Below are 72,089 nucleotides of genomic sequence, written 5' to 3'. Positions count from 1 at the left end.
TGTAAACAAATTCTGTTAGATTCTTCACTAATTAGTACTCAGACCTAAGCTTCTTTGTCTTGTCAGTTCCTCACGAATTTATTGTTTCTTTGTCTAAAATGTATGAAAGCTTCCTTCTTTGCTTTGGTACCTTCTCTGAGTTTCAGGTTTTGGGGGGACCCCATAGTTACAAAGCTAAATTGACTTTTCTCCTATTAATCTGTCTTATTTCAATTATTATACCAGCCAAAAGAACCAGTAAGAGTAGAGGGAAAATTTCCTCCTCAGCGTCTTACTTTTATACTTTCTCTTTTTGGTTCTGTAAATTTTGGCTTTATGATATTAAGTTCAGTTCAGTTCAGTCGCTCAGTCGTGTCTGACTCTTTGTGACCCCATGAATCCCAGCACGCCAGGCCTCCCTGTCCATCATTAACTCCTGGAGTTCACTCAAACTCACATCCATCGAGTCGGTGATGCCATCCAGCCATCTCATCCTCTGTCATCCCCTTCTCCTCCTGCCTTCAATCTTTCCCAACAACAGGGTCTTTTCAAACGAGTCAGCCCTTCACATCAGGTAGCCAGAGTACTGGAGTTTCAGTTTCAACATCAGTCCCTCCAATGAACACTCAGGACTGATCTCCTTTAGGATGGAGTGGTTGGATCTCCTTGCAGTCCAAAGTACTCTCAAGAGTCTTCTCCAACACCACAGTTCAAAAGCATCAATTCTTTGGTGTTCAGCCTTCTTCACACAACTTAGAAACACTATATATTCTTACTAAATGTTAAGTATACCAATTGCTGTGCTTTATTATTGCTTTCTGTTGTCATGTCTGTTTTGCCTAACACTATTGTAACTATCAATTTATTTTATGTTATTTGCTTATTATATCTATTTTTAATCTTTATTTTCAACTTTTGTATCCTTTTTTTTTTTGGATATATTACTTGTAGGACACTTATAGGTGGATTATTCCTCCATTCTCAAAATATTTGTAAAATATTATTCCTCATAAGTTAGTTGATTCAATCTCCTAGTTAAAACAAGAAAAATTGCAGTCATTGGCTTTAAGTTTTTTGATCATGATTGTGACAAAATTGGAAAATGCTAGTGATTATTTCCTGATGTGACTTATTAATAAGACAAGTATTTCTTAGGTTGGTACAAAAATAATTGAAGTTTTGGACGTGAATTTTAAATCACAACTAGGCTCAAATACATCTTTACTAATAAAAATAAGGACCATTGCAGTCAACATTTTTGCCAACAAGAAATGTCTGTATATTCCTGTAGTGTAAAAATGCATGCTTCAGGATTTGCTGAACCCTTGGAAAGCATTTTGTGCCTCCTGCTGGTTGTAGAAGCATTTTCCCTACAAAGAGTTGTCAAGATACTTGAAGTGGTCCTCGGTTGGCAAGAGGTCAAGTGAATATGGTAGATGAGGCGTAACCCAATTTGTTCAACTTTTGAAGCAATTGTGCAATTGCTTCAATTCTTTGGGCACAATTCTTCAATTCAAAACTTTTGAAGCAATTAGTTGTGTAACCTGTGGTTGGGCATTGTCATGGAAAATAATTGGGTCCTTTCTGTTGACCAATGCTGGCTTCAGGCATTACAGTTTTCAGTGCATTTCATCAATTTGCTGAGCATACTTCTCAGATGTAATGATTTCACCAGGATTCAGAAAGCTGTAGTAGATCAGACCGGCAGCAGACCACCAAACAGTGACCATGATCTTTTCCTGGCACAAGTTTGGCTTTGAGAAGTGAGCTGCTCATTGTTTGTTGATGTATAAAATAGACTTTGTCACACATCAAAATCCAATTGAGAAATGATTCATTGTTGTTGCATAGAATAAGAGAAGACACTTCAAAATGACAATTTTTTAAACTTGCTCATGAGACACCCATTTATTGAGCTTTTTCACCTTTCCAATTTGCTTCAAATGCTGAACAACTGTAGAGTGGTCAATGTTGAGTTCTTCAGCGACTTCTCGTGTAGTTCTAAAAGAATCAGCTCCAGTGATCCTCTAAGTTGGTCATTGTTAACTTCCAATGGCCAGCCACTATGCTCCTCATCTTCAAGCTCTCATTTCCTTTACAAACTTCGTGAACCACCACTGCACTGGACATTCTTTTGCAATTGCAGAGGCAACTGTTGTTGATGTTGATGTTGTTGTTGATGATGTTGCAATTTGTCTCTGCTGCTTTGCAAACCATTTTGAATTCAAATAAGAAAATTGCTCAGATTTGTTTTTTGTCTAACATCATTTCTATAGTCTAGAATAAACAGCAAGTAATAAGTCATTAGCAAAAAAACAAAGTGAGAAATGGGCATTAAAATGATGTATAACATAACCACATTTATTTAAGGATGTATTCCAATATCATTGCAAAGTTCAACAATGCAAAACCACAATTACTTTTGCACCAACCTAATACAATCTTAAAAAACACTGAGAAGACAGTTATAACACTATCAGTTTGGGTAAAATAACTAATCAGAACTGCAAATTTCTTTTGGTTATTATTATTACAGGGCATGGCAACAATCTCTAAAGTCTTCAAAGTCTTACAAGAATCTTATCTTTAAATGCTGCTTCCAAGGACAAATTTATATTAATAGAACAGTTATGAATATTCACAAATCCCCTTGTTGCACAGGAAACGCGATTGATATTCTTGTGAATACCCTCTATTTAATACTTTATCAAATCAGACTATTTGAATTTGTTTTATGATGTAGAAAGCTCTCTTTCTGTAACTTCAGGAGAGAAGGGACATCATTTCTTTTAGGCTCTTGTTAATTGTGAAGATATACTTTTTTAATGCGAGTCTTTGTAAACTTCATTACTTAGCATAAAAAGTAAAAAGCAGGCCTGCGACCTCATTTTTACTTGCAAAAATGGAATAAGAGATGAATGGGATTGTATTTATTAACAGTGAGAGAGGATGCATATAGCATTAATCTTCCACATTCTGATTCTGCAAATGAGATATGTGTCGTTCCTCATTGAGTGCAAAGTATGCAAGAACGACAAAATTGACAGGACGATGTCAACAGATCCAGGAAAAGGTATTCCTCTTTTTAGGATAATTAAAATTTCAAAACTATAGAGCAGAGGACACTGCAGCACTCCTGGCTGGAGGAAGAAGGAAACTCGCTTGCCTAAGTGCCCTGCAAGAGGCTGCAGACCTGCCTTCCTTCTTGTTAGAATCTGATCACCTCACATCTCCATTGCTTGCTCTGACCTGCATCAGAGTTGAACTCTGCAGGCCACTTGATTTACATCTTTGCTGGAACCTTGTCTTTCAGAGGCAGCTAAACTGACTGAATTAGGTCAAACTGATACCAACTCGGTAATTAAAAATACAACAAATGTTATTGTCCTAACAATTTTATAGTAATATTTAGAGTGAATGAAGCATAATCAGTTAAGAGATAATTGTTGGTCTTTTAAAATTGGTTGTTTTAATATCTATTTAAAATGTCTGTAAATGTCTTGCTGAATTTTCAGTGATCTCCTTAAGGCACAGTTCTTTTGTTTCCTCTGAACTTGAAATAACCAATAAAGGTATGCAAGTGTAGTCTTCAAAATCATATGTAATAGGCTAAATTTAAAAGGAGAAGAAACAAGCTTATGCATATGTGAGGAATTTCAATATGCATTTTTCTTCCTAAAATGTGGCTTTTCTATGATCTCTACGATTATTCTGAGTAGTATAAGACAGATACTAACCACGGATGTATGTCAATGGATCTCATTTTACAAACTTCCCTGCACCCTAAAGAACAAAATTTTAGCATTTCATATTTCATCTTGGAGAAAAGTTAGGTAAAAAGTGAAACCAATGTATTTGTGGATACATGGCTTAGATAAGGCCCACCTGGAAGTAAACAGAAAACTCAAAATAGCAATGGCTTAAATAAAACAAATTTCTCTCACATTAAGAAAGCTGGATATAGGTGGCCCAAGGTTGGAGTGATGCTGCGTGTGTTAGAGGCTTACGTGCTTCCTGTTGTTTCTCTGCCATCCTTAGCCTGTGGCATCCATCCTGTGATCTAACATGGCTGTTCAAAATCATCCATCACATCTTTTTAATTGAAGTATAGTTGACCTACAACATTGTGTTAATTTCTGGTGTTCAGCAAAGTGATTCAGTTATATATATATATATACACATATGTAAATAAATATATATATACATATTTATACATGCTTTTTCATATTTTCCATTATGGTTTATTATAGGTTATTAGATAGTTCCCTGTGCTATATAGTTGTTAACTTCAAATTATACCACCCCCATCCCATTTCCCTTTTGGTAACCATAAGTTTGTTTTCTGTGTCTATGATTGGTTTTGTAAATTTATTTGTATCATATTTTAGATTCCACATATAAATGATATGGTATGTTAAGTCCTGTTTGCATGTGCGCTCAGCTGTGTCCAACTCTTTGCAACCCCCTGGATTGTAGCCCACCAGGCTCTGTCCATGGAATTCTCCAGGCAAGAACACTGGGATGGGTAGCCATTTCCTCCTCCAGGGGATCTTTCTGTCCCAGGGAATCAAACCTGTGTCTCCTGCTTTGGCAGGCAGATTCTTTTACCACTGAGCAAACTGGAAAGCCCTAAGGCCGACTTGGTCACCAGTTAAAAAATCAAGATTCTGTTTTGAGAAAGAATAAATGGGATTATGAAAACTAGAGGACTACTGGCAGTTTGCCTCTGCTGGCTCAATAGTATTCCCTCTGTTCTTTTGAAGAATACAAAAACACAATAATGCTTAGTTCAGAAATTAATTTTTCTGTTGGTAGATTTGCAGATGCTGCTATTGCTTCTGTGATAACAGCCTATATAACACTTACAGTCAGCTGAAATTTGTCCCATCACCAGGGTTGTAGACTTCCCAAGAGTCAGTTTAGTTCAGTTCAGTCGCTCAGCCATGTCCGACTCTTTGCGACCCCATGAACCGCAGCACGCCAGACCTCCCTGTCCATCACCAACTCCCACAGTTTACCCAAACTCATGTCCATTGAGTCGGTGATGCCATCTAACCATCTCATCCTCTGTCATCCCCTTCTCCTCCTGCCCTCAATCGTTCCCAGCATCAGGGTCTTTTCCAGTGAGTCAGCTCTTCACATCAGGTGGCCAACCTATTGGAGTTTCAGCTTTAACATCAGTCCTTCCAATGAACACCCAGGATTGATTTCCTTTAGGATGGACTGGTTGGATCTCCTTGCAGTCCAAAGGACTCTCAAGAGTCTTCTCCAACACCACAGTTCAAAAGCATCAATTCTTCTGCACTCAGCTTTCTTGACAGTCCAACTCTCACATCCATACATGACCGCTGGAAGAACCATAGCCTTGACTAGATGAACCTTTGTTGACAAAGTAATGTCTCTGCTTTTTAATATGCTATCTAGGTTGGTCATAACTTTCCTTTCAAGGAGTAAGCGTGTTTTAATTTCATGGCTGCAGTCACCATCTGCAGTGATTTTGGAGCCCAGAAGAATAAAGTCAGGCACTGTTTCTAATGTTTCCCTATCTATTTGCCATGAAGTGATGGGACTGGATGCCATGATCTCAGTTTTCTGAATGTTGAGTTTTAAGCCAACTTTTTCACTCTCCTCTTTCACTTTCATCAAGAAGCTCTTTAGTTCTTCTTCACTTTCTGCCATAAGGGTGGTGTCATCTGCATATTTGAGGTTATTGATATTTCTCCCAGCAATCTTGGTTCCAGCTTGTGCTTCCTCCAGCCCAGTGTTTCTCATGATGTACTCTGCATATAAGTTAAATAAGCAGGGTGACAGTATACAGCCTTGACGTACTCCTTTTCCTATTTGGAACCAGTCTGTTTTTCCATGTCCAGTTCTAACTGTTGCTTCCTGACCTGCAAGAGTCAGTGGTGTTTGTCTTATAAACTTGCTAGCTATACTTGTTATTGTAATTACATAAGACAACTATTATGTGTCCTAATGATATATGAGTATGGCTAGAACTTTCTGAATGATAAATAAGCTTACTGTTTTGCAAAGAAAAAAATGTGACTTTCTTAAAAATTGCTGCCAATTTAGATGTGGGTAAAGTTCCCATAAAAATCTTGGAAGAAAAGGTCTAGAGGAATTCTGCACTTTGATTTCATCACAGATGTTTCTTATTTCACTTTAAAGAAACTAAAACTGGGGCTATAGACATTATATTATGGATAGTGAGATTTATATAAGAAAGATAGCATGAAACTCCCATCATAGACTTTCTTAAGAAATGGCCTTGGGCCTACATCAAACGTTTAATAAAAGATGTTTATACATTTTAAGTTAAAATGCTGCTGCTGCTAAGTTGCTTCACTCGTGTCCAACTCTGTGTGACTCCATGGACAGCAGCCCACCAGGCTCCCCCGTCCCTGGGATTCTCCAGGCAAGAATACTGGAGTGGGTTGCCATTTCCTTCTCCAATACATGAAAGTGAAAAGTGAAAGTGAAGTTACACAGCCGTGTCCAACTCTAGCGACCCCATGGACTGGAGCCCACCAGGCTCCTCCATCCATGGGATTTTCCAGGCAGGAGTACTGGAGTACAGGAGTACTGGGGTGCCATTGCCTTCTCAAGTTAAAATGCTAATGGTACATTTTTATTACTCAACACTTGGACCAGTTTTTTAATCTACTGTCTCAATCAATTTAGATGTAAACCAAACCAAATGTCTAATTCTCAAGTTTGGTGATGGATACTGACTTGTTAAGAGAGTTAATTATATCAGAAGTGGCCAAAGATAGTACTGACTGAAACACTTATTCCATTCTTTCCATTTTGGTTTAAATAAAAATTTCTAAATGAGATAGCTTTCCACACCTATGTTCAATATTAGACAAAACTGGGCACAAAACCAGGTGTTGCCTGTAACACTGAAAATTTTTTTGCAAGTTTGTTTTGGGTTTTGTCTTTTATAGGTGTGACTATGACTTTAGCATCCAAAGTCACTAAAGTGATGACCTCTCTTTCCCCTAAAATTGGGATAGAAGACTGTTAAAGGGAAGGCATTCAAAAGCAAGTGGCATTAATAAAATGCTTGCCTGTGAAAACACTTTAATATGAAACTGTAGTGGCAGGTGTCTTGGTGTTTATTAAAAGCCACAAACTCTCATTTACATGGATTTATATTTAGATTCATCCTAAATTAGAGACGTTCTTAGTTGGTGAAAACTACAATAGATTTTTACTATTTTTCAACATTTCTAATACTTTTTCTTCAATTTGTCTTAGTTAACCTTTTTTACTTTTAAATATGAGAAACCCAATATATTTAAAGTAGAGATGATTATCGGAGAATGGCACCCCACTCCAGTACTCTTGCCTGGAGAACCCCATGGATGGGGGAGCCTGGTATGCTGCAGTCCATGGGGTCGCTAAGAGTCGGACATGACTGAGCTGCTTCACTTCACCAAGGACAAGCCACAACTTGGGCCTAAGGTGCTTTTAACCACCTGAAGGGATCAATTTCTCAACTTATCCAGCTCTGCACTTGGACTGCTATTTAAATTCTGAATCTATATTTGTGAAATAATGGGCAAGTTAATCTTTATCAGCCTTGGTTTTCTCATATGTAAGACTATAACAGCATCCATCTTTTAGGGTGTTACATGATTAAATTAGATATGCAGGTAAGTACTTAGCCCAGTGTCTTGCACTTAGGAAGTTCTTAATAAATAAGAGTTGTTATGATTTTCTGATTGATCAGAGTCTTGAATTCCATTCTCTAGCAACAATCTTCTTGTGTTTACTCTGTTTCTGCCCCCTTGCAATTGTGCCTTGTTTATCAAGCACCAAATCCTCTTTAATAGCATCCTGTTGGCTCTGCCCCCACTGATAGTGCCTCTTCTACACCAATCTATAGATTAGACAGCTATCTTGATTCAGGTACCCACTTCAGATACAGTCAGCCATAACTTAGTAGAAGCTGTGAGTAGGCAGGATGGCTTCTTCAAAGAGGTTAAAGGAACACAAGCATCATTACTAGTGCATCTGTTGAATTTGTCTTATTATCTTCTGTTAATTGTAATGTTCTTGTTTTCTCTGTCAATATAAATTATCAATTCTTTTCATCAAATGAAGGCAAAACGTCAGAGATTTAAGTATATGTCAAAACTAATCATACTGCCTTTAATCTGCTAGAAATAAATCCTTTAATACCAAAGGAAAATGAGTTACTGCTCCTACTCTTGAGATTTGAGTTGAACTTTTTGGAACCTTAAGACATTTTCAGTAAAAATCTTAAGACTGTGGAATTCATCTGGTTTTTGAGTCAAAATGTTCTCTGTTTTCTTTACATTTTTTCAGCTGAAATGTGAAATTTATAATGATATGTAATACTAAAATAACAGATTTATAACTAATAATCCAGCCATGAAAATAAAATGGAATCATAAAATACTGATATAATCTAGAAGCTGTCATAAAAAGAAGAAAACAAGAACAGATGAGACAAATAAACATATTAAAAGTGTTGCTTTGAACCCAATAATATCAATAACTGCACTAAATGAAAATAAACACCCCAATTAAATGATAGATTTTCAGACTGGATTTTTTTAAAAAAGCAAAACTATATCTGGCCCACAAAAAGTGCACTTTAAGCATAAAAGATATAACTAGGTTGAAAAGATATAAAAAGATATCATGTTAACATTAATCAAGAAAGCTAAAATAACAATATTAATACTAGACACAGTAGATTGCAGAGAAAACAATACTACCAAGGATGAAGATGGTTATATCATAATGATAAAGATTAAATTCATCTCAAATAATGCTCTGAACATGTATGCCCTAATAATAATAGAGCTTTAAAAAGCATGAAGTGATAACTGACAGATTAGTACAGAGAAATAGACAAAAGTACAAATACAGCCAGGTTTCAACAATCTCCTCTCAATAACTGATAGAACACATAGGCAAAATCAGTGAGGCTATGCATGTGTGTGCATGCTCATCCACTTCAGTTGTGCCCAACTGTTTGCCACCCGACAGTCTGTAGCCCACCAGGCTCCTCTGTCCACAGGATTCTCCCAGCAAGTATACTGGAGTGGGATGCCAGGGCCTCCTCCAGGGGACCTTCCTGACCCAGGGATTGAACCCACAGCTCCTGTGTCTTCTGTATTGGCCAGGCCATTCTTCACCACTAGTGCCACCTGGAAGACTTGAATAACTCTATCAACCAAATTGACCTAACTGACACTTACAGAACACTCTATCAATAGAACATACATTTTTCAAGTACACACTGTTACCCACCAAGATAGACTGTATTCTGACAGTAAAGCCACAATAAATATAAAAAGATTCAAGTCATATGTTCTATGACCACAATAGAATTAATTTAGGAGTCAACAACAGAAATATCTGGAAAAACTATAAAATACATTTATAAGTAACCCATTGCTTAAGAAATCAAAAGGGAAATTGAAAGTATTTGAAATAAATGAGTATGAAAACATCAAAATTTGTGGGATATAGCAAAAGAATATTTTAGAAAGGGGAAAATTTATGAGACTGACTACTTTAGATAAGAAAAGTTTTATATTAATGACCTCAGTTTCCACCTTAAAATGTTTTTTTAAGAAAGAAAAATGAAACATAAAATAGGCAGAAGAAAGGATATAATATAGATCAGAGGGTAAGTCAATGAAACAGAAAATGTAAAAACAATAGGAAATTGAACAATAACTTTTTCAGGGAATCAAAATTAACAAACCTCTAGATGGGTAAAAATAAACAAATTATCAGTATAAAAGAAAAGTCACTACAAATTCTACAGATATTAAAAGAATAATAGAGAGTATTTGAACAACTTAATGCTGATAAATTTAACAAATTCCTCAAAAGACACATTCACCAAGATCACACAATAAGAAATAGGTAACTTAAAGAGCCTTATATTTATTAAAGAATTTAAATTTGTAGCTAAAAATCTTCCTAATGTGCATCAGATATATCTGGTACACAAAACCTCAAAATATTTTAGAATTCAAATGATATAAACCAGAGGCAAAAAATTCAAATATTTCTAGATGCCAGGTAAATAATACAAGTGAATCCTGTGGAATAGTTATAGGAAAAAATAGCTGCTGTAATCACAATCTAACTTTATTTTTATTGAACTACGGTAATATATAAACATGTAACAACATAAACATGATAGCCAAAATTTTATTTTAAATTAAACGTTAAACACAAAATCAATATCTATTATTAATTTCATTTTGGTTCTTTGGAATCAGAAACCTGACTTCTTCTGAGCTTAGATATTAATATTTTTTGTCTTTTCTATGGCATTGTGGACAACTTAAAATATTTTATGATCAGCATTTTTCTATAGATTCATAATGGAAAATAATTATTGATAGAAGTAAGCACTTCCAAATAGGGATAGAAGTTTTACACAAAATGTGCTCTTTCTTCCTCATTTTATGTGGGTGGTTCCTTCTCATTGTTCAGTTCTCAGAATTAAGATTTCCTTCAGAGATGCCCTCTCACTATTATTGTCTCTCATTCGTTTCTCTTAATAGTATTTTTTTTTTAGGAGTAGCTACACTTCTCTTTAACCTAATGCTCATCTTCTATCCTAGTCTAGTTCAATGGGTGCAGAGCCTGTTTCCATCGTCATTGTATAACTTATGATATCAACAGCCATGGGAGCTCCACAGATAATTGAAGAGTCACTAAAATCTTCTAAGCTCTGGTCAGAGGGCAGGAGCAATAGCTGTCAAGTATAATGTTTTTGTTCAGTGATTTCGACCCAATTGTCTACTCCAAATGGAGCGAGATAGAAAGCATTTTAGAAAAAAAATTTTGGAGAGCAATTTAAGAGCACTTATTAGCATTTAAACAGGGCACACACTTTGACCTAACTCTTAGCCTTTCAGAAATATAATCTATAGAGACTTACACAATGCACACCTTTTAAAGCAGCAATCCTTTTCCTAGACATTTAGCCACAAGAAGTCAGACAAGTACCAAACATGTGCAAAGATGGATTCTCATTAAAATGTTATTTGTAAAAGCAAAAAAAAAAAAAAGACTGGAAATGAGCTAAATGTACTTCAAAATTATTGAAGTTTTGGTACAATCATCAATGAAATACTATGCACTCATTAAATTAAAAGTATTAACTATAGTTATATTGTAGTTAAAAATAACAGTGGAAAGAAATTTATGATATATTAAGTGAAAAAAGTTTAAATAATATGTGTACAATCATCATTCCCCTTTCTAGTAAATTCAAAAACTAGTGGGCCTATATATGGGTATATGTATGGTCATGCTGAGAAAAATCTCTAAAAGAATATATGGAAAGTTGATCATGGCAATTATCTCTGGCTAGTAGAATATCTAAATTATTTTTCATACTATTTATTGTTATAAGGAGTATGTATTAATTTTTTAATTTCTAGAACTAAAATTTCCATTTGTGGAAAATATTAAGAAGCTTATCCTTGTACTCTTAGAAATAAGTTTAAATGCCTCCTATGCCTTTCAATCAGAAAATTTCTCCAATTATGGGGTATTTCACATTCAGAAAGGAGAACTTTAAAAAAATACATTGACTTCTTTCAACATGATCAAGAACATATACTTAAAACCTTTTTTCGGGGGAGGTTTACGTCACTGAATATTGTTTTGAAGTTATGGCTTCTATCAGGATCAATCTGCAAACTTGATTTTATTTATATTTTACTACATAGGTGTTTTTTAAGTGAATTCAAATAATTAAATAGCTAATTTGTATGGTATTCCATTTGGCGTGCATAACATAACCTCTAGATAAAAGGTAAGCGGCCATCGCACCAACGGATGGTCAGATCATCACCGTGACAAGTCATGCTGTGTCAAATGGGTCTTCATTTGTTTGACAGACACGTCCAGTAAGAGCCAGTTCACTGAGCTAGATCATAGTCTAGTGAGTGTAAACTTTCTTTCTGTGCACGGATCAATCCAAACAGCCTGATGGGATCATCGTGAATGTTTTCCTCTGTTTCCTCGCTTTCTGGTGGGAAACTGTCCACCAAAGTGGTCTTAGAAAGGCTGATATCCATTGCATGGATCTGCCCCTCTTCATCCTTGTCTGACAAATGAGTTTTCTGTTTCTTGGGCTTTCTTCGCTTCCCCTCATTGTGATCTAATGAGGTATAGCACAACCTTAGTTCAGTTTCCTAAAAGAGAAAGGCATGGTAAGTTTTCACTGTTAGCCATTCTTTCAGCTTTGACCTCTGGGAAACTCTAAAGCCTACCAAAAACACACAAGTTTGTTTTCTGGTCTTCATGGCCTTATTTGCCAAATTTGTCGATTAGAGTGATAACTGCAAATAGTAAATTCAAGATTTTGGAGTGGAAAATGTTTAAAAGAAAACAATTTTTTTTCTTATACTCAGAATACACATGAACTTTTTAGATGGATTTTTTTAACCAGTTTCTCCCCCTGCATTCACCTCAGGGAGTGCCTTCCCTGTATTTCACCTACCAAGTAACAATATTCTGATTTGTTAAACTGGGAACAAAGCATGACAGGAAGGAATATAACCAATCAGATATGCTTTACATATGTTTAATAATTGGTTATTTGATACCCACAAAAGTCTCTACTTTCTCTACATTTGAGACTCAGAAGTACAAGGTTAACAGGGTTTATTTGTATGACTGGGGCTTCCCTGATGGCTCGGTCAGTAAAGAAGATACTTGCAATGCAGGAGACCCAGCTTTGATTTCTGGGTTGGGAAGATCCCCTGGAGAAACCCACTCCAGTATTCTTGCCTGGGAAATCCCATGGACAGAGGAACCTAGCAGGCTACAGTCCATGGGCTTGCAATGGTTGGACATGGCTTGGCAACTAAACAACCAACAACCATTCATATGACCAGCATTTGGCAAGAGTTGCATTTCCCATTTTCCCCTATTACTTCCTTCTGCCTACCTGTCCTCAGATCCTCTTTGAGCTCATTTAGGTTCATCTTGGATTCATTTGCACCCAAGAAAGCCTGGCGGTCCTCTCTGGCCTAAAGCTGGGTCAGCACTAGGTTAAGAAGGGCAGGAGACTAGAGAAACTTGCAGAAAGCAAGAAGCCGGAAGACAAGATCTTGAATTTGGTGTTTGAAAGTTTTAAGATTGAATTCCAGCTGTGACATTCTAATCATGGGACCTTGGGCAGTTTTTTGTTTTTGTTTTGTTTTTTTTAACTATCAATATTTTAAACCTCTTGCTATCAAATGAGAGTACCTATCTTAGGTTGTTGGGTGAGAAGTTCCCCTGGAGGAGGGCAACCCATTCCAGTATTCTTGCCAGGAGAATTCCATGGATAGAGGAGCCTGGAGGGCTACAATGCATAGAATAGCAATGAGTTGGACATGACTGCTGTGACTTAACATGCATCTTACAATGTTATTAGCAAATGGAGGTAATTTACATTTGACCCTTGAACAAGGTGGGAGTGAGGGATGCCAAACCCTTGAGCAGGTTAAATATACATATAATTTATATGTAATTTAATATTACATATAATTTTATAGTCTGCCCTCCATATCCACAGTTCTGCACCCACAAATTCAACTAACCCCTTGCTGTATAGCTCTGTAGTATGCATCTAGTGAAAAAAACCAATGTTTAAGTAGACTGCACAGTTCAAACCTGGTTTTCAAACCAAGATAAGGTCCAAGGTATGGTGGTATTATGGAGCTGTAGGCTAAAACTTTAGAACAGCCATTGAATAAACAAAAATAAAGTTTACCATTCAGCGTAAGCCAAACTTATATCAATTTGTGGGGTTTTGGGTAAAGAAGCAACATTTGGATTAACAACCCCCCGATGCATGGATTAGCTTCTCCCTGTTGGCACTTGTTTTATGCTAAAAGTTAAAAAGTCTTATCTCCTCTACCAGGCAGGGGAATGGTTCTATTTATAACCTCTCTGGTATCTTTGGTCTGACTTCATTTCTAAAATAATTTCTGGATAATTGTAGATAGGTAATGGGTATCATTGCCATCACATCTCTATACTCTGCCAGTTAGCCCATATACTATTTTCAAATTATCTTCCTAAGGCATAACTTTTATATTTTACCATCCTGGCCCCGAAACTTTAGCCTAGAGTCTGAATTTTATAGCATAACATTCAAGGTTTCCTATGCTCATAATTCACACTTTCTATTTGATTCCCAGTACTCTCCTACATAAACTCTGTATTTCAAGGAAACTGGACATTTCTCTGCTTTCTTAACATAACTCATGTTTTAAAAGCTGGTTTGCCTTTGCCTAGAGAATATGTCAGTGAAGTTAGCAAAATAACCAAAGGGCATACAGTAATAGAGAGAGGTGGGTAAATTTTTTGACTATCTACCACTTTATTCTATTCTCTTTCTTTAATAATTTCTCCACTTTGTTTTAGGAAATTTCCTTCCTCTATCTGGTCCTGGAGAGCCTGTCAATTACAATGCTGTATTCCATCTCAGCACAGGAATAAGCATTCGACCCAGGCTGGAACCAATTAAACTACCCATCCTCCTGCCAACAGAAGCTGGGCCAAGAGTAGGCATATGACTTCAGCAGAGCCAGTTACATGGCCTTTTGGGGACTGAGGTACAGGTGCAGAAATAGAAAAGATATCTTTCCCTGGATTTGGGAGAAAGAAAATCTGGGTCTCCTGTGGCTTTCCCAGCCTCAATGGAAGAGCCCGTTGGTAATAGAAGAGAATAAAGTCAGTAACAAAGAAGTTGACTTATTGTAACTGACCAAAGTAACTGAGTACCATGGTAGCTAACTGGGCAGTGTTTAGATGGTAATTGTCATTGTGACCCCATGGACTATACAGTTCATAGAATTCTCCAGGCCAGAATACCAGAGTGGGTAGCTGTTCCCGTCTCCAGGGGATCTTCCCAATCCAGGGATTGAACCCAGGTCTCCCACATTGCAGGTGGATTCATTACTAGCTGAGCCAGCAGGGAAGCCCAAGAATACTGGAGTGGGTAGCCTATTCCTTCTCCAGTGGAAATCTCCACCCAGGAATTGAACCACTGTCTCCTGCATTGCAGACGGATTCTTTACCAACTGAGCTTCTAGGGAACCCCTCTAACAAAATGGAATTGAGCAAATATAAGGAGATTGCTTCTGGTGGGATAAATTAGGAAATTGGGATTGATCTATGCACACTGCTTACTATATGTAAAATAGATAGCTAATAAGAACCTACTGTATAGTACAGGGAACTCAACCCAATACTTTGTAATGACCCATATGGGAATAGAATCTATAAAAGAGTGAATATACATATATAGCCAATTCACTTTGATGTATACCTGAAACAAACACAGCATTGTAAATCAACTATGCTCCAATAAAAATTAATTTAAAAGTAGAGATTACTTCTAATTTGTGCAATTAAATTTGTGAGAAGGATAAAGACTAATTCCCTTAGAAGTGTCTTTAAATATATAATTTATAAAATAACAGACTTTTAAAGACACTTAAAGGCTCTGCACAATTTCCTCTTGAGTATAAACCAGATGCAGCATAAATAAGGCTGACCTATTTAATTTACATGTATTAAACAGCAACTTCTATTCAAACAGCAACAGAAGTCTCAGTTCTATTATAACTAGGATGCTGTGGATCACTGCAATTCCGGCGGTATAGTTATATTTTAACCTTTCTCAAAAGGTTTTCTTTTTATTATCATGAATTTTGCAAATCATATTATAACAAGCAGTTTTTTCATACCTTTTATCTAAAATACATTCAACAATTAATTGAATGTCACATGGCAGATTTGCCTACGAGAGAGTTGCTTTACATTCTGCTTAAATCTCACCACATCTTGTTTTCATTAAAAAATTTTTAAGAATTTGATTTTTAGAAGGCTCCTATAAAGAAAAAGGAAATTCTATCTTAATGGGAAGTTTCCAAGTTTTGGCCCATCATTGGGAGGAAAATGTTTTCTGTCAAGTGGGATTAACTTTGGATTCTGTTTCCCTACTTGGTTTCTGAGTCTCTAGGGCAAGTTTTATATCATCTCTGTCAAATGGGAATAATCATGCTGCCTCCCTCATAGGAATCTAAAATGCTAATACCTATAAAGCACATAAGACAAGTCTGATGTATAACGAGTACATAGGAAATGCTGGCCCTATGCCTGTTTCTAGGAAATAGCATGAAAGCACATAAAAAAAAGGGATGCGATAGGGAAAGAGAAGAAATAACCATTATAACTGAAATTTATAACACTTCAACCACAAATACGCTAAGAACTGTGAACAGTAGTGCTATGTATGAGGAGGCTGAACTGATGTGGGTAGGAAAAGTATAAACTACTCATTTCTTCTTGGGTTTTTCTATTTCTGCTTATGCTTTAGTCCTGCCTATCCCCAAAAAGCCGTGTGTAAATCTTGCCATAAGACAATAGCCATAGAGCTTGTATTAAATTTACACTCATTTTCCTTATAAAACAGAAGTATGTTCTTTTATAGTTAATTTCTTTTCACTAAGATCTTTCTCTCCCCATCCACCATCGATTCCTGACATGTAAGTCTTCTGAGCATTCTGTATGTGTCACTTTTTATAATTATTTCTTTGATACATGTAACTTTTTTTTGCTCTGAAAGAAAAAAAGCTTAATTACTTAGGAAGAGAATCCACTTTTCCCTTGAAATCTACTGCATTTGTAGTTGTACACAATTTTGACTCTTTAAGTGTGGCTCTGAAAACTATTTATTTGCCTTCTGAGTTTTTCATTACAGCTTAGGTGCTAGAATTTGACAGCAGTTCAGAATGCAAAATTTCTAACAGGCTGCTTCTGATGTTTATCAGAATATGGTGCCTTTATGCTCTTGAAACAGGGAGATGTGCCATGACCCAGGCTGCATCTGGCCCTTGATACAGGAAATAAAACTTACCTGCGAAGGTGGGGCATCTTGCAGTTTGTTCACAGATCTGTCTGGTCGTGCTTTCATCTGTTCATAGCAGTTTTCATCCACTGGTTCTGGGGAGTTGAAAAGAGGTTTACAATGGGAAAATTAAAAAATGCTGGCACAAATCGTAATACATGACCCAAACACCACTTAGCTATAAATGTGAAACCCTTGGGAGTCACTTGATTAGTCTATTATTTTTGTGGTGGTGCAAAGGTAAGGAGGTACAAACTGCTCTCTACAGATCAGACTGTGGAGAAGCCTGTTGCCCCACAGTATTAACATCTAGACAAAAGGTGGTCACTTGGCTATTATTCTTTTTATACCATCGCAGGACATGACAGTCTCTGCTCAAACTACCATTTATATGTTACAGAGATCCTATGAGTTAAAGGCTTGCCTGCGCCCTTCTATTTAAGTATGATTACAAATGGTGCAGGTAGCATAAAGCACGGAGCACATATATTGATGATCAAAATTTGGTAATTTTTTCATAAGAAAGATATTTTACTCAGAGGCCTTTTTAACCCTATACTATTTTTTAAAAAATATATTTTAGATTATGTTTGTTGTCCCACATGTCAGTGACAGGACAGTTCATCCAGGCTGTTTTGAGGGGTATACAGTGGGGAATATAAGGCTGATACTAAGTTGTTGGGGAGGTTTGGCCATGTCCACCAACCAGCAGGCATGAACCTATTTCCTTCTGTGGGGGATGCTTACTGAGTCATCCATACCTTTCTTTCCCCAGATACTCTATTTAAAAGGGAGAGGAAGGAGAGCTAATGACTTGTAGGATGGAGAGTAACGCTGCAGAAATGTTGATTGCACCAATTTGACCCCATAGATGAAAAGATGTGTTTATAATACAAGGTACTTTGTAATGCTCCAACCCTTTCTGAAAAGCAGTGTAGAGAACTGGCCCGTAATGTTTCTCAAAGCGTAAACCATGGGAAATATGCATTAGAATCACCCAGGAGGCTTGTTAAATAGGAGGTTCCTAAGTCCTACTGTGGAATTACTAAATCAGAATGCACCTGTGCTCACTGCTCATGAAGCCTGCAGATATGGTAGGCTTTGAGTTACCAGGACACAAAAGAAATAAAATCTTCAAATAGTATAAGTGGGCACCACAATTCTGCAAAGGGAAACAGGAAGAAAAATTCTTTAATAGTCTATTCCTGAAAAATAGTTTTGATTCCGCAGAGAGCAGAGGATTAAAGGATGCTTTACAATGGTGGCAGGGGATGGGGAGAGACAAAGATTATTTAAATTCTTGACATCTACAAAATTCTCATGTGTTTAACTTTAGGAGATTTCATACTGTCTTGATATATAGATATTCAGATGAATGTAATTCATTACTGGGAATCTGTTTGAGATGTCAGTCAACAGGAGTTAACCCCACCTACCCACTCCAGTACTCCTGCCTGGAAAATCCCATGGACGGAGGAGCCTGGAGGGCTGCAGTCCATGGGGTCGCTGAGGGTCGGACACGACTGAGCGACTTCACTTTCACTTTTCACTTTCATGCATTGGAGAAGGAAATGGCAACCCACTCCAGTGTTCTTGCCTGGAGAATCCCAGGGACAGGGGAGCCTGGTGGGCTGCCGTCTATGGGGTCACGCAGAGTTGGACATGACTGAAGTGACTTAGCAGCAGCAGCAACCCACCCTCCACCAATCATGAATTAAGTGCTTACAGGGCAGGGATAGAAATAATTGGTAGCCCTTGTCTGACAGCTTCTCTCATCAGAGGGCTGGGATCAGATCACAGCTGTTTGTTTTGAGACATTTAGGGGTTTTTTAGTTGTGGGGGAGTAGAATGTTTCAAGGAATAAAGGATGCTGGGAATTGAAGAGTACTTATTACAAAAGAACAAAAAGTGTATAACCCATCACTCATTGATGGTTTGGCTCTTCTCTTTCCCTGCTTGTCATCAGTGTAACCCTATATTCGCTACTTTAAAAGAACCAGTTAAAACAAAGGAAACCAGAGAATCTGTTCTTTTTTCCAAATTATTCACTGTAGATATGCTTTTGTATACAGAGCATAAAACACTGTTCCCCTGGGCAATCTTCGGTTCTAGAAATAGCTTTATTTCATAGAAATCTGTGTGTGTCAGAATTCATGGTAATTGAGTCTTCCGGTATTCTCACTACGAACTAGAGTGAAATAAAGAGAATATAACAAAACAGGATGTTGATTCACACTGAATGTTGCAATACAACTTACAATATGCAGCTTTGAAAATACGTAATAAATGATATGCTAAATATACTCAAATGTATGGTTACCATTGAAATATTTAAATATGATTGTGACAAAAAATAAGCTACCTCAAATTATTTGTGGAATTATGTGGGGGTAATTGATTTATAGGTAAATTTAATTTTTGGAAAAATAAAACTTACCTAAGGCCACATTATCTATGTTACCATAAATTGGTGTGTCTTCGAGATCATACTCATCCTCCCTATAAGAAGGAAATAATTTGCCTTGTTAGAATCTACATAGTTCATATCTAATTTCTCAGGTATTTTCAGTATTGAGTAAATTATTGCACATTCTTATACAGCCTTGACCACCTAAGGTAGATATGCAAGTGAGTCAGTAAATACAAGTGTGCATGCATGTGTGTATGTATGAATTTGAAAAGTATATTCTGGATCTTCTTTTAGTAAATAATAGCAAATACTTATTTAACATTTACTATGTGTAAATGTTACTTGAAGTTAACTTGGAGTTACTTGAAGTGCATTATATATATTCATTCTTTTATATTTCTCACAATAATTTAACCAGACAGGCACTATAGCATTCCCACCTTATAGACGAGGAACCTGAGGCACAGATTGGTTATATAATATGCCGAAGGTCACAGAGCCAGAAAATGGCAGAGCCGGGACTAGAACCTAGATTATCTGTGCACTAAACAAAATCACTGCAGATGGTGACTGCAGCCATGAAATTAAAAGACGCTTACTCCTTGGAAGGAAAGTTATGACCAACCTAGAGAGCATATTCAAAAGCAGAAATATTACTTTGCCAACAAAGGTCTGTCTAGTCAAGGCTATGGTTTTTCCTGTGGTCATGCATGGGTGTGAGTGTTGGACTGTGAAGAAAGCTGAGCGCCGAAGAATTGATGCTTTTGAACTGTGGTGTTGGAGAAGACTCTTGAGAGTCCCTTGGACTGCAAGGAGATCCAACCAGTCCATTCTGAAGGAGATCAGTCCTGGGTGTTCATTGGAAGGAATGATGCTAAAGCTGAAACTCCAGTACTTTGGCCACCTCATGCGAAGAGCTGACTCATTGGAAAAGACCCTGATGCTGGGAGGGATTGGGGGCAGGAGGAGAAGGGGACGACCGAGGATGAGATGGCTGGATGGCATCACTGACTCGATGGATGTGAGTGTGAGTGAACTCCGGGAGTTGGTGATGGACAGGGACGCCTGGCGTGCTGCGATTCATGGGGTCGCAAAGAGTTGGACACGACTGAGTGACTGAACTGAACTGAACTGAAGCTATACACTGTACTTCCTGTTTGCTTGCTAAGAATATCACTCTGACCCTAACACTGTTTACTAAATATAGAGTGATTAAAAAATAAGAGGCCAGAGAAATATTGTAGACTTAGGCTGGCAGATGCAATAAAATGATTGATTACCTATTACATCCAAATACTGTGCTGTTTTATATACATTATATAAAAAAACCCAGGGAAATTCTACAGAAATATTATTTCCCACTTTTCAGATAGATTAATATATTTTCCCTAACCTTATGTGTAATATCAGCAATAAATAGCAAACGTCAAAGCTTTTCTTTATGCCGGTGCTCATTCAACCCTCAGGACAACCCTACGGGATTCATTTATCAAAACTCCCCCTTTGTGCACATAAGGAATTTTCAAGCTATAGAGGCAAATTGCCAAAAGACACATAGTAACTGACAGTGCTAGGATTATAATGCAAGTCTGGCCCTAAAGTTCTAAATATTATTTGCTCTTGATGTCTGATTTAAATTTCCTTATTGCTTCATCTGAATAATCCTATTAGGATTACAATAGACAACTACTATTGTCACAGGCAGTGACAAGGGCCCTGGTGACCAGCGTTCACAATAGCAGGCTGGCAACAGAAGAACATTTTAGGCAGTGAGTGGCATTTCATCAAATAGCAGCAACTGCTTTAACTTTGAGATTATATATCACCAAGCGCTGGAGGGATTTGCATCAAAAGGAAAAACTCTAATCACAAGGCATAACACCTAAATTAGTCCCATGCTTCTGAAAGAAGACAGTATACTTAAATATCAAGAATGCATCCTTAAAAAAAGATCAAATGATACCTGTATGATATTATTTGAAAAGTCCAGTTGCTGGTATGTATTTGCCTTATTTGATAACAAAGAAACTCGTCCATACCCTTTCTGTCTATTGGTAATTCACTATATCGGGATACAAAGTTAAGTCCCTGCTGATGGTTTTTCTCTGGCTATGCAGAGAATAAAATAGCAAAAGGTGAGGAATTTTTAATAAGACAATCCATCCATTTTCCCAGCACACATGAATAGCAGATACAACCTGCAAATGATAAATCATGTCCAAAAAATGAACATCATTTCATTCCCTATGAAGAAAATAGGACGTGATTTATAATGCAGTGGCCTGTGTCTGCAGGCAGGTCTCAAATGATTAATCATCACAAATAATCTATTATAAAGAAGCAGTCTAACCAATAAATTAATAAATATATTTTTACTTAGCAATGCCAAATAGCTCCAGCCTATTGCAAATATCTAATAAACTTCAAGCATAAATGTTTGGCAGTGTTTATGTTGAAGACATTACTATTTAGAGTAAATTAATAAATATGCCCAAAGGCTAGTGCACCTCTGAGTTTTGGGCCAGATCAGGTTCTCTATTGTTCTCAACATGTCTGAAATGATCCTCTAACCAATTAGCACATTTACCGACACATCAAAATTTAAAACAATATTGTGATTGTGTTGTTCAGTCACTGAGTCATGCCCAGTTCTTTGTAACACCATGGACTGCAGCATGCCAGGCTTTCCTCTCCTTCACCATCTCCCAGAGTTTGCTCAAACTCATGTCCATTGAGTCAGTGATCAACCATCTCATCCAACCATCCAACCATCTCATCCTCTGCTGCCCTCTTCTTTTGCTTTCAGTCTACATCTTTACAGTTCAGATTTTCCACTTTCACATAAATTTTCTCTAGTCTCTATTTTTAAAGTTCTTATTCATATTTTATCATTTTTATTGTGAAGTCCTTTTAAAGAAAATGCCTCTTACTTTATTATTTAAGATTAAATAAGTGAGTTCAATTTTTTTTTTAATCATTACTTTTGCCTGGGTGACTTTGAATGTAAATTACTGAAGTTTAAATTTCCTGGTTTAAAAAACAGAAATATTAAATTATTCCCTATGTTGTTCTTTTCAGCTTCCAAATTCTAAGACATAAATGCGGGTTTCAACATCCAAATAAAAATGAAAAACACTTCTGGAAAACTAAATAAAACTATTTTAAGGGTCTGGAAAGTTGAAAGGTTGAGCAAAGAGTAAGCTTAGGGGTCTGTCATACATTGGTTTTGCTTAACTTTATTTGTTTAATAGATATTTATTTGAAAGACTTCCCTGGTGGCTTAGATGGTAAAGCGTCTGCCTACAATGTGGGAGACCCAGGTTCAATCCTTGGGCCAGGAAGATCCCCTGGAAAAGGAAATGGCAACCCACTCCAGTACTCTTGCCTGGAAAATCCCATGGATGGAGGTCCTGCTAGGCTACAGTCCATGGGGTCGCAAAGAGTCGAACATGACTGAGTGACTTCACTTTTTCTGAATAGGCAGATAAAAGTTTGGGCTTTGCCCAGTGTGTAAATGTTACTTAAAGCCATGAGAAAGGATGCAATTACTAATGACATGAGTGTAGATAGAGAAGAGGTTCACTAGATGAGCCCTGGGCACTCTGTCATCTGTGGTTCAGGAGCCAGCAAAGGAAAAGGAGCTCCAGGTAATTGAGGAGAAAAGCCAAAATGGAGGGGGCCCTCAGAGCCTGGATGAGCAAGTGTCTCAAAATTGGCACTAGTGGTAAACCCGCCTGTCAGTGCAGGAGACCTAAGAGGTATGGGTTCAATCCCTGGGTCAGGAAGATCCCCTAGAGGAGGGCATGGCAACTCACTCATTTTCTTGCCTGAAGAATAGCATGGACAGAGGAGCCTGGTGGGCTCCAGTCCGTAGAGTCGCGCAGAATCAGACATGACTAAAGCAACTTAGCGCGCACACAAGAAGGAGAGAATGACAATGTGTCATGCTGCAGATGGATCACAGGGGAGACTAAGACTTGCCACACATACTTCACTGGTGACCCTGACAAGAGCTGAGTCAGTGGGTTATGGAGGACAGAAAATTGAATAGAGTAGGTTCAAGAAAGAAGAGGAAGAGAAGCTAGCAAATATGGACAGAATGTACATGGAACTTCCAAGTTTTCCTGTAAAGAGTACAGAACAATGAAGAGGTGACTGCACACAACCTGCTATAAAGACAGTCTTTCTTTTCTTAAAGATGTAAGGTGTTACTGTCTCTTTATATACTGATGGGAATCAGACCAAAGAGACCAAAAAAAAAAAAAGATGCAAGAGAGAAAAGGGGAAGTTGCTGCAGCAATGTGTTCCTCTGTATATCCTCAATAAATTTTACTTTGATAGGGACTGTACCATGAGTATAGGTTTCCTGAACGTGGCATGAGTAAACATCAAAGATAGACACTTGATCCAAGAGAAAAACATAAACCCTAGCAATTTTTGTATGGCTAGGGTTAGCTAAGAACCAGTAGTGTTTCCTATGAGGAGATATTTTAATAGGGTCTCAGAGATATGACATCTAATACTAAATTTTTATTTTGATCAGTATTCAAGTGCTCTTCTAATAATGCCCACTTTTTATTTTAGATAAAGTCAAACAGAAGCCTGTATCGCCAATGCTTTGGAGCACTTAAAGGACACTTAAAAAGTGTTTTGTTTTGTTTTTTCCTCAAAGTTTGAGAGAAGGGAGGCTGGAAAGTTCTGCTATCTTGAAGAACTGTAAAGAGATGGGAAAGAAACCTAGAGCAGGGACATAGAGCTAGGCATGCCCCAAAGACAATCAAGAATGAGATTTTTGAAACCTGTAAGTCCATTTTGGGAGATTCTCACAAAGATTTGGGCAAGGGATGCGACTTCTTGCATTCACACAGGATTGGAGTTTGGATTATGGTTACTTGTACATTAAAACAAACAGAAGGCTGGAGAACATGGAGATGTTTTGGTTCCAAATGCAGCAGTGGTCATAGTGAGGGCCTATTCTGTGTATCTACTTGGAAATCTGATGCTAGGGAAGGCTACCCAAGAGTTCCACTATCATTAGGATGTTCAACCCTGGGAACAGGTGGAGATGACAGCTGAGACTAAAGTCTGTTCCAGGGCACCAGGTCAGTATATTCAGCAAAGAGGGGAAGTGAAGCGGGGTCCTCAACCTGCAGAGCTCTAGAAATCCAAGAGATCGTTTTAGGTAGAAGAATAACTGAGATGAGATACGTTTTGTGATAAAAGCACCTTTCAATGCCATGCAGGAGGAGACCATGCAAAAGTTGCTGGAAATTTGTCCTAAGTCCTTGAGAGAGACTCTGAAAACTGAGCTATAAAAAGCTTAATGTAAATCTGAACTGCTTTCCTAACTATCTGAACTGCTTTCTTTAATTAAGGGGTAAATATGCTTTTGAACTGTGGTGTTGGAGAAGACTCTTGATAGACCCTTGGACTGCAAGGAGATCCAACCAGTCCATTCTGAAGGAGATCAGCCCTGGGATTTCTTTGGAAGGAATGATGCTAAAGCTGAAACTCCAGTACTTTGGCCACCTCATGCGAAGAGTTGACTCATTGGAAAAGACCCTGATGCTGGGAGGGATTGGGGGCAGGAGGAGAAGGGGACGACCGAGGATGAGATGGCTGGATGGCATCACGGACTCGATGGACGTGAGTCTGAGTGAACTCCAGGAGTTGATGATGGACAGGGAGGCCTGGCGTGCTGCGATTCATGGGGTCGCAAAGAGTCGGACACGACTGAGCAACTGAACTGAACTGAACTGAATAATCCAAATGGGTGGGTATTTTCTTAGACCTTAATTTAGACCTATAAAGTGGTCAGCTTTTTTTTTTTTTTTACCAGCTACTCTCTGCAAGTGTAGTATTATGTTATGATTCAACTTCAGAAATGCTCATTTCCCCAAGATTACAAACCTAGTAATTACAAGAGTAGACTAAAATCCAGAACTGTTTGGATCTCAAACCCATGTTATTCTCACTGCATTATCCCCTTAACACAGATCATAAGACAAGAATTGTGCAGAATTATGTTTAAAGGAAAAATAAAGTACCCTGGGATAAATAACAGGAAGCGGGTATTTAACTTTCTATTAGATGTAGACACTTTCCTGTCCTTTAAGTGATCATGTTCCTGACTTACTAATCCAGGAGCAGAAGATAAGAGAGGCAAATTTCTTTCCCCTCCAGCATAGCTTCCCACCTAAACCAGTGCTGAGTAGGAGCAGGGAGACAGGGCAGCAGGGAACCCAGGGTGGGGTGAGCTTGCCTCCCTTCTCCTGGCCTCAGACCATGTAAGGAACTGTGGAAACATCCATGATTCTAGCCCTACCTAAGAAAGATACCTACCTAAGTCCTACCTAAGAGCCTCTTGATGAAAATCAAAGAGGAGAGTGAAAAAGTTGGCTTAAAACTCAACATTCAGAAAATTAAGATCATGGCATCTGGTCCCATCACCTCATGGCAAATAGATGGGGAAACAATGGGAACAGTGACAGCCTTTATTTTGGGGGGCTCCAAAATCACTCTACATGATGACTACAGCCATGAAATTAAGACACTTGCTCCTTGGAAGAAAAGTTATGACCAACCTAGACAGCATATTAAAAAACAGACATTACTTTGTCAACAAAGGTCTGTCTAGTCAAAGCTATGGTTTTTTCAGTAGTCATGTATGGATGTGAGACTTGGACTATAAAGAGAGCTGAGGGCCAAAGAAATGATGCTTCTGAACTGTGGTATTGGAGAAGACTGTTGAGAGTCCCTTGGACTGCAAGGAGATCCAACCAGTCCATCCTAAAGGAAACCACTCCTGCATATTCATTGGAAGGACTGATGCTGAAGCTGAAATTCCAATACTTTGGCCACCTGATATGAAAAACTGACTCATTGGAGAAGACCCTGATTGATGCTGGGAAAGACTGAAGGCGGGAGGAGAAGGGGGAGGATGAGATGGTTGGATGGCATCACCAACTCAATGGGCATGAGTCTGAACAAGCTCTGGGTGTTGGTGAGGGACAGGGAAGCCAGGCGTGTTACAGTCCGTGGGGTCGCAAAAAGTTAGACACGACTGAGCAACTGAACTGAAAGAAAGATAGCCCTTATTTCCACTTGCTGTTTTAATTTTAATGTCTTAATATTAAAGACAGGAGATAGTTCATTTGTTTTTTGTTTTTTCCCTGAAGCCTCCATGCTCTCCTATAAAGGTGACTTTGGCTTCCAAACTACATAATCAGAGAAATAGACAAGCTGTGAAGTATATACATAAACTTGTGAATTAATAAGATAGCCTCTTTATAGATACAATCTGCATTGTATATTCAAATTCTGCCCAAATGGAGATTTATTACAGTTGATAACAGATTATTAAATCCTTTTTGGAGGGATCTGCATCTTTTCATCTTTGTATCTCTATTGTCTAACAAATGCTTATTTGTTAAATGAATATTTATTGAAAGAATGAATGTTATAAAAGAATCAGCCTTTTTTCTGAATTTTCCCTGCAGCCAAGAGCTTGCTTGTTTTGAGATGGGTATTTTACCAGTTTTCCTTTCTGATTTCTTATCATCCTAATTCAAAAACCACCAGTCCCGTCTTTGGTAGAATGATTGTATCATATTACTTTCTATAACAATGCATCTTAACTACCTTTCAAGTGAAGAGTATAAAATCAATTGTCAGATTAAGTTCTGCATGGCTATGTAGGATTCTCTTTGTCACATTTTTTTGTTGTAACTGAATCAGCAAATCACTCTTGATATGAACTAATGACTTAAATTATCTCATGTTGTAAAATGTAATGTTAAAAATAATCATGAAATATAAATTTTCTTTATTGTGTGGGTCTGCCTGTAGCCCAGATCTGAATCTTCCAGACATTTCCACAGGGAGAATAATTTTTTAAAGGACCTTTCTCAGTTCAGTTCAGTCGCTCAGTCGTGTCCGACTCTTTGCGACCCCACGAATCGCAGCACACCAGGCCTCCCTGTCCAACACCAACTCCTTCACTCAGACTCACATCCATTGAGTCAGTGATGCCATCCAGCCATCTCATCCTCTGTCATCCCCTTCTCCTCCTGCCCCCAATCCCTCCCAGCATCAGAGTCTTTTCCAGTGAGTCAACTCTTTGCATGAGGTAGCCAAAGTACTGGAGTTTCAGCTTTAGCATCATTCCTTCCACAGAAATCCCAGGGCTAAGGACCTTTTCAGAGGACAATAAAAGCTTACAGTGTTACCCTATACCAATGAGAAAGCTTTATGTTTTTGAAAGGCATTTTCAACCTTTCAGTTTACCATTTCAAAAAGGTCTTAAAGAATCCTCTAGAAGACTTTCTATATTTAGATTTTTTGTCCCAAAAGAGAAATTTCCAATTTAATGATACACTTGGGTCAGAATATACTGTCTAAGAAAATGAAACTTCTTTACTGTGACATCATAAACCTTTTCTTAAAAAAGTATTGCACAAATTTATCTGCAACTTGCTTAATAAATATAAGAGATTAAGTTATGTTACATCTATAACTGTATATTATTTAGAGTTATTTATTGGCAATACCCTTAAAATGGCACAGCACAAAGCATTCTTGTGTATGTGAATACATATATTAAATTGTATTAGATATTGCCAGATTTCCTTCCACCTTGAATTCTTAAGAGCCACACAATTCTATATTTAATTATTCTACATTGTTACAGTCTGAACTGAATCATAATCTAGGATATCTTCTTCCAAAATTAACGATGATTCTGTAGATACCAGATTAGTTTCATTTTGTCCTTCATCCAGCTCTCTCATTGACTCAGGGACAGTAAATAACTAGGGTAGATAATGTTATCACTATTAATCTTCAGATGGAAGTAAAAATAATTAAAACTCATTTTTTGTTTTAACCCAAGTGAAACATTCCTAAGTCAAACTTATAAAGCAATATAACACTAAGTACTTTCCATATTATTTGGGAATCATAATCCATGACTTATTTTCTACGTACCTGGGAAAGTAGTCATCAGAGTATGCGCATATTTTTTCTGAAAGATATTCAAAATAGACAAATTAAGAGAAAATTTGACATGTGTTAAACCTTTTAGAGCATGTTCTGAGAGGAGCTTAGTCTCAATGTCAGTTAACATCTTTAATCAAGCCACTTAACTCTCACTTAGGGGTAAAGATATCCTCTGATTTGGGCAAATCACATTCTTTCTTGGTAATCTGGAATGCAAACATAGTACAGCTTGGAAACCACACAGAGCTCAAGTGAGTGGTCAGTTTATGCATGGAAAACACCAAGCTGAGACCAGGGGAACCCTGTGCCTGTCTATTCTGTGGTTCCAGTCTGTTGTGGGGCACAGCTGTACTTTTCTGCCTTCAGGTTCCACGAAACACCTCTGCTTCTTACTGACAAATTGCCCTCTTTGCCCTTGCAGATTTGAATAGGCTTTTCTTCCTTATCAAAAAACAAACAAACAAAAAAGTACCTAGAAGACACTTCTATTTACTTATCTAATTTTGGAGTGCTCGTTAACTTTTCTTGGTGTGTGACAATCACATAAAAAAGGTGTTCAGGAACTTCCTTTGTTTATGATTCCATTTCATCCACAGGGTACAAATAGTGAGATAAGGAGAGAAAAGGGTTCTAGGAGAGGAAATTCAGAAAAGGTTGACAATGCAGTCTCTAAAGTTAATCAAAACAGTAGAATAGCTTTTAAACAAAACAGTATGCCAGTCTGCAAAACCAAGTTGGACCAGAGATTTGATGTAAGATTATAAATTCAAGAAAAAATTATGTGTGAAATCTCAAAGTACCCACTGTTGAAAATCAGATGTGGTGGTTCAAAGGCAAATGAAAAGCAATACGTTTACTTTAAATTAGATACATATATTCAAAAATGGTAAAAGTTTCAAGAAAATTTTAGAAAGGCAATAACTGGCAGAAATTAAGAGAAATTCAGAGTTCAATTTTAATAATTAAGATAAAAATAAACCTGTATTATATGATCATCAATAAAATTTCTTTTAACTGGATAGATATATATAATGTGATATTTATTATATTTTGATTGCATGTTATTAATCTGGCATTAAATCAAAATCAAAATCTTACAAAGGCTGTCATATGAAAGTGAACCTAGTATTATCTATCTGACAGTGACTCAGAGACAACTGTATGTTGGTAGTAAACTAACTAACATTTCCAAATAATTGAACAAGTCACCAAACAACTACCAAAATTATTTTTAGATAGATTTATGTATGACAAAGTTATTATCCAGAGAGGTCATTAAATGTTAAAGATATATTATTCAATGATGTTTCAAATTATTAAAATCACCATTTGGAGGGTAAAATAGACATGCCACATGTCAATATATTTGGAAGAATTCTGTGAAAGACCAAATGTGGGAATTTTTTGCAAATCAAAAACATCAAGCAGCTATGTGACCAGAAATGGTGAATGTAACCTATTTGGGATCTGTCACAAATATGCATCTTTAGCCCACAGTAAATGTCTTACCATGGACTGTATCTGAAAGATGTAGCTGTTTTCACCTTCAGATTAGTCTTGTGAATATGAATGTAACATGGATGCTGGGAGAAGCCCAGAGAAGTCTACTGCTGCACAGTACCCACAGGCTGGAAGCCCAACAAAATGAGAAATCTTGAGAAAATGTAAATAAGTTCAATAAGCATAGGAATAAAAATTAGTTAATATAGACTAGAAAATTGTTAACTGGAAGATATAAAGTACATATCAATTTCTTTTTATATGAAGTACATGTTTATACTCAGGTCATTATTATTCAAATTTGTCTGAAATTAAAGTGCATACACAAGAATTTAGTCAAACTGTAGCTTGATGTGTATTCAGGGTTAAGAATCAGAACTGGATTTGGGTACCAGCTCTTCAATGTATTTCATTGCAGAAGAAAAAGCAAATCATTGTAGAACTCATTCTTGATGTATCAGTAGGGTTAATAATGCCTAAATCATGGAGTAGATGTGGGAGATAAATGAGGTAATTTATATAAAGACATTTTAGAAAATGACAAAGTTCGTTATCAATATTATACATTCTAAGTCCACATCCTGTAACAAGCCACATTTAATGAATTTGGGAAGTTTTCAGATTAAATGGATTAGCTGGAAAGTAGCTGATAGAATATAATTTAAATGCTATTTTGAAGACTTATAAATAAATCCTGATTTGAGATGAAATCTTCTTTTAGGAAGAAGATTGTCATCAACTGAGCAGTAAATTCAAAGAAAAGATTAAAACTAAACAAAAATAGTGATAGTACAAGGAAAAGAAATAAGTGTGGAGTAAAAATGTTTCTCCAAACTGACTAATACTTCGTAAAGATGATGTGGGTTTTCCAACTGGAGGTGTTTAGAGCATAAATGATGGTGCCTGGAAAATACACTGCTGTAATATGTAAGAAGGATAGGTCTCTAGAAGGAAAATGTAGTTCAATATATTAGCAGCAGAGAAAAGCAAAACAAAGATTTAGACCAAAAAGTTTTGTGTGAAAAAAGGAAAGAGAAAGGAAACTAAAACAGTGTAAAGAAGAAAATAAGTAATGGGTAAAGGGCTTCGTACATCAGAACAAATCATACTGAAGAAGCACCCTGAAAGGAAACATTAAAAGTTCAAGGTCACCATACCACACTACTCTTAAAATTTAGATGTATAATCTGAAGCGAGACCATCAGTACTTATGCCCTTTTAGTCTTACAATGCTTATCATAAGAAGTGTGATAGAATATGATCTCTTTAAATAGGGGTACTACAATCAAAGGTTTAGAGGTTATAGCAAAGGAAAAAGATCAGGAAGTTCAGACTCCTGAAAAGAGCTTGCCCTGTCATAAGTGTATTGGTTTATTTGAAAATAAATGACATGATTTAAAAGCTACTTAAACATTTCTGTTATATTTAATAAAACACATTTTTTATTTTATTATAAAGCAGGTATGTTTGCAAGGCTCAGTTTGAGAAAAGCTGGGTGAGTTTTCATAATCCTCTCCTGTGATTCAGATATAAACGCTGTGGTCAGGTTCATGGTTGAAAGGGTGCGAGCTGACATTTGCTTTTGTTTTCCCTTTTGTGGTGTTCACCCTTCCATGTGCAATACAGAACAATAAGAAACAAAGAGTACGTGGCTTAAACTCCATAATACAAATTTTATGATATGTCTTTAGTGTGAAATATGTGCCGTAATTTTCTAGCAAATAGGAGATACACTGATAGGACTTTGATGTATGAGCAAACCATACAGTTGTTTATCCTTCTCAAAACATAGAAAAAAGGTTAAAGAATATTTTTTAGGCTTAAAGGAGGAAAAAGTGGATGCATTCCTATTAGAAAGAGAAATAAATGTGATCCTCCTAAAGAACATATTTGGACAAAGAATCACATAAAAATGAAAGATTTACTTGGGGGGAAGGGAGAACTCCATTTCAAAGCTTCTACGGAGCCCTGCCTGCTACAGAAAACATCAAGGAGAGGCTTATCTTGTCTATCTGATTGAATTTGTAGATACTGCATTGTTGCTGGAATAGAGATTTTCTTTTGCAAGCTATTTAATACAACCAGAAAAACTTATTCACTAACTGTTCACCAAGGTGGAGTCATATCTTGTAAGTTTCTTAGCTGCAAAGAATAGCACAAAGATGTAGAAATAAAAGTTACATGAGGCCAGATGTAGGAGCATTGTGTACACAGACCAAGGGACAGAAAAGCTGGCTAAATAGGGTAGAATCTCTGGTAGTCTGTCTGTCCAGGAGAAACAAATCAGGCAGAGTCCTCAGGTTGACTGCCAAGGAATCAAACAATTTGCAGGACTAATCCCAAATCCACTTGAAATCTCTGAATAAGAAAGAAAGATAGTGTTCTTTGCTCATGTGAAGTAGAAAGGATGGTGATCATTAGTAATACCGCAGTGGCTGAGAATGGGCTACAGAGAGAAAAGCGGGAGATGGGATAAGTACATCCACAAACAGTGTTCCAAGGTTAATCTTAGATCTGCACACCAGTAAAGTGCAAGACCCAGGGTAATGTGCTCCTCCTGAAGAGTGAAGATCGAGTAAAGTCAAAACAAAAAGTCTTTTGTTTTTCCTGGGTCCATGAGCTCAAGGGTGAGCCTGCCTATGACTCAACCCCTGCCCAAGCCCTGGTGGAAGAGGGTGGTACCATAATTTCTAGCAGATTGCAGTTCTAAGGGATTGTGGAGCGGGTGTGGGAGAAAGAGGGTATCTGAGAATGGGAAGGTGCACATAATGGTGTGAGGTAACACCCATGTGTAAACTTGACCCTGTGCTAAAACTTGGGACTCCCCTTCTAAAAACCTCATCCTGCCCGGAGTAGCCAGACAGTCTGGACCTGGCTCAGACCTCAGGAGGGTGCAGAGTCCTTGGCTGGAAGCGATGGGGCACAGCTGCGTTGAGGAGCCTGAGCAGCAGGGGCCTGTGGCAGGACTGGGATACTCTGGCACGGCTCCACTCCCCTCCCTCTAGGTGTCTGTTTCTCCCCATCCCCGGGGTCTCTCTTTCTCACCATCCTTAGAAAGGGAGATAAAGGGTCTGCAGCAGGGCAGCACACTGGGCTCACATCTGCAAGCATAAAATCACCAAGAAGGAATTGGTATGGATACAGAAGAGGGACACATTCCAGAAGTCTTTAGCTCTTTACTGCTCAAATAAATTAATTTGAGGCAGGTTGATATTTAGAAGGAATTCTACGAAGCCTACAGAAAATTCTCTAAAATGAACCTGTATGTGATTTGAACAAACTGTTATCACTAAAACTCAGGTCATTGTGCAGACATGTTAAATAAGAGACAGGGAAGGAATTGGGATGAAAGCTGGAGAGTTTGGGGATGGTGGGAGGGGTGACGACGCCAGAGAAACAAATGTTCACTGAACAGAGGAATGGATAAAGAGATGTGGTACACATATACAATGGAATATTACTCAGTCATGAAAAGGAATGAAATTAGGTCATTTGTAGAGATGTAGATGGACCTAATCTGTCATACAGAATGAAGTAAGTCAGAAAGAGAAAAATATCGTATTAACATGTTATGTGGAAACTACAAAAATGGCACAGAAGAACCCATTTGTAGGGCAGGAATAGATACGCAGATAGAGAGAATGGATTTGTGGGCACAGGAGGGGAGGGAGAGGGTAGGAAGTACTGACAGTGGCATCGACATATCTGCACGTGGGAAGCTGCCTGTAGCACAGAGAGCTCAGCTCAGCGCTCTGTGTTGAACTAGAGGGATGGGAGGTCCAAGAGGGAGGGGATATATGTACACACATAAATGATTCTCACTCAGCTGGTAAAGAATCTGCCTGCAATGAGGGAGACCTGGCTTTGATCCCTGGGTTGGGAAGATCCCCTAGACAAGGGCATAGCCACCCACTCCAGTATTCTTGCCTGGGGGATCCCTATGGACAGAGGAGCCTGGCAGGCTACAATCCACGAGGTTACAAAGAGCCGGACATGATTGAGCGACTAAGCACAGCACAGCACGTAGCCAATTCACTTCATTGCACAGCAGAAACCAACACAACATTGTAAAGCAACTATACCCAAATAAAACAAGGGGTAACATGAAGCCATAGTAAAACTTTGGCAAACATTTGTGGAAGGAAGGACCAGAGCCACAGAACGGTGGTGTGGGCTGTGCCTTGTGCAGGACCCACCTACTAAGTCCCCAGAACTGTGCTAAGGAGACTACGTACTTCTCACAGAACCCCACAGTCTAGATAGTATTTCCTACACTTTGGAGATAAAAAATCTGAAACTCAGAAGTTACGTTACTTTAACAAGATCTCTCAGGTAAATAGTAGCAGAGTCACCTTGATTTCAAAAGTCATGATTTTAAAAACAATTGAGGGAGCCAAAATTGATTTTTTAAAGTACATTAATGTAATTTACAATTGCCTGTTTTTTTTAAGTGCTCTTTCCCACTCTGCTGATTTTAGGCAAGAGTCATTTATAGCACGCCGGAGGTGATAAGGGATTGTGCAATTATAAGGGGAAAAAAGTCTGTCTTTTAAAAAACCTGCTTTTTTTTTTTTAAGTTTAGGCAACTGTCTTTTAACCATGGCCAACTAATCATCATAAACAACTCCCAAAAAAAGTTTGTATGGTGGGAAAATGGTACGAATATCCAGTACTCTTTCCTGGAAAATCCCATGGACGGAGGAGCCTGGTAGGCTGCAGTCCACGGGGTCGCTAAGTCGGACATGACTGAGCAACTTCACTTTCACTTTTCACTTTATGCATTGGAGAAGGAAATGGCAATCCGCTCCAGTGTTCTTGCCTGGAGAATCCCAGGGATGGGGGAGCCTGGTGGGCTGCCGTCTATAGGGTTGCACAGAGTAGGACACGACTGAAGCGACTTAGCAGCAGCAGCAGCAGCAGCAGCATGCATTAATAAATTCCAACGCACAATCAAAAATGAGAACTGGAAAACCTATTCACATCGTGCTGTAACAGACAAGCACAGCCAAATACTTTTGGGGCAGCAGTAATAGATCAGTAAAATTAAACCAGTCCTGATCTTATCATGTTAATGAAAAATGATTCTACACATTAATATTCACCATAATTCAATGCAGTCATAGGGCTGAAATAAGGGACTACATGGTTGAAAGTGGGCTTCCCAGGTAGCTCTAGTGGTACAGAACCTGCCTGCCAATGCAGGAAACTCACTGGAAACTGACCATGGTTCCAAATTAGCTTCATGTACTTTTTCTTGAACACGTGTCTAACTCGATTTTGTTAACTTTGTTTTATTTATTTTCATCTGTTTAAAGAAACTGTATTTACATTTTCTGTTTATCACTTAAATGTCCCACTTCCAAGAGTTTTTTGGTTCTAGAATATTAAGAGCACTTAGAAATAGCTGAACCTTTATTCCTCCATCCACCCATCCTTGTATTCAACATACATACCTATGCTGAGTGTCTACTGTGTGCAAATGCTGTGCCACTTACTAGGCATCACCCTAATTCAATCATGGCACAAGAGGGTGAAAGCCACATGGTTAAAGCTTCTGCCCAGTTTATTGAAAAGAGAGGCTGTCGGTGGCTGACCCTGGGAGTGTTTGATAACAAGACTGTGGTTCAATCTATCGCTTTTCCATTCCCTTCTGATCCTCCATCGAAGCCTGCTGCACTTTAGAGGCCCTGAATAATACTGAGAAGCTTGAGTAGACTTGAGTGGAAACTTAAAGAGCTAAAATTGGGACTCTGTTTGCATTTCTAACATGAATACATGCTTAAGCAAACCCTCAGGGTGAAAATGGCATCCCACTCCAGTACTCTTGCCTGGAAAATCCCATGGATGGAGGAGCCTGGTAGGCTGCAGTCCATGGGGTCACTGAGAGTTGGACATGACTCAGTGACTTCACTTTCACTTTTCACTTTCATACATTGGAGAAGGAAATGGTAACCCACTCCAGTGTTCTTGACTGGAGAATCCCAGGGACGGGGGACCCTGGTGGGCTGCTGTCTATGGGGTCACACAGAGTCGGACACGACTGAAGCGACTTAGCAGCAGCAGCAGGGTGAAAAAAAAGTATCAAATAGATTTTCTATAGATAAAAACAAAGTATGAATAACATTCTATAAAGTTATCTTATTCTACAGGTTTTCCAGTGATTCCATCTCCATTTAAGCAGATATCATTTGGCTATTTCTCAGTGTCTTACCTTGTCGCTGCTTTTCCACATAGTGGAAAATGTTGAAGATCAGCGATATAGTCAGAGCTAAGCCCAAGAAGGCTAGAATTGCCCAGACAGAAAAATGGCATTCAGCGCTTCCTGCAAATAAAAGCAAACACATGCTTAGTAATACTAGCTTACTCATTTTTTTGGAACTGGGTATTCCCAAAATCAAAACCACTGTATTTTTTCAGAACGAAGGACAAATCCATCAAGAAATAAGCTGGCATTTGTTAGTCTGCTGCTGCTCCTAAGTTGCTTCAGTCGTGTCCAACTCTGTGTGACCCCATAGACAGCAGCCCACTAGGCTCCCCCGTCCCTGGGATTCTCCAGGCAAGAACACTGGAGTGGGTTGCCATTTCCTTCTTCAATGCATGAAAGTGAAAAGTGAAAGTGGAGTCGCTCAGTCGAGTCCGACTCTTAGCAGCCCCATGGACTGTAGCCCACCAGGCTCCTCCGTCCATGGGATTTTCCAGGCAAGAGTAATGGAGTCGGGTGCCACTGCCTTCTCCGATTTGTTAGTCTAGCTACTAAAGATTCAGTTCTAAATCAAGAACTTCAAATTATGCAGAATCATAATTGGCTACACTTATCCCCTTTTTTTAATCCTCTGTGTGTAGTCATACATGCTTTCATTACTGTGGAGAATCGCTTATTACCTTCTATTAATCCCAGTACTACAGGACACTGTGTGTTGGGATAAAAAAAATAATACTGGAATCAGAGTAACCAGTTTTGTCAAGACTAGCCAGAAGGAATTTTCTCATACTATTTGGAGCCCCAAGAAGAGGTAATGGTGGGTTGATTATGGTTCTCCTTCCCCTCTGTAAAGGTCTTTCTTTGTTCCTGAGCTATAAAGGGAGTTTTGTGAGATACTGATCATCAGCTCGGAGAAGGCAATGGCACCCCACACCGGTACTCTTGCCTGGAAAATCCCATAGGCGGAGGAGCCTGGTAGGCTGCAGTCTATGGGGTCGCAAAGAGTCGGACACAACTGAGCGACTTCACTTTCACTTTTCACTTTCATGCATTGGAGAAGGAAATGGCAACCCATTCCAGTGTTCTTGCCTAGAGAAACCCGAGGACGAGGCAGCCTGGTGAGCTGCCGTCTATGGGGTCACACAGAATGGGACACGACTGAAGCAACTTAGCAGCAGCAGCAGCAGCAGTGACCATCAGCTGCCCTGGGTTATTTACGTCAATGCTGACACATAGATGAGTGACTACTAAGATAATTAGCCTAATTACAAATATATTATAAAATATAAATGGGATATATTTACATACATGTATAAAATTCAACTAATTATCTTAGTTGTCATATACCCATGTGAATGCTGACCCCAGAAAAATAGCATGTGATTCTATAATACTACATATTTGTGTATTCACTCAATATGTTAGACATTTCTTTGTGCCAGGAACTATGCCCTATATTATGGAATCAAAGGTAAAGAAAACAGAATCTTTGTCCTCAAGGAACTCTGTTTAGTTGGGGACATGATTGTGTAAACACATAATTAGAAATGCAGTGTAAAAAACAATTGCAATAGAGATTATGTTCCTCATAGCTCCCACTCCCTTTCTCTCTGTGACTCCCTAGAGCATTTTAAGCACTTTCAGAGAAATCCAAATACCATGATGTTAAACACAATAAACAGTAGAGGCAAAATCTTAATAGGAGGAAAATTAGTTCTACGCCCTTAACCTAACTTTAAACCATCAAATAAAGACTCCCTAGCACAAATGTTCTTTGTGTTGCTCTATTTCAGTTATTTTTTGTATCTCAGATTTGACATTTGAATTGTTTAATTTCCTTTAAATTATTGACCTTGCAGTGGTTGTTGAACTGCCTTCTGTGTATTTGAGTTGCTTTATTTATTTATCAGAATCATTTATTTTTAAATGAGCATAGTTAGGCATGCTGCTGCTGCTGCTGCTAAGTCGCTTCAATCGTATCTGACTCTGTGCAACCCCATAGACGGCAGCCCACCAAGCTCCTCCGTCCCTGGGAGGCTCCAGGCAAGGATACTGGAGTGGATTTCCATTTCCCTCTCCAATTCATGCATGCATTCTAAGTTGTTTCAGTCGTGTCCAACTCTGTGCAACCTCATAGACGGCAGCCCACCAGGCTCCTCTGTCCACAGGGTTCTCCAAGCAAGAATACTGGAGTAGGTTGCCATTTCCTTCTCCAATAGTTAGGCATAGAAGTGATTAAATATATAAAATATATATTTCTGATATAGATGTACATATACATATAATTTGCATATCATTTATTCATCTATACATTGGTTTTGTTTGAACTCGTCTGGGGGTCTTTTTGCACATCAGAAACTCTGTCTACTAATGTCTGTTATCTCTTTAATTTTGTATTAATTAGATGCTCAAAATATTACAAGTCTCACAAAAGAGGGCCATTTCTGTCTTCTGTTCTTCTGTGCCAGACATATAGTACATATAGGATTTATAAAATCTTGTCGAGAATTAATAAATGGGAAAAGTTAACTGATAATGGTAGTGAAATGTGTGGTTTCATTTTCTTTATGGGAATTTTTATATTTCATAAAGTATAAGAAAACTGAGAAGACTTAAAGTCTTCTGCAATAGTTTAATAGAACTGCTGCTGCTGCTGCTAAGTCACTTCAGTCGTGTCCAACTCTGTGTGACCCCATAGACAGCAGCCCACCAGGCACCCCTGTCCCTGGGATTCTCCAGGCAAGAACACTGGAGTGGGTTGCCATTGCCTTCTCTGGCCATTGTACCCTGCTGCTGCAGCTGCTAAATCGCTTCAGTCATGTCCGACTCTGTGCAACCCCATAGACGGCAGTCCACCAGGCTCCCCTGTCCCTGGGATTCTCCAGGCAAGAACACTGGAGTGGGTTGCCATTTCCTTCTCCAATGCATGAAAGTGAAAAGTGAAAGTGAAGTCGCTCAGTCGTGTCCGACTCTTCGAAACCTCATGGACTGCAGCCCACCAGGCTCCTCCGTCCGTGGGATTTTCCAGGCAAGAGTACCAGAGTTGGGTGCCATTGCCTTCTCCTAGTCTTCTGCAAATTAATTTGGTTTAAAACACTGAGATTCGGAGGGGCCAAATTTATTCATCATGCACATAATACCATAAATATTTATAGAATTCTATAACATAGTAAATTATCTTAAATATATTAGAAATTCTAGTTATTTCATGATACTGCATATATTTTTAGAAGTCTTTGATTTTTATGTCTAATTTAAAAAAAAACAAGTGCTTATTAAGTACAAATTTTAAAAAGTCTGACTATCAAAATATAGAATAACATTCAAGTTCCTCTATTAAAAAACAATGGAGAAGGAAATGGCAACCCATTCCAATATTCTTGCCTGGGAAATCTCATCGACAGGGAAGCCTGGCAGGCTACAGTCCAGGAGGTCACAAAGAGGTGAACACGACTAAGCAAATGAACAGCTTTAAAACATAAACAGTGGGCCTCCAAGATAGCGTTAGCTGTAAAGAACCTGCCTGCCAATGAAAGAGATATGAGATGTGGGTTCAATGCCTGGGTCAGGAGGATCCCCTGGAGTAGTAAATGGCAACCCACTCCAGTATTCTTGCCCTGAAGATTCCATGGATAGAGGAGCCTATGGGCTACTGTCACGGGGTTGCCAACAGTCAGACATGACTGAGCACACATACATGAAGGACACTAACACGACACTCAGAGAACGAGGATCACGGCAGCCGGTCCCCTCACTTCACGGGAAATAGATGGGGAAACAGTGGACGCAGTGCCCGACTTTATTTTGGGGGGCTCCAAAATCACTGCAGATGGTGATTGCAGCCATGAAATTAAAAGAAGCTTACTCCTTGGAAGGAAAGTGATGACCAACCTAGACAGCATATTGAAAATCAGAGACATTACTTTGCCGACTAAGGTCCGTCTAGCCAAGGCTATGGTTTTTCCTGTGGTCATGTATAGATGAGAGAGTTGGACTGTGAAGAAAGCTGAGCGCCAAAGAATTGATGCTTTTGAACTGTGGTGTTGGAGAAGACTCTTGAGAGTCCCTTGGACTGCAAGGAGATCCCACCAGTCCATTCTGAAGGAGATCAGCCCTGGGATTTCTTTGGAAGGAATGATGCTAAAGCTGAAACTCCAGTACTTTGGCCACCTCATGTGAAGAGTTGACTCATTGGAAAAGACTCTGATGCTGGGAGGGATTGGGGGCAGGAGGAGAAGGGGATGACAGAGGATGAGACGGCTGGATGGCATCACCGACTTGATGGACGTGAGTCTAAGTGAACTCCAGGAGTTGGTGATGGACAGGCAGGCCTGGCGTGCTGCAATTCATGGGGTTGCAAAGAGTCAGAAATGACTGAGCAACTGAACTGACCTGAACTGAGCCTTTTTAAAAAACCTACCAGTGTGTTTGACGGATTTCTACCATGTTAGTATGTTACTTTTAGTGGTTATATGGAATTTCTTAGTGTTGCAGTAATATAAATTACATACCCGATTCTCTAAGACATTCTGATTTTTAAAAAACATTTTTCTTTTATAAACAATAATGCAAGAAACTCTACTAGAAGGACATTTTCCACGTACGCGGGCTTATCTGCAGAAAGGTTCCTGGCAGTAGAATTGCTGGGTTAGAGCAAATTTTTAAGGCAAACTTTCAGAGCTTAATTGTTCCCCACCTCCTTTTGATAACAACCCCTTTCGGGTGGTTGATTTAACTGTAATGAACAATGGAACCAGCAAGCTCTCTCTTGCCAGATGGCTCTCGTTTTCTTTCTTTGCTGTCATAACGTGTGTGTGTATGTGCTGAGTTGTGTCCGACTCTTTGCAACCCCATAGCCCACCAGGCTCCTCTGTCCATGGGACTTCTCAGGCAAGAATCCTGGAGTGGGTTGCCATCTTCCCAACCCGGGATTGAAACCGTGTCTCCCGCATTGGCAGGCAGATTCTTCTCTACTGCACCGCCTGCGAAGCCCATGCTTTAATTGCCACTGTCACAATACAGGGTTATTAACTTCTGATTTCCGTTATTAATGATTAAACTAATGAGTTTTATTATTAAAGATTTTTCTTCCTTTGTTTTCCTTGTATATGTCCCTTTAGGACCACAGTCTAGATACAGTCTCGATTCTTCCACATTTTAAAGCAATTTGAGTGCACACAGTCTTTTCTATTGCAGTATGTCACAACTATCATTTTAGGTTGTTCACGCAACCAAATGTAGACTCTCATCATCGCCCTCTACACTCACTGTGCCTGCTGCTGATGCTGATGCTAAGTTGCTTCAGTCATGTCCGTCTGGTGACACTTAAATAAATGAACTTTAATTGCTACAAAAAAGCCAGACTTATACAATCATCCACGTTCAAAGTTAAAAACAATTAGTAAACTCAGATAAGCAAAAAAAGGATAAGAATCAACTATAATCTTACTATCAAGAGACAGTCACTGGGAACACTTCGGTTAATGCACTTTCAAACTTATTTTCTGTGTAGAAGCTGTTTTGGTCATGAGGCATATGATTTAATTATACTGACTATACTGTTACCTGCTTCCCCCTGGTAATTATATGGCATGCTTCTTTTCCTATAAGCTAAATATTCTTTCGTTTCTTTTAGCTGCCCTATATTCCATTGTATGGATTTCCCATAATTTAATTAATCCTTTATTTTTAGACATTTAAATTGCTTCTAATTTTTGTTTATGTAAGAAATTTTGTGATGATTATCTTTAACCAAAACTATACACCCAATCTTAATTTATTTTAAGGTAAAAATTCCTGAAACTGAATTACTGGATCAAAGAATTTTGCCATCTTGATGGCCAGTGTTTGAAAACAGAGTACTAAGCAGACCCTTTTCAGGTCAATTTGGCCTCTGTTCCTGTTAGTTCAATCGGCCCTGACTTTATGGCTCTTTGTGTTAATCCTCGCTCCATCAATCACTACTCTTAACCCAACTACTATCTTTACCCACCCTGTTCCCATACACTCCTCTTTTCCAGAGTTTCTGGAGAAAGTTTTCCCTCTGTTTTTTCTCTGGAGCCTGTGACGTAGGTCCTTCAGGAGAAGGTGGCTGCTCCTACCTCTGCCCTAAACATAGAGGACATCACACTTTTCTTTGCACATTGTGTGCTCAAAACTCTTTGTGATTCCGTGGACTGTAGCATGCCAGGGTCCTCTGTCAATGGAATTTTCCAGGCAAGAATACTGAAGTGGGTTGTCACTTCTTTCTAAGGGGAACTTCCTGACCCAGGGATTGAACTCGCGTCTCTTGCATTGCAGGCGGATTCTTTACCACTGGGCCACCTGGGAATCCCTTTTCTTTCTTTACCATGAGTTTTGTCATTGTTGTTGTTCAGTCACTAAGTCATGTCCGACTCTTTGCAAGGTCATGGACTTCAGCCTCACGGACCTCCCAGCCCATCACTGTCTCCTGGAGTTTGCCCAAGTTCATGTCCATTGAGTTGGTGATGCTATCCAACCATCTCATCATTTGTCACCCTCTTTTCCTCCTGCCTTCAATGTTTCCCAGCATCAGGGTCTTTTCCAATGAGCTGGCTTCTTCCCATTAGGTAGCCAAAGTACTGGAGCTTCAGCTTCAGCATCAGTCCTTTCAATGAACATTCAGGGATGATTTCCTTTAGGATTGACTGATTTGATCTCCTTGCTATGCAAGGGGACTTTAAAGAGTCTTCTCCCAACGCCGCAATTTGAGAGCGTTAGGTCTTCAGCACTCAGCCTCCTTTATGGTTCACCTCTCACATCCATACACGACTACTAGAAAGACTTTAGCTTTGACTAAACAGACCTCTGTCAGCAAAGTTATTTCTACAAAATATTACTTTAAGTTTTCTGTCTGTCTTTCAGGACTTGTCTACTATACACAGTCAATAATAGATGATGCTCCAATCATTCGGAAGCACTTGCAATTTTCAATAGAGACCGCACTTTATGTCTGGACATTTGCCTCCTTTCCTGAAATACCTTTCTCCTTGGCCATCTGACAAATTCCTTGTCATCCTTCAAAAGTGCCTTCTCTCTGAAGCACTCACGCAGTACTGCCTGTCCCTCACCAAGTGGCATCTCATATATCCCTTTACATTTCAACAAACATCAAAGTAATCATTTATGTATAAAAACTCCTCCCTGCTAGACTGCACTTCCCAAAGGAGAGAAAGTCTCTTTTATCTTCACACTTCAATTTCCTCAATGCACCTATTGTTAATAAGACTCATATAAATAGATTTGTGTAATGATGTTTCTCACTAATAAAATGCTCAATAAATGGTAGCTATTGCTATTGTTATTATCTTATTACTTTGGTCACCTGATGTGAAGAGCTGACTCATTTAAAAAGACCTTGATGCTGGGAAAGATTGAAGGCAAAAGGAGAAAAGGTCGACAAAGGATGAGATGTTGGATGGTATCACCAGTTCACTGGACATGAACTTGGGCAGACTCCAGGGGACAGTGAGGGACAGGGGGGCCTGGTGTGCTGCAGTCCCCAGGGTCACAAAAAGTTGGACATGACTTAGCGACTGAACACACATAATAGTAAGACTCCTACTATTGTTTCTATATCCTATTCAGCACAAGTAGGTGCTCACTAATTATGTGTCTACTGACTAAATGAAGAGTAAACGGAAGAGGGCAACTTAATAAGCAGGGCCACCAGAAGGGTTCTGCTCAAGTATCAAATATAGACACATCCACAACCCGGGAAAAGACAGACTGAAAATCCTGTTACATTTGTCTCTAGGACTATTGAGAAGAAGACCTATTTCCCAGGAGCTAGGAAACAGAACCCCTGAGAAAGGAGTAACTCATTGTCGCTTTGGTGAAGCTACTCATCAATTTACCATCCTAATTCTCTTTGCCCTGAGCCTGTATTTGCCAAAAAAATCTACCTATAAGTTGTATCCTAAGAAACTTGATACAAGTAAGCTAGTGCTAACAGTTGGCTATCTGATTAGATTTATGGGTGGTTACAACTATAAAGGTAAAATTTTATTTTCTTGTTTAAAAAATCAGTCTTTGAGGAGTTTGAGTAGTGTCCATTCAAATCTCCTGAAAAGAGGAATTTAGAAAATACCATTAGCTGAGCTAAGCTGTGAACTCTACTGCAACCCAGGATACATATGCTTGCATAAAACTGGGATGCTTGCATAAAACACGAGAGTCAGGGTGAGTAGAAACAATTGTCACAGACCACATATCATTTTGAAAAGCATGAAATGGAGATGTGCTTTCATTCTCTTCTCAACCTTTACCTTAAAAAACTCATGTGTTTACTTCTATGTATCAAATGTACACTTTCCTACTATGAGAACAGAAAAATGGATGTCTTCCTATAAGCTGACAACAAGGTTCTATCTACATAAACCAAGAGTTGCCTCATGAAATAGTTGTTTTAGCTATTATTTGTCAGAGAATAATGGAAGACTAACTCCTGCATTTAAAACTCAAATAAGTTTTTGGCAAATGTTCTTTATGATTTCTTTTTATTTGGGGCCTAGAAAATAATATAGTGTAGTATGGTATAACTTATCTAAGAATATAGCATATTAACCAAAAAGCTGCACTGCCTACAATTAAGAATTTAATAGATATTTTAATAATTTACCTTTGGCCAAATTAGGAGTTACTTGTAGCCTTGCTTGGGCTTCCCCGGTGACTCTGTGATAAAGAATCTGCCTGCAGTGCAGGAGTCTCAAATGCTGCGGGTTCAATCCCTGGGTCAGGGAGATCCCCTGGAAGAAGGCATGGCAACCCACTCCAGTATTCTGGCCTGGAGAATCCCCTGGACAGAGGAGTCTGGCAGACTACAGTCAACAGGGTCATAAAAAGTCAGACAGGACTGAAGTGACTTAGCACAGCATAGCCTTGCTTTAGAAATGGTCCATCTAGAATTCAGTTCAGTTCAGTCGTTCAGTCATGTCCGACTCTGCAATCCTGCGGATTGCAGCACTCCAGGCTTCCCTGTCCATCACCAAGTCCCGGAGCTTACTCAAACTAATGTCCATCGAGTTGGTGATGCCATCCAACCATCTCATCCTCTGTCGTCCCCTTCTCCTCATGCTTTCAGTCTTTGCCAGCATCAGGGTCTTTTTCAAGGAGTCAGTTCTTCGCATCAGGTGGTCAAAGTATTGGAGTTTCAGCTTTAGCATCAGTCCTTCCAACGAATATTCAGGACTGATTTTTAAGAATGGACTGGTTGGATCTCCAGCACCACAGTTCAAAACCATCAATTCTCTAGCACTCAGCTTTCTTTATAGTCCAGTTCTCACATCCATACATGACTACTGGAAAAACCATAGCTTTGACTAGACAGATCTTTGTTGGCAAGGTAATGTCTCTGCTTTTTAATATACTGTCTAGGTTGGTCATAGCTTATCTTCCAAGGACCAAGCATCTTTTAATTTCACAGCTGCAATCACCATCTGCAGTGATTTTGGAGCCCCCAAAAATAAAGTCTGTCACTGCTTCCATTGTTTCCCCATCTATGCACCATGAAGTTATGGGACTGGATGCCATGATCTTAGTTTTATGAATGTTCAGCTTTAAGCCAACTTTTTCACTCTCCTCTTTCGCTTTCATGAAGAGGCTCTTTAGTTCTTCTTCACTTTCTGCCATAAAGGTGGTGTCATCTGCATATCTGAGGTTATTGATATTTCTCCTGGCAATCTTGATTCCAGCTTGTGCTTCATCCAGTATGGCGTTTCTCATGATGTACTCTGCATACAAGTTAAATAAGCAGGGTGACAATATACAGCCTTGACGTACTCCTTTTCCTATTTGGAACCAGTCTGTTGTTCCATGTCCAGTTCTAACTGTTTCTTCTTGATCTGTAAACAGGTTTCTCAGGAGGCAGGTCAGGTAGTCTGGTATTCCCATCTCTTTCAATATTTTCCACAGTTTGTTGTGATCCAAATAGTCAAAGGCTTTGGCATAGTCAGTAAAGCGAAGTAGATGCTTTCCTGGAATTATCTTGCTTTTTTGATGATCCAGCAGATGTTGGCAATTTGATTTCTGATTCCTCTTCCTTTTCTAAATCCAGCTTGAACATCTGGAAGTTCACCATTCATATACCATTGAAGCCTGTCTTGGAGAATTTTGAGCATTACTTTGCTAGCATTTGAGTTGAGTGCAAATGTGCAGTAGCTTGAACATTCTTTGGCATTGATTTTCTTTGGGATTGGAATGAAACCTGACCTTTTAAAGTCCTGTGATCATTGCAAAGTTTTCCAAATTTGCTGGTATATTGAGTGCAGCACTTTCACAGCATCATCTTTCAGGACTTGAAATAGCTCAGCTGGAATTCCATCACCTCCACTAGCCTTGTTTGTAGTGATGCTTTCTAAGGCCCACTTGACTTCACATTCCAGGATCTCTGGCTTTAGGTGAGTGATCACACCATCGTGGTTTTCTGGGTGATGAAGATCTTTTTTGTACAGTTCTTCTGTGTATTCTTGCCATCTCTTCTTAATATCTTCTGCTTCTGCTAGGTCCATACCATTTCTGTCCTTTATTGTGCCCATCTTTGCATAAAATGTTCCCTTGGTATCTCTAATTTTCTTGAAGAGATCTCTAGTCTTTCCCATTCTATTATTTTCCTCTATTTCTTTGGACTGATCACACTGACCATCTAGAATTACTGCATCTAATCATGTCATATATTTTAGGGATTTGATCATTCATTTATACACATGGTTAAAAGGTGCAAAACAGATTTTGGAAGATTTTTTGACTCTCCCTGCAGATTTCCCCTAGGTCAACCTCTGAATGGAGGCTTTGATTATTTTTACACCAGGACATGTCCTAGTTAAGTTCCCAAGATTTCTTAAGAGAATATAGGACTTGCTTCCATCTCAGCTGATAACCTGTGTAAAATAGCAACAGAGCTAAACTTCAGGTTGTAGTCAGAAAATAAAAATTAACTCTTTATTGCTCTTTTTATTCTCTTCCATTTTCTACATTTTCTGCCTTTGTTATCAGGACAAAAATAAAACTTATTTTAAGAAAAAGAACCAACTGTATGAAACTTGCTGTTGAATTTATTAATTATAGAGATGCTATGGACTAGAAGATATTATTTAATACCTCACTGGTATCAAAAATATCATGAAATACAAAGCTTCTGAATGAAAATCTTCCTACTTGTAACTCAGACCATGTTACAAAATGTATAAGAAGCTGAGGATCTCCTCAAGAAAGGATAAATTTTTACTCTAATAATCCATGTGAATATTGTCACTGGTCAATATTGTCACTGATCGTCTGTCTAACCTTGTATATCATTTGACACGCAACAGGATCATATACTACTCTTGTGAATTAATTGCACCCTTTGCTCCTCTTCTCTTTGTGCTGATTTCTTTGGATGTCCTTTATGTGTACTATTCTATGTATTATTTATGCGTACTGTTCTGTGTACTAATGCTTCTCTTTCTTGGGGAAGGGTGAGAGAGCAAATAAACAGATAGAAAATATAATAAGTCTCTAGAATTTATCATCCTTGGGAGAACTAATAAAATCATCCTTCGGAGAACTAACAAAATCAGTCTCCTTTGTACTTACCTATTTTTCCCTTTCCATTTCCCACAGAATCTAGTATTTAGTATATACTCAATAAATAGTTGTGCTTTGTGTAGATAAAACACAGCAGAGTAGGAAAAGGTGTACGTCAAAGCAGTAAGCAGAAAATCCTAATTTCTTTTTTTTTTGGGGGGGGGACTATTTTCTTTTATTTTTTTATTTTTTATTTTATTTTATTTTATTTTTTTAACTTTATTTTACTTTACAGTACTGTATTGGTTTTGGCATACATTGACATGAATTCACCACTGATTCTAGCTATAAATTCTTATCATTCACAAAAGTATATTTCACTTATGAAGTTTCCTTCATCCATTAATTTTTACAAGAAGATAATTTTGCTCTGAGCAGCAAAGAAATAAAGCAATATCACAAGATTATACTTATACTAAAGGCTTTAGGAAAGCCCTAATAATTTTCATGAAATACATCAGCAACTCCAAGGAAAGAACTTGGACCACACTGTACATCCCTTTAGGACTGGGTTTTGTCATTTGCTAGGACAGTAAATTTGCTTTATCAGTTACAGACATTTTAAAACAGGCTAAATTCTAATATGTACAGATTTGTTTCACATGGTCTCTAGTTTTCCCCTGATTTTAGGAGTCTATGATTCCTGTGTAACCCTTCTATTTCCCAAGATATTTTTCTTTTGTAATGCAATCAGAGTTAAAAGTAGGAAGGTTTTTATTTGGAAGCTTTGTATTTCATGACACTCTTGATATCTTTCAAAATTTTTGATTGCCAACAATAAATGCCCTATTTTGAAAAGCAAAACAAAAAAACACAGAGATGAGAAGATATTGAATAGCTAAATGGTGGAGATTTTTAACTTGAATGGTAGTTTTGTGTAGATGTTCACATATACCGACTCACACATATACTTCGTACCTCCTCTTACTGAGTTCCTTTCCATATACAGTATGTCCATGTGGGTGTCTATTCAATACTAACAGTGCCTCTTATAACAGTGGATGTGCAAAGTACCTAAAATTTCTTGCCTGACAAATGCAATCGTTAGTACCATTATTCATTAATTGTAATTACTTTCATATAGCTTCTAAAGAGTACTCTTACACAATTTTAATTTAATTATCTATACTGTTAAAAAACTGAAAGTTTTTGGATGTTATTAGTGAGGCAATGTCAGGTAGGAAAACTATGACTGAAGTTTCTAACTCGCTTTCAACTACCAGGGGCCAACGTGTGTTTGTGAGTTGCTCAGTGATGTCTGACTCTTTGTGATCCCATGAACTATAGCCCACCAGCCTCCTCTGTCCATGGAATTCTCTAGGCAAGAATACTGGAGTGGGTTGTGATTTCTTTTGCCAGGGGATCTTCCTAACCCACGGATAAAACCTGGGTCTCCGCATTGCAAGCAGATTCTTTACCAGCTGAGCCAGTAGGAAAACCCACCAGGGGCTAATAGTACTAGTTTAAATATAAGTTGGCTTAAAACTCAACATTCAGAAAACGAAGATCATGGCATCTGGTCCTTTCACTTCATGGCAAATAGATGGGGAAACAATGGAAACAGTGAGAGATTTTATTTTCTTGGGCTCCAAAATCACCGCAGATGGTGACTGCAGCTGTGAAATTAAAAGATGTTTGCTCCTTGGAAGAAAAGCTATGACCAAACTAGTCAGCATATTAAAAAGCAGAGACATTACTTTGCCAACAAAGGTCTGTCTAGTCAAAGCTATGGTTTTTCTAGTAGTCATGTATGGATGTGAAATTTGGACTATAAAGAAAGCTGAGCACCAAAGAACTGATGCTTTTGAACTGTGGTGTTGGAGAAGTGTCTTGAGAGTCCCTTGAACTGCAAGGAGATCCAACCAGTCCATCCCAAAGGAAATCAGTCCTGAATATTCATTGGAAAGACTGATGCTGAAGCTGAAACTTCAATACTTTGGCCACCTGATGCAAAGAACTGACTCCTTGGAAAAGACTCTGATGCTGGGAAAGATTGAAGGCAGGAGGAGAAGGGGATGACAGAGGATGAGATGGTTGGATGGCATCACCAGCTCAATGGACATGAGTTTGAGCAAGCTCCAGGAGTTGGTGATGGACAGCGAAGCCTGGCATGCTGCAGTCCATGGGGTTGCAAAGAGTTGGACACGACTGAGAGACTGAACTGAACTGATAGTTCAACATAAAAGTTCTGATATTACAGTCTCCATGGATTCTACTCATGGAATGAACATTTCTTATTGCAGTGATCATTTGGTTGCAAACTAGGCACATTATTGATGACTCTTTGTTGCACACTGCCACTGTCTACACAGCCTCTGCCACTACTGTCCATATGCATTATCCCATCAGTAAAAGGCATCAGAATCATGGACTGGATCACTGGAAGAGATTCTCAAATCTAGTCCCAGGCTTTCAAGTAAATAAGAAATTTTTTAATGCAAAAATTGAAAACTGCCAAACTTGAATGTGCCTATTATGAATAGGTTATTTGAAAAGTGAATGATACATGTTAGGAAGGGGCCATGATGGGAAGAGGGACATTAGCAATATGAAGCTTTGGAACGTCTGTTTTGGAACAGTGTATAGGGAAAGAGGCAGAAGGTGTGACTTTCTGCAGATCACTGACCCTCACCATAAAGTGAAAGTGAAAATCGCTCAGTTGTGTCCGACTCCTTGCAATCCCATGGACTATACCCTTCATGGAATTGTCCAGGACAGAACACTGGAGTGGGTAGCTATTACTTTCTCCAGGGGATCTTCCCAACCCAGGGATCAAATCCAGGTTTCCCACATTGCAGTTGGATTCTTTACCAGCTGAGCCACAAAGGAAGCCCGACTGTCACACTGCTGCTGCTGCTAAGTCGCTTCAGTCATGTCCGACTCTGTGCGACCCCATGGACGGCAGCCCACCAGGCTCCCCCGTCCCTGGGATTCTCCAGGCAAGAACACTGGAGTGGGTTTCCATTTCCTTCTCCAATGCATGAAAGGAAAAAGTGAAAGTGAAGTCGCTCAGTCGTGTCCAACTCTTCGTGACCCCGTGGACTACAGCCCATCAGGCTCCACTGTCCATGGAATTTTCCAGGCAAGAGTACTGGAGCACTAAGCCAACTATAAATCTGGTGTTCAGAAACCATCTATGTGACACAAAGGCCCCCTCTTTCTAGTACATCATGATTCCTCTTAACCAATACTTATTGATTTTACCTGAGGAAAGCGTACCTAGGGGAGTGAGACGGAGGGTAGATTTTAAGACAGCATGTTATGATTCCTCTAGTATTAGACTCGTCATTTCTTTCATAATTAAACTCAGAATTGGTAAGCTTGGGAAGACCTATTGGGATTTTGAAGCCTGCCAAAATCTCTACTGTAGATGAATCTGTATTTTTCTGTACTTTTAGCTGCTCCATTTTGCATATGTACTTACTGTTTCCTGTGGGAGAACCACCTTGGTAAGAGCCTCTGAAGAAGGCATAGGTGTGCACAACTTCATCCAACAAAATACTGTAACTAGTACATTTCTTTAATGTTTTAAGAAGGCCTGTTAATTGTTTCTTTCCTTTTTAAGTCAGGAATGCTGAGAAAATTAAATGAAAAAAAATGTCTGGAAAAGAATTCAGTATTTATTTATTTATTAACTAGCAATTTGTAGGTATTAATTTCTTAGAGTTGTGAGCTTTACGTGACAATCATTGCTGGGTTAACTGTTCTTAAGATCACTATCAATTATTACCTAATTAAATGACTGTGTTGGACCTGCTTTTAAAGAACATCTGCGTTCAAAAGATTCATAAATGAGTCCTATCTAGTCTCTAAAAGACAAGCTTTCATTGCTATCAAAAGATGACTGAGACTCAAGGGAAAAGAAACTGAGTAAAGACAATGAAAATCTTCTTTTTTTCCTTCAAAAAACAGCAATGTGTAACTAGAGTGAATCATTGTTTAAATTAAATTAATAGCAGCCCAAAGGAGTTGTTTTTGCCATTTGATTCAGAAAACCCTGATTGTGTGAATACAGAAGCACAGTAGGAACTGGGCTGCTGGCACATTTACTGATGCAGGGACTACAAGCCATGTGTGCGGTGCTGTACTTAGTCGCTCAGTTGTGTCCAACTCTTTGTGACCTCATGGACCGTAGCTCGCTAGGCTCCTCTGTCCCTGGGGATTCTCCAGGCAAGAATACTGGAGAGGGTTTCTATGACCTCCTCCAGGTGATCTTCTAGACCCAGCAATCGAACTGGAGTCTCCTGCATTGCAGGCTGATTCTTCACCAACAAGCCTTTTAGGTAGGAGAGAAGGCAAACTTTGGATTTTACTTTTCACACATTGTTTTTGCTCAACTAGGAATAATCTCACTTTTCCATTGTGTTCACATTTATTTTCTCCTTTACTTCACCTATCTAATTTAAAAAATACTATAATCTGAGTCTCTCCTTTCATATTAAGCATGTTTCATTTTGTTTCTTAGCTTTTAAGATCTATGAGGCTTTAATGGCAAATATTGTACATATTTTATCTTCTATGGAATTTTAGGTCTTAATTGTCAATGGAGGAGCTCCTGCATTACACTGGAAAAATCTAAATCTAAATTATGAAATCCTAAGGAAAAAATTTTATCATCTCCTCCAAATTTAAAATTAATTGATGGGAAATAGTTGAATGTCATATTCACTGCCCTCAGCCTTTCCACACTTGCCAAGTTCCCCATGACTGTCAGCTCATAGCAATTGTTCATAGTATTGCTATGTTCATTTCTGCAGGGCATTAGCAAAACTGGTACAATTGTTTTCGTTTTTTGCTAATATATGTACATGTACCTGGGAAAGATAAAGAGAATTGTGAAAATCACACATCAATTTGTGTTCCCTGTGGAATAATCTAATCAGTTTTAAAATCCATCAGCCAAAACACTGGGAAGCAAATTCACAGATATTATAATATCTATTATCTTCTACAAACGGCTCATACATATTGATATTAAAAGCAAAAGATATAATCAGATAATTCACAAGTGCTAGAAGTATAAACAGTTTTAAAACCCATGCAAAAATGTTCATTTTCATTATAATCAGAGTAATACATATTAAACAATGGCCTAGCATGTTGTTAGTCATAACTTTCCTTCCAAGGAGTAAGCATCTTTTAATTTCATGGCTGCAATCACCATCTGCAGTGATTTTGGAGCCCCCAAAAATAAAGTCTGACACTGTTTCCACTGTTTCCCCATCTATTTCCCATGAAATGATGGGACCAGATGCCATGATCTTAGTTTTCTGAATGTTGAGCTTTAAGCCAACTTTTTCACTCTCCTCTTTCACTTTCATCAAGAGGCTTTTTAGTTCCTCTCCAGGAGCTGGTGATGGACAGGGAGGCCTGGTGTGCTGCAATTCATGGGGTCGCAAAGGGTCAGACACAACTGAGCAACTGAACTGAACTGAACTAGCATGTTGTGCTGATCAAATTAGTAAAGATTTATAAAACTGAGACCAGCTTGTTAAGGAGAAATGCTTCTAGGATGAGAGTGAATTGACAACAACCTTGGAAAAGCAATTTGACAATAATGATACTTAAAATGATCATCACTTCTTATTCAGTAATTCTATGTCTAGGAGTCTTTCCTAAGAAAATATCCTTAATATAGAAAAAGCTACAAAGTTGTTCATCCCTCTGTCATTTAAAATATAAAAAGACTGGATGCAACATGAACAATAAACAATAAACAAATGACTAAGTAAATTATAACTCAACTGATGTCACTGTGCATTCATATAAAACAGCTAAGCAGAAGATACCATGAAGATGCAGATGGTGATAATGTTAGTGAAAAACACTGAACACATGATTTTATAAACACCATTATTTTAGTTATGAAAAGCAAACTGAGTAGAATACAAAGAAGCAAAAGTTGGAAGGAAATACAACATAATATTTTCTAAAGTGATGGAAACTAAATTTTTTCATTTGTATTCCACACTTCTCCCACTTCATATATTATACATATCTTCTCTTATAATTGGGCTTCCCTGATAGCTCAGTTGGTAAAGAATCCGCCTGCAATGCAGGAGACCCTGGTTCGATTCCAGGGTCAGGAAGATCGGCTGGAGAAGGGATAGGCTACCGAATCCAGTATTCTCGGACTTTCCTTGTGGCTCAGCTGGTAAAGAATCTGCCCACAATGCAGGAGACCTGGGTTTGATCCCTGGGTTGGGAAGATCCCCTGGAGAAGGGAAAGTCTATACACTCTAGTATTCTGGCCTGGAGAATTCCATAGAATCGCAAAGAGTTGGACAGGACTGAGAGACTTTCACTTTTCTCTTATAACATTTATTTAAAGAAATTAAAAGTACAGTAAAGAATAAAGGAGGAATTATAGTTAACGTGGAGCAAAAATTAGGCTAATAAATGTGGATTCAATGCTTATAGTCCATTCCAAAGATGATCGTATTTTCACTGGCCTTTGCAAATTGTCATCACTCTGAAAGTTGATGATTGAATTGATTTCTGGGAAGATAATATAATGCCTAAAGTGTAAGGAATTAGAATGTTGTTACTTATGACCTGCTTTTTTTTAACTTTATTTTATATTGGAGTATAGTTAATTAACAATGTTATTAATAGTTTCAGGTGTACAACAAGGTGATTCAGGTATATATATACATGTCTCCGTTCTTTTCCAAATTCCTTTCTTGATTAGGCTGTTATATAACACTGAGCAGGGTCCCCTGTGCTATACAGTAGGTCCTTGTTGGTTATTCATTTTAAATATAGCAGTGCATAAATGTCAATCCCAGAATGCTTTTCTTGCTTTATAATTAAACTATGAAAAGGAATATGCAAAGTCAAGGAAAGATCCTCTAAAAATAACAAGTACTTTAAATGGGAAGATTATCAAGGAACAGGAGCTTCCCCAGTGGCTCAGCAAAAAAGAATCTGCCTGCAATGCAGGAGACCAGGTTCTATCCCCAGGTCGGGAAGATTCCCCTGGAGAAGGGAATGGCTACCCACTCTTGCCTGGAGAATTCCATGGACAAAGCAGTCCGGTGGGCTACAGTCTGTAGGATCACAAAGAGTCGGACATGACTGACGCGACTTAGCATGCATCAAGGAACACATACCCAATAGCTACATTTAGCTTTATATTATAAGATACTATCCAACTTTTTAAGACAAAGTAGGCAATTTATGCTCATTGATATACTTCAAATATGTTCTAATTATAAAGTTTATCTCACGCTTTTAAAATAATTGTGTAAACTTAATTACTTTCCAAACCTTTATTAAGTATCTTTTTGCTAGAGGCTTAGACATTATTATGTAAATTCTTAGGCATATGAATTGAGCAAAATTTAAAATGCCACTTACCTGTCATGCTTTTTTTTCTATGAGAAATCCTTATGTAGCCATAAGCAAGTATATGAATTAAAAATACTCCCGCAAGCTTTTTTTCTAAGTAATGTTGCTCTGTTGTTAGAAGTGTCAGTAAACTTTATCTGTACCTCAGTTTTTTCTCTCTTCTTAAAATCTTCTGCGTGTACTTTGTTCAGTTACAAACAGGAAATGTGGTGATGGAGGCTTCTAGAGTTTTGATCTGAAACCAGTAGGCTGTTAAACTTTTTTGTGAAACGTGAGAAGTAAAATCCCACAAGCCTCTGTACCCTGGCATTTGAACTTTTATCAGTACCTAACTAACGTTAAAACAAATAATAAAATCAATGTGTAAATTAGACTAGGCAGGATGAGATGGTTGGACGGCATCACTGACTCAATGGGCATGAGTTTGAGCAAATTCCAAGAGATAGTGAAGGACAGGGAAGCCTGGCGTGCTGCAGCCCGTAGGGTCGCAAAGAGTCGGATACAACTTAGCGACTGAACAACAACAAGGATTCCCCATCTCTCAGGAGAAAATCTAGGGATCTCCTCCCAAGTGAGGTCATAGGAAGACAAAATAAAATACACTAAACTGAGGAAGAAATGGTAAGAAGCCCCCAGGCATGCTCAGCTGTCGATTGTGTTATATTTGAGATGTCAGAGGAAAGGAAATTTTGGAACACTTACTTATCAGGTACCTTCTGTACCTAATTCCACTGGGAGATTGGGTGCCTGCCTTCTTTCCTGCCAACCTTGCCCCTGAAACATGAGTCTCTCTATCCAATCTAGGGCCACACTGTGACAAGCTCCAGCTCTCTCCTATCCTGGAGTCACAGTATCAGAAGTCCTTAAGTGTTAGTGTGCATAGTATGTTACGTAGCATTAGTTTAACATGCATATTCCTTAGCCCTGCTGAATCAGAATATTTGGAGTGCAAATCTGCATTTTCACAATTACCATTGCTTATTTTAATATAAGTGTTGTGGATAATTCTCTGAGAAATCCATACATATATGTGTGTGTGTGTCAGTAATAGCATTTTATTTTTAATGTTAGATAAAAAATTGTCTTGGTCATATCTATGTATACAGTTTGTAAGTATTTCTGTGTAAATATACCTGCTGCATATTTGCTTATGTGCTTATGCATATTTGCTTATGTACTTTGCCACTTTTCTTTAATTATAAAGTAATGACAAACCTGAATCCAGTTTATTACAAAAAGAGATGTACTTAAAGCTTTAAGAACTAAAACTTAATATAAAATTAAAAATAGGACTTTTGATGCACAAACTCAGAGCAGAGATATTAGGTGACTTGCTTTAGCTTAAGATTCCTGAGGGCAGGGAGAGCACTGATATCTGTCCGTAACACTCCAGCATCTAGAATAATGACTAGCACATTATAGTCTCCATAAATATTCTCACAATAATTGAATAAATAAAAGAATGTTAGTTTTCTGCTTTCTCCCTGCTCCATCACAGAAAAGAACTTCCCAGTAAATAAAATACAGTGCTTCTCTATTTCCTGGACAGAGTTAACTAAGCCATAACAAATTTTTCTACCTTGATCACTTTTTTCCAAAACACTGAATTGGCCAAAAATTCTTGTTAATCTTTGAATCAGAATTGATAAAACTGAAAGAAGTCATGGGGAATCCCTAGCCTAATCTTCTAAAAAAAGTTTTCAAAATATGTTTCATAGAACACATTTTGCTCTAGGTTTTCAAGAAATCCTTGGAAAAAATACTCCTTTAACAAATATATTTGGAAAAATTGTATATTTTCATCTCTATAGATGCATATTAGTATATTAAAGTCTTAGATATAATCCTACCAAAAAGGAAACCTGAAAAACATTTTTTAGCAGAGCTTTTTCTAAACTTCTTTGTCCAGAGAACTTTTTGTTCAGCTGCCATCCATTAGTCAGATGGCAGATTGTATGAAATGGGCCTGGATGCCCAAAGACAAAGATCTCAAGGAAACAGAAGTCTCAGGTACATGTAGGGACAAAAGGACAACAAAAATCAGAAGGATCCATCCAAGATTAGATAGAACTTAGGAATGGAGACTGAAGAGCTGACCCTCAGATTTCCAGAGAGGTTTGGACACCTGCAACATCAGTTCAAGAGGAGAAGGCTGGCTCAGGTGGCCATGAGGGGTTACCCTTTGGTCTTAAAACAGGATGATTGGAAAGAAGGCCCAGGTTCAAAAAGGAACTGTATAGATTCCCCAAGCAGGACCTTAGCTTGGGGGCAGAGTATTGATATATTCCCATTTATACAAACTGGGACATGCAGAGGACATGGAAGAAAGAGTTTCAAGACTGGACATTGAGGTATGAACATCCCCTTGTTAGAACAAGAACAGTGCTGAGGATGGGAACGAAGGTGCGAAGATGCCCTCATCCTGGCTGGTCCATAAAGCACAATTCTAGAAATGAGAAGGGTGTTCAGTAGTTGGCTTTGGATGCAGAGAAAGTCAGACTCAGTGATAATGACTCAGATCAAAATGTAGGAATTCCATGGTGTAGCTCAAGAGGTGTAACTCTCAGTACAGACCAACAGGGAAGGAGACAAACGCTTGTGGGACAGTGCCTGAAGATGGCTAAGGCTCACCTGTCTCAAGTTTGCAGCCTCACAAAAACACAAGTCGGCAAAGATCTAGAAAAGACAAGGGCAGAGGAGACAGGCAGGGACTGAGCAAGGGTATACCCCCGACTTTGGGTCAATAAAGGCTGTCTGCGGTACCTGCTGAGTGATTGCCTACTGGCTTAAAAGAGTTAACATACATGATTGTGCATAATCTGCATGACCGGCATTTCCAAAATTGTCAAACTTTGGCTAATAAACCCGAACCACTTCACAATTTCTAATTATTGTAAGGTTCCTGGAAAATGACCTGCATTATAATGTTCCCCAAGTCATAGACTTACATACTCAGGAGATAGAACAAGATTGTCCAAGGTCATATGGAAAGTCTGTGTCTGTGCATTAGCTAGCTCTGCAGATGTTTGAAATCTGCTAGGGAAAAATGATAGCTTTTCATTAAATATAGATGGCTGAGCACATGAAGACATTATCAGAATATAAACACCTACAGATATGCTTGTTATGAAATACATTAGTGCATTCAGAGATTTGAATCCTGCCTTCATGAGTCATGTTCAAATAATAAATAAACATGAGGCTTCTGTACTACTGTTTAATGAGAAGGGTGATCAAAATGGAGTATAGAAGATAGCTAAACAAAGAAGAAATGTCCTGACGAGATTGAAGCAATTAGATGTGTTGTAGAAAATTTAGGGGAAAGGTGTGGTTTTGATGGGCACCTGTCAAGAAATAAGGACTTTAAGGCCAACAAAATTGAGGTTTTGTTGCCAAAAGAAACTAAAAAACATGTCAAAATGGCAAGAGGTTCCATACTCAGAAAAATGGGTCACAGAATGTAAAAAGAGACCCAGTTTCCAATCTGTATTTTATGGTTATCTATTAGTGTTTTAATTACTTTCTATCACTGTAGTTGTTTATTTATATCTGCATATACACAAGCGTATATTATACACACACATATTTAAGGTGTTTCAAAATGTTTTGTTTTTCTCAAGGAGTTCCAAAATGTTAAGAGTAGCTATTAGCAGGGGATTATCAGGGACTTTGACTTGACATTTTACATAGTGACCTATTGTTTAAAATTATTTACAATAACATGTACTGCTTTTATAATTGGAATAAAAAATGCTTCCTTATTTTAAAGGCTCATTGAAATACCTTGTTTTATAGAATTAGAATTTCTCTCTCTGTGATTTTTTCCTCGTATTCTGGAAAATCATTCTTTAGTAAGACTAAAGCTAGTACAAAGTAAGCAAACAACTTTATGAAAGACAAAATGGAAAGGGCCTCTGTGCTTCCAATTATTCTGTTTTAAAATATGAAATTATTTAGAATTAGAAATTAATTAGAATGTTATAATTGCATCTGATTAAACCATACTGATTCATTTTTTTCATCAAGTTTATACTATAAGATCCTTCAGAAAACATAATTACTCAGATGGAAAGAAAAAACATTAAAAGCAATAGAATGCTGCATAGATTTGGCCTAAGATTCTCAGATCTTTTTATTACACTTATAATAGCCTTGTAAAACCGAAAATCAAACACTGGAAAATCAAACACTGAAATAAAAGTAGATACAAAAAATTCAGAAATGAAAGAAATTTTCATTTTCTTACATGTAAAAGGCTTAAGCACCCATATTTTCTGGAAGAAAACAGTTTGCCCCATTGCACAAATTTCTATGTGATGTCCTTTAACAAAGTTAAAGCATTCTGAGAAACGTTGCTCTTATTTGAACCACAACTGGCTCAAACAAAGCAAACCAGTTTATCATAAAACTTCTCATAATTTTAGTGAGCTAATATGCAATTTCACTTCTCAGGAGGATATATTATGCAGCGTTTCCAAAACTTATCGTATAAGAGAAGCCTTCCTTTTTTTAAAAAAGAACATTTTGCAGAACTACTGTTCTGAGGTATGTATTTTAGCAACTTTTTCTTCCTGTTGAACTGGGTCTTACTTTCTGCCCTCGTTCCACATTTGGGGCCTGGTTTACTTGAGGAGTGCCATGGAGAGCATCAATTTTACCATCTTTATAGAAATTTCCATTTTGAGATGTTTTGCATGAGATTGTAAAAGAATAGGCCCTTAAAATTCAAATGCCCCTAGACAGGTAGCAAAATTAGAATTCTCAGTATAGCTTGCACAGTGAGACTAGTTCTAGTGGCTCTTCCTTCAAGCAAGACATACATTACATTAAATTTTGATCAAAATAAGATTTAGGACTCGGACCTTTCTAAGGGAAGGTAAGCTCTAGTTGGAGGACCCTAGGGAGTAGGAACATAGAGTAGAAACAGGAACAACAAGAAGTGATGGGCAGTCAGAGCCCTGGCTGAAAACATATGCACCTTCAAAAGGAGGAGTTGAATGACTTTAATGAACTGATTGTTGACAAAGGTGCAGTCAGGGCTGATGGAAAGAACAGGACATGGTGAAGCCCTTGCCGAGTAACAACAGAGGGAGTCCGTGACAACTCCTAGGCTTAAAGGTTATCAGAGGAGTATCAGTTACTGGAACCAAGTGAGATATACAGCTGTAAGAAAGGGCTGCCAGGCAGGGACTATGGCTTTGTTAGCACACCCCAATGCCCACCCCCACCAAGAAAAACAGCCAGTGCCAGTTATGACCAGGCAAAGGGAAATCTGTGGAAAAAATCCCAATTTTGTTCTCTGCCCTCCAACCTCAGTCTCCCACCCATTTTCCTCATTAAACCCAGTCAACCCGGGGAAGGCAACCTGCAAAAAACAGTCTATAGAGGTCAGCCTCACATGGTCTGAGAAAGGTGAAGAACAGAGTATAAGTCTGGAGAGAAAATGTGTGAGTAAGTGGCTGAGAATGAATTTAATTTTGATAGGTACTATCTCTCCTGACGGAGCTTCCCTAGCATCACAGACGGTAAAGAATTAGCCTGCACTGCAGGAGACTTGGGTTCAGTCTCTGGGTCAGGAAGATGCCCTGGAGAATGGAATGGTTCCCCATTCCAGTATTCTTGACTGGAGAATCCCATGGGCAGAGGACCCTGGTGGGCTACAGTCCATGGGTAGCAAAGAGTCAGATACAGCTGAGCAACTAAGTATACACAAATATCTCTCTTGACACACTTAGACTTTACAATTTTGTAAGTAGACTTATTCTCCAGAGCACAGAAGAGTAAATAAGAGCAATCAATTTTGAAATTTTTAACTAGATTCACCAAGGCAGTTTTATTGACCTTATAATAATAACCTGAGTGAGTGAGTGATAGTTGCTCAGTCGTGTCTGATTCTTTGTGATCCCAGGACTGTGGCCTTCCAGGCTCCTCTGTCCATGGAATTCTCTAGGCAAGAATACTGGAGTGGGTTGCCATTTCCTTTTCTAAATAATAACCTGAGATTCCTAAAAAATAAGTTGGTTCTGGCACAAGGAAACAAAACTAAGGATAAAATGTATCCCAAGATGATACCAAAATGATGGAAGGGAGTACATAATAAAGGAAACTATATGTGAAAAGTTCCCAAGGTTTAATTGGGGCTGGTGCACTGGGATGATCCAGAGAGATGGAATGCGGAGGGAGGTGGGAGGGGGGTTCAGGATTGGGAACACGTGTACACCCGTGGTGGATTCATGTTGATGTATGGCAAAACCAATACAGTATTTTAAAGTAAAATAAAGTAAAAAAAAAAAAAATTTTTTTTTTCAAAAAAAAAGAAAAAGAAAAAAATTTTTAAGTCAAAAGATTCAAAGGCAGTGGGAGGGGAGAGAGATAGTAAAGCCAATATGGCAAATGGTTAAATTTGAGGAATTTAAATGAAAAGTGTATGAGAATACTTTGTATTATTCTTGTAATCGTTTTGTAAAGTCTCAAATCATGTCAAATGTAAAAGTTAACAAATACATGTAAATTACTTAGCAGAGCATATGCTACATATGAATAGTAAGTATAGCATATGCTGCCTATGAAACAGTAAGCATATATGTTGATGCTGTCAGTATTAACCTGATAGCAAAATCAGATAAAGACACTAAAAGAAAAGAAAATGACAGAAAAGTTATTCCTCATAAACATACATAGGAAAATTCTTAAAATTTTAGCAAAACTAATCCAGCATTATATTAAAAGGATAATATATGGTGACTAAGTGGGATTTATTCCAGCAACAAAAGATGTTTTAACCTTAGAAAATCAATGTAAATCAGCAGGTTAACGACTAAAAATTCAAAAAACAAAACAACCATGTGATCATTCAATAGAGGCAGAAAGACTACTTGAAAAAAATCTCAACATGCTTTCCTGACTTAAAAAATAAAACTCTCAGGAAAATAGGAATAGAAGGGAGCTTCCTTAACAGAATTAAGATACTTTAAAAAAAAAAAAAAAGCCTACAACTTACATCATCCTTAATCACTAAGTAGGGGCTTCCCTGGTGCCTCAGACAGTAAAGAATCTGCCTGCAATGTGGGAGACCTGGGTTAGTTCCCTGGACTGGGAAGATATCCTGGAGAAGGGAATGGCTACCAACTCCAGATTTCTTGCCTGAAGAATTCCATGGACAAAGGAGCCAGTGGGATACAGTCCATGGGATCATAAAGAGTTGGATACAACTGAGCAAGCAACACCTAATCATTTAGGAGGTCAACCTTGTCAGTTACTGAATGTTTTCCCTCTAATATGGACATAAGGCAAGGATATACACTCTCACCGCTTTAATTCAACATTGTACTTAGAGGTTCTAGTCCAAGCAATAAGCAAAATAAATGCATCTGGATTGGAAAGCAAGAAGTAAAGAAAGAGGTCTCACCACTGACACGATTTTATGAAAATAACAAAAGCAATCTGCTTCAATTAATTAGAAAGTGTAGCATGGTTTAATAATATAAAATTAATACATAAAATTTTATATTTCTAACAAAAAGACATAAATTAAGAACAGAAATGAGATTAGTATGTTTGGGGGCTAGAAGTTCAAAGAGGAATTGACTGCAAAAGGACAAAAGGGAACTCTTTTGGGAAAATTTAAAGAGGTCTATTTTGACTCATGAGAGTACATCATGATGTATGCAGAGTACATCATGAGAAACACTGGGCTGGACGAAGCACAAGCTGGGATCAAGATTGCCAGGAAAATATCAATAACCTCAGATATGCAGATGACACCACCCTTAAGGCAGAAAGCAAAGAAGAACTAAAGAGCCTCTTGGTAAAAGTGAAAGAAGGGAAAGAAAAAGTTGACTTAAACCTCAACATTCAGAAAACTAAGATCATCGCATCTGGTCCCATCACTTCAAGGCAAATAGATGGAGAAATAGTGGAAACAGTGACAGACTTTATTTTGGGGGGCTCCCAAAACACTGCAGATGGTGACTACAGCCATGAAATTAAAAGATGCTCACTTCTTGGAAGAAGTTATGACCAACCTAGACAGCATATTAAAAAGCAGACACATTACTTTGCCAACAAAGGTCCATCTAGTCAAGGCTACAGTTTTTCCATTAGTCATGTACGGATGTGAGAGTTGGACTGTAAAGAAAGCTGAGCGCCAAAGAATTGATGTTTTGGAACGGTTGTGTCAAGTCCCTCGGACTTCAAGAAGATCCAACCAGTCCATCCTAAAGGAAATCAGTCCTGAGTATTCATTGGAAGGACTGATGTTGAAGCTGAAACTCCAATACTTTGGCCACCTGATACGAAGAACTGACTCATTTGAAAAGACCCTGATGCTGGTAAAGATTGAAGGCGGGAGTAGAAGGGGACAACAGAGGATGAGATAGATGGCTGGATGGCATCACCGACTCAATGGACACTGGAGCTGGTGATGGACAGGAAGGCCTGGAGTGCTTCAGTCCGTGAGGTCACAAAGAGTCAGACACAACTGAGCAACTGAACTGAACTGATTTTGACTCTATGTAAAATTATAATTTGATAAAGCTAACTTCAAAAATTTGGAGACAGGAAAGAAAAGAATCTATGAGCCCATGTTGATAAGTAAAATAAATAAATAAATGATGAATAAGTAGTAAGGGGAGTTTGTTTCTTAAAACAGAGTGGAAGGAATAAGGATGGTAGAACATCCAACATTTTGAAACTATCAGCTTAGTAACTGATTCAGAGAAGATGGTCAATATGTCCTAAACCAGGTAAATGACCAAATTTTAAGAAATTACAAACTTTGACAAAAGCTCTACAAATTACTATCTTAAAAGGAAAAATATTAATTTATTGATAGAGAAACCTAGCAGATATAATCTTAGGTAAGTATTAAAGTTAATGTTGTCAATAATGAAAGAAACTAAAGTCATGTACCTACTGATAATGTACACCAAGGTAGACTTGAGAACTGACTGCAACTTTGAAAGTGTTCTTCCCACACATAACCTCAATTGGCAACATCTGTGCAAGTCATGGAGAATTAAGGTGTCTGCTCAAATCATTGACTGACCACTAAATTATGTAGACAGAGCAGCCCAAAAAAGAAACACTAAAAGAAAATGACCAGATACATTCAGTTTCAGAAGCTGGTCTGTGGTTTGAGTCCAGGCAGGTTACCAAAACAAACAACAGAAACCCACAATACTATGAGCCTTAGAAAAGTAGAATACACAGCTGCTCCAATTTTATCTAAAATTCACAGCTATCTGCCCTGTTACCGCCACAACACATCAGTCTCAAAATTCACACATTCATGACAAGACATAAGAAACAGAAGAGTGTGAGCCATATTCAGCAGGCGGGGGAGGGGATGCGGTCAATAGAAATTGACTCTTGAGAACCCAGATGAAATAACCAAATGAAAATTCCAGATCTGGAAAGTACAATAACTGAAATAAAAAATTCACTAGGTAGACTCAACAGCAGATTTTAAATAGCAAAAGTAGAAGATTTTTTAAAAAGGAATGGTCTCAAAGATTTGTAGAACAATTTCAAGAAAGTATGTATTGGGAGTCATAAAAGGAGGAGACATTATATTGAAAATATAGTGGCTGTACACTTCCCATTTTAATGAGAAACGTTTGTTTCCAGACCCAGTGAAAACTAAGAAGCTCAGTGAACACAGGCAGATATACAAATAAAACACAACTAGACAATGGCACCCCACTCCAGCACTCTTGCCTGGAAAATCCCATGGACGGAGGAGCCTGGTAGGCTGCAGTCCGTGGGGTCTTGAAGAGTCGGACACGACTGAGCGACTTCACTTTCACTTTTCACTTTCCTGCATTGGAGAAGGAAATGGCAACCCACTCCAGTGTTCTTGCCTGGAGAATCCCAGGGACGGGGAAGCCTGGTGGGCTGCCGTCTATGGGGTCGCAAAAAGTCGGACACAACTGAAGCGACTTAGCAGCAGTAGCAGCAGCAGACACATCATATTCAGATTCCCAAAAAAAAAAAAAAAAAGTCTTGAATGGAGCAAGAGAAAAGCAACTCATATAAAAAGGGACTACAGTATGATTAATATTTAACTTCTCATAAGAAACAATAGAGGCCATAAGAAAGAAATGACATACTCAAAGTACTGAGAGAAAAAAAAAAATAACGCCACCAAGTAGCCTAGTAAAATTAGCCTTAAAGCAAAGTATATTTTTAGATTTAAAAAAATTAATAGTATTTATTGCTAGGAGACCTGAAAACACAAGGGAAGTTCTTTAGGTTGAAGGAAATGACCCCAAACAGTAATTCCGATCCACAGGAAAAAATGGAGCTCTCCAGAAATATGTAAATAAATAAAAACTATATGCACATACGTATAATGTTTTTCTTCCTTAACTTCTTTAAAGTTAGAAGATTGTTTAAAATGTCAATTCTAACACAGTATTAGATTTACAGTACATATATGAAGGTTATATATATATATATGTCAACACAAAAAAATAGGGAGAAATGACATAGACCTTTACTAGTATGCTACATTTTAGTTATGTCAGTGCTAACTTTAAGTGAATTGTGAAAGTTAAAAATGAATATTTCGATCCCTAGGGCAGCTAACCACAACACAAAATCTCAAAGAATACAGCAAAAATAATGAACAGAAGGAATTTAAACTGTATCAAAAAAGTTTTTGCTTAACAGAAAAGACACAAATTGAGCAATAGAAGAACAAAAGGAAGTGAGATATTAAGAAAACAAATAGCAGAAAGGCAGATATAAATCCAATTATATCAATACTTTACAGTAAATATGAATCAGATGAACACTCCACTCTAAATTTAACACTTGGATGAAATGGATACATTCCTAGAAAGTCACAAAGTACTAAAAACTGACTTGAGAACTAATAGAAAATCTGGATATACATATGCAAAATATTAAATAGCAATTAAAACTGAGGGAAGAGGGGGAATGCAGGGATGGAGTTTATGAAGCTCTGTATTAGTTGAATCTTTTATAGTAAGAATAGAGTTCTGAATTATCTGTGTGATAATAGAAATGTCAGTTTCCTCCAGTTGTAGTTATTTAGAGTTCAACTTAACAATTAAACTCATAGGACACATCAGACTTCACCCAGCACCAGTGGTTATTTAGTTTTAAGAAAACAAATGGGAAATAACCCAGCATACAACAAAGCTGTGGTCTTGGACCTCCCAGTCATAGCTTGCAATGTGCCAGCCATGCTGTTTACAGAACACACATGGTCACAGGTATGAAGCTGAAAATACACAGCTCCAACAGCGCAGGGAATCATCAGCTCTGGGGACATGTAAGCTTTAGTCTTCGTCTCTTTGTTCTCATGTGTATGCCATTAGCCCATGTCTCTGCAGCTTCATCTCAAATACCAGTTATTCATCACTCATTCTCAATGATGAAGTATGGTTTGGTCCTCTAGTCCTTGTCCCGATCCTCTTCAAGCATAGAATTGCTCAAGTCCTGTTTCTAAAAATTCTTTCAGTTAAGGAAGGAAGGAAGACTGAACATGGATCAAATCTTCAATCATAAGACTGAACAAAAGTCAAAGAAACAACTGTTAGCTCCTTTTAAAAGGTCTGGACAGATATCACTCAAAGGTTAATAACAGGTACGTGTTAAGATTACAGGCATTTTTTTTTCTTATTTAAACTTTCACCTCTTTTGTACTTTTACAACAAGCACTAATTAATTCAGAAAAATGAAGCTATTTTCCAAAAAAAATTTATAACAAATATGTATACTTATGGCTGATGCATGTTGATGTATGGCAGAAAGCAACATAAAATTGTAAAGCAATTAGCCTTCAATTAAAAATAAATTTTAAAACATTTATATGCAATCAAGGGTTTGCTCAGTTGAGGAAATGAATAGTTGGCACAGATGGCAAGTATTCTTACACTTGCCAGTGTTGGAGTGACAATGAATGTCAGTGCTGTGTGGCATCCTTAAAAATTACATTTTAATTTTAACTAATTTTTTTTTTTAAATTCAAGCTTCCAAACTAACTTTAAAACTGGAGAAAGGAACCTATTTTGAGCATATCTAATTTCTATTTTTGTAGCAGGTTGGGTTCTCAGGAAGGTGGCTCTGAGATAGACAGGTTTACCAGGAGTGCACTAGGGATCAGGTGAATCTGGAGAAGACAAGAGACTAAAGCAGGGCAAAGGAAAAGGTCAAGGGGCAATACAGTCTCAAGCTTCAGGATCCCCAGCTCTGAAGATAGAATGACCTTTCAGAGCTGTTCTGAGAATGGAGAGGGCTCGGAGGGGTAAGCGAAGGGAAAGAGGAAGGGCAGGGCCATGACAAGCCTGTGCTGATGAAGATGGCCTTGAAGCGGTATATCCTTGGTAAGGTGATTCTCCACGTGAAGAGCTACCTGAAGGGAGCTGATAGCTTGAGGCCTGTTTTCCTTCTAGCAAACCTCCCAGAAGCTGGGTAATCAGTCCTGAACAGGAATCTGGGCAGTACATTATAATGTTCACCACAATTAGAAAATGACAAATGAATTAAGCCGAGTTTGTCTGGTAACACAGTCTGTGCAGCAGACACTATTAGTTGCCCGGTCAAGATCCAGCTTCTCCTTGTGTCTAATTTGTTTGAAACAGGATGTGCTTAAGTTAGGTGACATAAGAGTGGTATCTAAACCAATTATGAGAATCCTGTTCTCTGCTTCCCGGAGCCTACCCCTACCCTCCCAGCCTCTGCAGCGGTTACTTGTGGTCAGGGGGCCTGATGGTAATAAGATAATGAGACTCAGGGAAATGTCTACAATAGGAATTTTGAAAAATATTTTGTTTTCTTTGTTAAAAAGGAACAGACGCAGCTGGCATCCTCTTACCTCTTCCCAATTCCTTCTTCCTTTTCTTGTACACAGCTGTGGTACTTACAGATGCAGGAGTTATTTTGCAACTGAGAGGAAAAGAAAGGTCAAGAGAATTTTTGAGTTTGTTCTGACATTCGTGAGCCACTCAATAAAGCCACAAACCCATCTCTTGGTTTCTTGCTCTTTGAAGAAAATAACCCCTAATTACTTCAGTAGCTAAAATTGGATAGTTTGCCACTGACAGCAAAGCATAACCCAAACTGACCCAAGTTATATGCTAGAATGATGACTCTTGAAAATATATAGTTGATATACATGTGTGCATGTTTATCAAATTACATGTTTTCAATAAGTTGGAAAACACCAAATATTGTATCATTCTCTGAGACTTCACACTGCATATTAGCATGAATGATATTAATTATTTGCATTAAGTATTCTGCCAGGGATAAACCTACTTCAACAAAGTTTATGCTACTTAAATATATTTGACCAAAAAATACCTTTTGAAACTTCACCTACTACTATGGAATGGATTGGGAAACATTATTTAGTATGGGTTCTGATCCATCATGATCCATTAACTTGCTCCCTATTTCTGGGATTATTTTCTGCAGTAATATTCCTTGGAACATCCAGTTGAAGATGATTTAATCAAAAACAGTAAAACATGGTCATATTTTTTCTTATGCTTATGACTAGATTACTCAAGTAAGCAAACTGGCTCAGAAAAATCCATATGCTGAACTGTGTTTTAGGATGTGGTCAAAGCCCAAAAGATAAACATGTGTAGCAGCGCATTTGCAGGTTACAACTAACTTGCAAACTTTGTTTGCTGGTCACAATTAGCATCCTGTGCCTCTCAACCATGGTTATTTTTATCTGCCTACAGTCAGCCTCCTTTCACTGCTGGGCTGGCTTGCTCATTGACAGTGCAGAAAGAGAAGTGCAGCTTCCCACACTGGAGAAGGAGGTTGCCCTCTATTTTGAGACAGAAAGTAATGATTGTTGTGGCTACTTTAACAAAGGTCCTGAGTAACTTTACAGCCTGGCCTCTATATGTGTGTAATGTATATATATCATGAAAGGCTTTGGTACACTCCCTCCAAAGCCATTCTTAGTGTGAATGACTGCATACTGGCCTTGCCTTTCTCCTTGACATGAGTCAGCAATGGGCCATTTTCCCTCAATTGTTATTTATTCAGGTATTCTTCTGTAGGATGACTCAGAGTGTCTCACAGACATGTCAAACTAAAACCTTCTGAACCTGAACTTCTGATTTCTTATCCATCTTCCATATTCTGAGAATAGCACTATCACCATCGAGAAACGTAAAGCAAATCAGAAACCTAGAACTCATCCTTGCTGGCCTGACATGCCTCTTACCCTCACATCTCATCCATTTTCGTGTCCCAATTTGAAGGCTATGAACTCATGCACACCTGCATGAGTGCACCTGGAGGCCAAGCATCTCCATCTCTCGCCCAGACCACCACAAAGTACCTCCTTACTTCTATGCTGATGGTTTTATGATCTGTCTGTTCGATACACATCATCTAAAATATTTTAAATCCTAAATTAAGCAAAGTCACTCCTTTGCTTAGTGGGAACTTTCAGTTGCTTTAGATTGCACTAATGATAAAATTCCAACTTCTTACTATGCCCTCGGCCCCACATAATCTGGACTCTGCAGTGTTCCAATTTCAACACATTTCTTTTGCTCTATAGTCCAGACCACAGCAGGGCTTCCCTCATAGCTGTCGGTAAAGAATCTGCCTGCCATGCATGAGACCTGGGTTAAATTCCTCGGTCAAAAATATTCCCTGGAGACAGAAATGGCAACCCACTCCAGTATTCTTGCCTGGAGAATCCCATGGACATACAGTCCTTCGGGTCACAAGAGTCAGACACAACTTAACGACTAAACCACCACCACCTCCAGACCACAGCAAACTACAGCCCATAGGCCAAATCTCCCCCATTGCCTGTTCTTGCAAAGTTCTACTGGAACACAGCCACACTCACTCATGAACATATATGGCTACTTTTGTGTTATAAAACAGAGTTGAATTTTAACAGACAACACATGTCCTGAAAAGCCTAAAATATTTACTGCCAGACCCTTTAGAGAAAAAATGTGCCCACTCTTCCTCTAGAGACTCATTAGCTTCCTTCCCCTCCCCTTGATCAAGATAAACTTTTAATTACCTCTAGGCTTTAAACTCATCCTCCTTTCTGCTTGGAGAGAGTAAAATGTTTCTTTACAAAGTTTCTTCCATCTTTTCTTCAATGACTCATCTCAAAACTTAAATATTCAGAAGAGCTTTCCTTTACAACTCTAACTAAAGTAGGGCACCCATCTCCCCAGGTACACTCTACACTATCATATCCTGTTTCCTGCATTACACATTAAAAGAGAAGTTGTCTTGCTCATGTTTTTGCTTGCCTGCTTTCTTCCACAAGACACCAAGCTCCAGGAAGTCAGGTCCCATCTCTGTCTTCCTCAGCACTGCTTCCCCACTGCCTAGAAGGTGACTGCACTTAGGATGTACTCAGCAAATATTTGTTGATTAAAAAAAAAGAAAAGTAACTAGTATAGCTCTCGTTGCTAAATGGCATTCAGTCATTTAATTTCACATCTACTATAAATTTTCCACAAGAAATACTATGCTTCCTCTCCCCTCAAAACAGCCTAGAATACAAGAGAAGATAACAACAAACACTGTCGTTGTAGCTCGAGCAGTTGTCTACTTGCTCTTTCTATTTATTCACACATGTATTAACCCAGTGAGGCTTCCCTGGTGGCTTAGGGGTAAAAAATCTGCTTGCAGTGCAGGAGACCTGGGTTTGATCCCTGGGTTGGGAATTTCCCCTGGAGGAGGGCATGGCAACCCACTCCAGTACTCTTGCCTGGAGAATTCCATGGACAGAGGATCCTGGTGGACTACAGTCCACAGGGTCACACAGAGTCACGACTAAAGCGACTGAGCAGCAGCAGCAGCATTCATCCAGCCAATGTAGACTGATACCGCCTGTGGGCTGTGTGGGGCAAGATGATTCAGTAGACTTGTCCGTTGGGCAGAAGCATGACTATGATTATCTTACTATGACTAAGAGATTTTGAAAATCAAAGGGATGCCTTCTGAGATTTCCCCAATGCACTACCCTACTTATCCTAAACCACTGCCTCAAAGACTCAGCAAGAATTTTTTTGCTAACCCCAGGACAAGAACAGTCAGCATTGATCTTAAAAGCCCCAGTGGAAACTGCTCTGTAGAACTCAGCATGGTTAGATGTAGCTGAAGCATTCTATAGTGGGGATAAAGTAATGGGTGTTTCTTCTTGTGGCTGTGAGTCTGAACTAGGGAGAGGGAGAAGCAGGTTGGAATGGAGGACCTTTTTGAAACTCAGTGAAATTGTACTTGGCTTCCCTGGTGGCTCAGATGGTAAAGCATCTGCCTGCAATGTGGGAAACCCGGGTTCAAGCCCTGGGTTGGGAAGATCCCCTATAGAAGAAAACGACAATCCACTCCAGTACTCTTCCTGGAAAATCCCACGGATGGAGGAGCCTGGTAGGCTACTGTCCAGCAAAGAGTTGGACACGACTGAATGATTTCACTCTCTGCAATGAAGAGTTTCAGACACTCCATTGTCACTGGGTATTTAAGGAGCTAGACCAAATTTCATCCGACAGCTGAAGATAAGGTGAAGAAAAAACCAAAAATATAATTGTCCTCCTTTGAATATGTGTGTGTGTGTGCGCTCGGTCACTCAGTCATGTCTGACACTGTGACCTTATGGACTGTTGCCCACCAGGCTCCTCTGTCCATGGGATTCTCCAAGCAAGAATACTGGAGTGGGTTGCCATATCCTACTGCAGGGATCTTCCCAACCCAGGGATCAAACCCACATGATCCGTGGGTTGGGAAGATCCCTGCAGTAGGATATGGCAACCCACATCTCTCACATCTCCTGCACTGGCAGGTAGGTTCTTTACTACTGAGCAAACTAGGAAGCCACCTTGAATATATGACACTGTAAATCATTTAATCACTTCTCCTTGGCTATGGCCATATCTTGCAGGGACTTACCTTATTTATCTTTACAGCTCTATAATGTCCAACTCAGAGATGTTCACACAGAATTTCTTAGATATTTGCTGAGGTAAATAGCAAGTACATTTTGAGAAAAGAGATTTTCCCTACGATTTCACCAGCACTGAATGCACCAGAAGCATTTGCATGTTTTTTGGTTGTTTTTTTTTTTTTACTGCAGTAAGGTTGGTGTTCCATGCTACTAAATCCAAAGGTGG

General features: G+C 38.4%; 1 protein-coding gene across 1 annotated transcript; it reads right to left on the bottom strand.

Moving 5' to 3' along the window:
* Nucleotides 1-11,912: 11,912 nt before the first annotated feature.
* On the bottom strand, nt 11,913-54,964 carry TRAT1 (T cell receptor associated transmembrane adaptor 1). The gene is made up of 6 exons (XM_068968371.1): nt 54,958-54,964; nt 36,022-36,132; nt 28,299-28,335; nt 19,341-19,402; nt 16,913-16,998; nt 11,913-12,188 (listed from the first exon to the last, which is right to left on the bottom strand). Exons 1-6 carry the CDS (start codon nt 54,962-54,964, stop codon nt 11,913-11,915), a joined length of 579 nt encoding a protein of 192 aa, XP_068824472.1.
* Nucleotides 54,965-72,089: the final 17,125 nt, after the last annotated feature.

Source organism: Capricornis sumatraensis, chromosome 1 (genome assembly GCF_032405125.1).
Source record: "Capricornis sumatraensis isolate serow.1 chromosome 1, serow.2, whole genome shotgun sequence".
NCBI lineage: Eukaryota > Metazoa > Chordata > Mammalia > Artiodactyla > Bovidae > Capricornis > Capricornis sumatraensis.
Note: the sequence above shows the minus strand (reverse complement) of the source record. Positions and strands in the feature narration are given on the sequence as shown.

What these genes read in the sequence shown, in the direction of transcription:
- TRAT1 (XM_068968371.1), bottom strand. An exon ending in TGTGGAAAAGCAGCGACAAG is followed by an intron (nt 28,336 to 36,021) that starts GTAAGACACTGA and finishes AATATCTTTCAG; the next exon opens with AAAAAATATGCGCATACTCT. An exon ending in AAGATGCCCCACCTTCGCAG is followed by an intron (nt 12,189 to 16,912) that starts GTAAGTTTTATT and finishes TTTCTCTTTTAG; the next exon opens with GAAACTGAACTAAGGTTGTG.